This window comes from Ptychodera flava, chromosome 16 (genome assembly GCF_041260155.1).
Source record: "Ptychodera flava strain L36383 chromosome 16, AS_Pfla_20210202, whole genome shotgun sequence".
Lineage (NCBI taxonomy): Eukaryota > Metazoa > Hemichordata > Enteropneusta > Ptychoderidae > Ptychodera > Ptychodera flava.
Window position 1 is genome coordinate 9,517,958 of NC_091943.1, and position 72,089 is coordinate 9,590,046.

The window sequence follows — 72,089 nt, forward strand, 5'->3', positions numbered from 1 at the left end:
ATTACTTCATTCATATCATTTTGCGTCACACACACGTACTCTGATGTTGATTTCAATGTAATTTTTACAATATTGGAATCTCCAACAACAATACATAGGAGGCCAAACTTTTGCACATTTTCCAACGACAGCAAAGTGGATCTAAGTCCATCGGCTTTAGAGTCTAATAATGCATGTGCGCAACACATTTTCTGAGATTAAAGCCTTCGTATCCCCAATCAGTTAAGTCAAGGTCAACTCTTCTCAAGCTAGCATTATGGATCTTTTCGAACCATTTATTCATGATTTTTAGTATCACTTTCTTATGATTTGTCTGCTGCTTCCCCTGTCAAAATTTTAAGAGATACCAGGTCGTCCCATTCTCTTTTGTTGACAGATACCCTGCAAATTATATATATATATATATATATATATATATATATATATATATATATATATATATATATATATATATATATATATATATATATATATATTATATATATATATATATATATATATATATATATATATATATATATATATATATATATATATATATACTTGTTTAGTTCAAGATCAGCTGGAGTAGAGTGCTCAATACTAAAGAGCTAAATACACAACTTGTTGTGTATATATATATATATATATATATATATATATATATATATATATATATATATATATGTATATATATAGTATATATTATGTTTAGTTTCATGCATCCTGCAATCTTCAGACAGAAAGGCGAGGGTCTTTAGTTCTACATTCTCATTTATATAGTTGGGACGTACCATTTTGTTTCCTGGTGTTAAATATGTTAAATAATATCTGTTTTGGTGGCTTGTCACTATGCTTGTAGTCTGCTGCACTTTTTTACGGTAGAGTGTACCGGCCTGGGGGAAAAAAAGTCGGCCTCTAAATTTTTACAATGCTCTATTTACCTATCAACTGTAAATGTTCATCGTGCCGTTCATGGAATAAATACAGTTTTGTGAAAATGTAAATCACATTTTCACAAAACATAGAGTTTACAGAGGTATGGCGATAATTATAAATTTTAACAGTCGGTAAATATCAGGTAACCTCTCTGCAATACGAAATTTTACACTGTGACCTCAACTTTAAACTTTCAATTTTGAAAGGGAAATTTTTCAAGTTTATTTACAGTTAGTTTGAGCACTTTTTCACGTACTACCTTATAAATGTGGAGTCGTCAGAAGGTTTAAACTTGTAAAATGACAATTAAATATCCTTAAACGCATTTGTAAACTGTCGACACTACATGAAAAGCAAGGAAATTAGGTTCACCAACTGGTACATTCGATGGAATCTCTCGTCGGTTATACTCACATTTTGACTCTTTTCTTCTGAAGGCACATAACAAAACGGTTCCGACAGACACGAACGAGCCAATGTCAGGATGAATACAAATATGTAAAACATTTCCCTGGCTAACGATATGCTGTACCGTTTTGTCTCTGATGCGTTGTAGAAGCACAGAAAATGGTAACCTCTGTCTCCGAAACACGACACCAGAGAGATTTTAATTCTTCCTTGCCAAAAGAGTCTAGATTAAATATCACCGGCAGTCAACTGACGATGATTAAATTGCAATGACTTCTTAAAAGTATAAGGAAAGTATAAGGTTTCAAAATGCCTGTGATGCGTTGGGGCTGTTTACTTTATGTATACATTATTCATAATTTCTAGATCAAGTGCCTCATCTCTCAGTGTTTGCTCCAGGCATCAGAATCAGGATCGAGATAAATTACAAAAATCGCAAAACAGATCCCCTATCTCCACCAAAATGAGCAGGGAGGAATATGACATAATACTATCATTATCATTCATGAGCTGTCACTTTCTATTCACGAGGCCATGTATGCCTATCTTGGCACCTTGTGTACTGGTCAGTCTTCTGCTAGTCTTCACCCCCCTGTAGTGTTTTCTCTATCGGAAAAATGGCAATTAAGATTTATAGTACTCGCTGTCTCCAGTCTTTCTAACACCCCTCAATATCGAAATATTAGACACCGGCACGCTATAAAGTGATTGACTATACCATCATAACCCAAATCATGTCACACAAACAAACGATCAAATCAATGATTGAATCGATAAATCATAAAGTAATTGAAGTGACCGTCAATGTAAGCATCTATTTAGGTAGAATGCATTATAACCACTTGGATATATAAGGCTGTACGGAGGATAAAAATTGTCATAGTTTGAAATAAAGGGGATATTATCTTTGATCCAGAAACTGATTGCTCGATTAATTGGTTGATTTATATTAGTACGTTTGCTTTAACAACGAATGTTACATTGAAGTTTGTGAAAAACTCGTCGTTGAGCTGCCTCTGTTCACAAAATACCCGACTGGTTGCTTATCATTTCATCAAAGGAACTTGATATTTGAAACAAGACCTCTAGTTCACTTCTAGGTAATGAAGTAGTTTAGGTGAAAATTGTCCGGACCTTTAAGTTTTGATACCTGCATGGATGCTTGTTTGGTTTGAACTTTAATTTGAAATATTGTTGTAAAGATAATTGCCTTCTTGAATCAAAATTCAGACTCTTATGAATGACGGCTATAACATCATGTGGTTATATAGGGAGTTGTAAGTCTAGTGGAAATCATAGCAATGAACCTGAATTTTGGCAAAAATCTCTTGGGTGTTTTATTTTCATCCCTTACTCAAAACTTTCGTGGACTTGCCCACAAGGAAATTCATCAGCAGTGAAACTGACATTGACCTATCACCAATCAAGAGGATTCATGCGGCTGAATGTTTTAAAATAGGAAAATTGACTTAAACGCTACTGTGGTGGACTATAGGAAATTAATTAATGGTCTTATGCCCTTTTGCATTGTATTGTCTACACTGTTTGTTTTGTCTACAATTTAGCTATGACGTCATCGCTTGAGTTCCATTGTTCGCATATGTGTTGATGTAGTCCGTGGGCTAGAGGGGGTCTACGTGCACCCCCCAGGATAACAAACCTGTTTTATTTGACACAGGGACATGTCAGAAATATGAAATAGACTTTTAACAGAAGAAATATTGGGACTCTACAGCTGTAACAGTCATATTTTGAAGGATACCGCAAAATCACAGTGTTGCAGATTTGCATGCATTTTTGTTAAACCTGTCTTCCTATAGGTCGTCTGCTGAGCTTGTTTTTGAATATAACCTCACTTGTTAGGTATCATTAGGAAGATAATTTACTAATCTTGAAAATGACATATTGTAACATGCAATATCTAGTATAGTATTCATGATATATGACCAAAACTTACCCCATACCCCAAAGTTTACATAGAAAATTGCAGTCATAGCTAAAATCAAACATCGGTACCCTTCAAAATATGACTGTTACAGCTGTAGAGTCCCAATATTTTTATGTTAAAAGTCTATTTCATATTTCTGACATGTCCCTGTACCAAATAAAACAGATTTAATCGCAAAAACGGCCAGATTTTTTGTGTCTAGCTAAAAAATTTGTAGAATTTGATTTTAGCTATGACTGCAATTTTCAATGTAAACTTTGGGGTATGGGGTAAGTTTTGGTCATATATCATGAATACAATACTAGATATTGCATGTTACAATATGTCATTTTAAAGATTAGTAAATTATCTTTCTAATGATACCTAACAAGTGAGGTTATATTCAAAAACAAGCTCAGCAGATGACCTATAGGAAGACAGGTTTAACAAAAATGCATGCAAATCTGCAACACTGTGATTTTGCGGTACCCTTCAAAATATGACTGTTACAGCTGTAGAGTCCCAATATTTTTTCTGTTAAAAGTCTATTTCATATTTGTGACATGTCCCTGTATCAAATAAAACAGATTTCATACAAAGCATTGCATTTTTTATTATGCCAAGCTAAAAAATTGGTAGAATTTGAGATTTACTGTAATTTGCAATGTTAAATTTTGGGGTATGGGGTAAGTTTTGGTCATATTTCACAAAAACTGTTGAAGATATTGCATGTTACAATATGTCATCTTAAAGAGGAATAAATTCCCTTTCTAATGATACCAAACAAGTGAGGTTATGTTAAAAAATAAGCTCAGCACATGACTTACAAGAAGACAGATTTGACGAAAATGCATTTGGGTTTGAAAATGGTGATTTTGCGGTACAATACAATATGTCATCTTAAAGAGGAATAAATTCCCTTTCTAATCTTACCAAACAAGTGAGGTTATGTTGAAAAATAAGCTCCACACATGACTTACAAGAAGACAGAGTTGACGAAAATGCATTTGGGTTTGAAAATGGTGATTTTGCGGTACCCTTGTAAGCATGACCATAACAATCCGTGGCATTATTAGGACAACATATTTCGATGTGGAAATCAGAGAAAGACATGATAAATTATGTCTAAATTGCATTTTGTCACAGATTTCAGACCCAAGGAAATGACGTTTACAAGCTAATTTTACATAAACCGCTGCGATTTTGTGAACGAATTCGCAAATTTAAATTGCGCGAGGTGCGCGATACATTTTGCGGCCAGGCATTTTTCTAGTTTGGAAAGAGAAAAACATTTGTGTGGAATCGGCTTTAAATTGATATTTACGAGTGTTGACTAGCAATATTGCGCATGAAGTAGTTGCTCTTGTGCGACGCGTTCTGTCTTATGCGTGCAACAAAATCGAATATTGCAATTTGATACACTGCTCCTTATTTCGGATATGCGATTTTCGATATTGGTTCGGACCCGACAATGTTACATTTTTAGTGATAATCCCGTCTCACTGAGACTGATACATTTTAGACAAAACATCCATCCGCGCCTATACTGTCGACGGTTTCCTCAATAGCTGGTGTCTACATGTAAAAAGCGCGCTCCCTCCTGCCCGTGTGATACTTTCTGATAAAACTGCAAAGTTAGTGTCTATGCTTAGCCGCTGTTAACTCAGCCTGTGGCTGATCTGAAAGTCTGGCACAAAGGACAGCTATGGATCTAGAACGGCTGTCAGTCGATGATAGTTACATAAGGCACTTCTTGATCTCGGAAAAGTGAAAAAAGAAAGTAAGAAAAGACACCGAGCCGTAGAGAACTGCAAATAATTACGTCTTTATTAACCCCCCATCAATTATTTTATTCTGAATAAGGAACGCATCTCTAGCCAAAAAGTAGTTACCCTGAAACTTTGTCCACTCTGGCAAACGCAACTCAATAACAGCTCTATTGGGATGGGGGAGGGGAGAGATCATGGTGACCATGCAGGTGCGGTCTGTTTCGGAAACAAAGCAGAGTAACTCGTTTGTAATATAATATGCCTGACTGAAACTTTCATTTACTGTAAAACTTATTATGTTTGGCATAGCCGTCCGACTTGTGACGCCAGGTCAAGGTCAACATTAAAGCCGCAATTTTCAATGCCAGGTTCTCGCATTAGTGGAGTTCTCCTCCCAGTCAAACACTTGGCCAGTATGATGTTTGATTTCTATACCATTAATTACACAAATTGATCTCAACCTTTTGGCTTCTTTTGCTAATCCTGCAAACAGAGTTTATACAAGGTTAGCGTTTGATTAACGGTCGGTGCAAATCGCCAACGGTCATTGATTCCCCAACACCAACGCTCGAATTTCCTAAAAAAATCGTCTTCCAGTTGCGTTAGAATTTGAATATAACCACAGAGTTTGATCGGCAGCAGCTTCGCGCTGACTGCTTGGTAGTTTTCTGCCCTGTTGCGGCCGGAAAAAACTAAAAAGTGGCATTTTCTGGAGCGTGTTCCCGCGTGTTGCCTATTTGGTGTCCAGTTACACAGTGAACGCAACGACGGCTTCGCGCCCCTTTTAAAGGAGGCTCCACCTTTATGCAACATTGAAAATGAATTAACTTCCTGTTCTACACCAAATTTCGATATTCGATTTATTCCTAGCATATTGCCAAGCGATGGTCTTTACATCTTCTGACTTGTTTCGTGCGAACATTGCATATGTGCTGGATTTCGAGCTTTATACGCGTTTCGTTCTCTAATCTCATCATCAAATATAAGCTGGCCGCGTAATGCACGGCATTTTATGTAAAATCCGGTGTGGAAATGCCAACTCTAAAAAACGACAATCACGGAATTAATATGACAATATTCAGAATTCCTTCTTCGATTTCGACATTCAAATTCGGTTGGCCTAAAAATGCCACGGATTCATAACAGCTATTGCGTCCCTATATTTTTTCTGTTAAAATTCCAATTCGTATTCTAGAGATCCCAAGGCTTCTGAAAAATACAGGTTTGTTATCCTGTAGGGGTGGGGTGCACGTAGACCCCCTCTAGCCCACGGCCTAATGTATATGACGTTCAGTCATAAGCATCATAAGTCGGTGATCTAATTTTCTTCAGTCCCTCGCATACGATTATGGTGTCCAATCCATGCCAAAATTACTACTTTGATTTTACAACTTGACATGCAACTCCGTTTTCTATTCCACTACTCAACATGCCATTCCACTGCTCCGTATCCTATTCGTCAACTGTGTATGCTATTCCGTTTTCTATTTCACAATTCTGTATGCTGTTCTGAATTTTATTTGACAACACAACATGCTATTCCGAATTCTATTTCACAATTCCATATGCTGTTCTGCATTTCATTTTACAACACAACATGCCATTCCGAATTCTATTTCACAATTCCACATCCCATTCTAGACCTAGCTCTGCGGAGCAGGGTAGTGTTACTGGCTATTGAACAAGATTCACAATGGCGGACGCGCAATGGTCCCCTTGCACCACAGGCGCTCCTTAGCAGGGTATAGTCTGTTTAGTAGATCGATTTTCGGCTCGATTTATCGATCCCGTAGTCGATATGCCCGCTTAGGTTGCAGTGGCGGGCATATCGACTATCGATCTACTAAGCAGACTACCCAGCTAAGGAGCGCCTGTGGTACAGAGTTCTGATTATGTGTAAAATGGTATTATTTCCGTTCAACCGCTGCGTGGGAAGCACATCCCCTCTTCGTTGCTAATTCTTTTTTATCCATGATTTTATGTTCCAATAAAGTGTTTGCTCGTTCAGGATATGGAAATAGCCAATTAGATTTGCTCATTTTCTCATCGTAACGATTATGCTACGTAGCTAGCTGTGCAGATGTCATGGCAGCATCTTGATCCTCGTTTTGATTTACAGCTGCAGGCCAATGCGATATTTCTAAAAACACACATTCAGAAAGAGATTTCTTATTGTTAAACAATCGTTGAATTATGCAATATTGCCCATAATATATAAAACCAGTAGCCCGCAGCCCGCAGCCCCAAAATACCTACTTTGCAGTGATTGGCATGGCTATGGCTATAAGTGAGCCTGAGTGAGTGAAGGTGGTTGGGTTGGATAAAGGTCATGACCTCAGACGCGGCCTATAAACGTTTCTGAGTGAAAAAAATGCCCTATAATTATAAACGCGATCATTTCAAGCGCAACGGGTAAACCAAATTCAACAGCCTGCCTACGAATGTTGAATGAATTTTCTGAAAATAATTATTTCTTTTTTTTTACTTCAGTTCAAGCACATTTGCCTATTTGTCTCTTGGTAGAAATGGCCCTCAGTCAATTCAAAACTAATTGCATATGTGAGAAATGTTCAAAATAATTCCTCATACTATTCATTAATCTAGTCAGAAGAAATATAGCCAAATGAATCCCTAGCTGACACCCTATGTGTTGTGATAACAGACTGCAATGTGATGTGCAACACTTAGCAATACTATCAGCCAATCACTTGGCCATACGTATATTTAGGTTATGGTGTACAATCTTTATTAATTTATATGGATGTAAGCTTATAAACGAATGAAAAGGTCCTCTAAACAGACTTCGTCAGACTTAATTTAATTTAATTTAATTTTTTTATAAATCTGACAATTTACTGAGAAAAAAAATAAGCACATCAGGACTCACTTGGAAAAAAAAATTTTCATAAATTTACAATTGTAAAAACCCCCCAAATATTCACAATCTGATTGTGATCACCCCTTCCAAGATCTACTGGTCTGTCCCTTACATCCACGATCAATTCATATGTGCTTGCAGCGCGGCGTTGATTGGATTGTCAATCGAAGGCCTGGGATCGAAGGCGGAAGTGTGAGGCCGAACTTGGCCGAACTTGGGTAGTAGCACAGTCGCTTGTGAACCAATACACGACGGCCGCTATGCAGTACGTATCAGGAAAGTATAGCAGGTTTTTCTAATGCATACCACGCAGTGGCCGTCATGTATCGGTTCATAAGCGACTGTGGGTTGTACTAGATTAAAAAGAAAAAGAAAAAAAAAGATAGAAAATTGTGATATGGACCAAGGGAGCCGTCATTATTTATGGCCCGGGGGGTCGGAGGAATCTGAGGGGGGGTCACTCAAAAAATCGAAAGCTACAAGGGGGGTTGCTCAAAAGTTTAGAATAAGAAGGGGGGCTACTCAATTTTTTTGATATGTACTGAAGCACAACACATACACACAAACAAACACAGACACAAATAAACAAGGGGTACGAGTCCCCTGTGGATACAGACCTGTACATCAGCCCCGGTCACAGCAATGGAACCTCTCTCCGACGTAGACCTGTACCACAGGATGAATCAGGGTCTGTACAGGGCCTCTCGCATCAGCAATCCATTTTACTGTATAGATATTCAATATTTCCAATTTTTGGGGGAGGGTCACTCAAAATTTCTGTAGCAGAGAGGGGGGGTTACTCAAACACGTCATGATTGGCAGGGGGGTTACTCAAAATTTTGGAGTTTCTAAAGCAATTCCTCCGACCCCCCCTCCCAGGCCGTAAATAATGACGCCTCCCCAAGATCTGCATCTACGGCCTTCGATCCCGGGCCTTCGATTGACTACCAAAGAAACGCCGCAAAACATGTGGATCCTCCCACCGTGTAATTTGAACAAAATTCAGAGTAGGCTAGGGGAACTGTATATAAAGATCTAAAAATTCAATATGGCGACGCCTATTGGAAGTGGAGGAAGGAAACTTGATTGCAAGGATTTACACGGATATCTGCGAACTTTGTCGCCAAACATACTTGATAGATTGTACAATCACCCTGCAACATGTTTAGCTGTATTCAGGTGAGCGGTTTATGCCTCGAAGTGACCAGGTCCTTCGTACAAAACGTTGACACGTCTTGTGTACAATGCCATCTTACGCACGTGCGTGCAATCACAGACATGGTTATTCAAAACATGCCACTCTGCACTTCACATATATTCGCGTTGCTAGCTTTTTTCGTCGGTTTCTGGTCCTCTGTCTTTTATTCTGTTGCATTGCAGGCTTTGCTAACGCGTGTGCCTTTCGCATCGTGATGGCGATTCGTAGGTCGTGTTATTGTTTTAGTTTTAATGAAGTTGTTAAAATAGTGCTCGGCTGTTGACTATACTAAGGCTCCCTACTCCGGAGGTATCTGCTAAAGTGCGGCTGCGGGTTGCGGGCTGCGGGTTGCGGGCTGCGGGCTTTTAGAATTATGGCTAGATTTCTAATATTGTAATATGGCATTGTGTACATACGAAATAAACCTTTAGAAGGTGTCTATTATCAATAATCATGATCAGGTCTATCGTACAGTCATCCCTTTCCTGCCAAGTCCATATTTCACCATCAGGTCAAGATGGTCCCTGTGTTCAAATCAGGTGATACATGTGATCCGTCAAATTACAGAGGGATTTCTATAAATAGTTGCCTTGCAAAACTGTTTACCTCTGTGTTGAATAATAGGCTTATAAACTTTCTTAATAGCAATGGTATTCTTTCACCATTTCAGTCTGGTTTCAGAGCAAAGAGGAGAACTGCAGATAATCTTCTTGTTTTGCGTTCTGCTATCGATCAACATGTCTATGCGAAATTTTCTCAGTCAAGCTGTAGTCCCAGTCGTAGGTACCTTTATTGTTGTTTTGTAGATTTTCAGAAAGCATTTGACAGGGTTTGGCGTACAGGTTTACTTTGGAAATTACAGAAATATGGCATTAATGGTAATTTTTATAGCTTAATTAAGTCCATGTACACAACATTAAGTATTGTGTGAAAAGTAACAACTGCTTTACTGAAGAATTTGACTCCAATTTAGGAGTTAAGCAAGGGTGTAACTTAAGTCCAACTTTGTTTAATATTTTTATAATGATCTTCCCAGTACATATGGTTCCAGTCAGGACTGTCCTATCAAACTTGGTAAACTCCTTATCAATTGTCTAATGTATGCTGATGATCTTTTATTGATTTCAGAATCTGAAACAGGCTTACAAAGCTGCTTAGATAAACTTCATAGTTTTTGTCGTGAATGGAAATTGTCTATTAATATAAAGAAGACGAAAGTTATTGTGTTTAACAAAAGTAATCATCTTGTAAAAGGAGTTACACTCACTTACAATGGAGTGACTCTTGACTTAGTGAAAGAGTACTGTTACCTTGGTTTTGTCATTACCCCAAATGGTAAATTCAAAGGTAATTTTCATAATCTTAATTGAAGGCAATGAAAGCTCTTTTCAGCCTTCGTAAGGGCCTTCAGAATGGTTCACTTTCTGTAAAAGTTGCATTATCACTCTTTGATAGTTTAATTGTTCCTATTATGACATATGGCTGTGAAATATGGGGACATGAAATTAATGACAAATGTAACTTTCTCAATGATGTTAGTATATCTTATTATAGATTTATCCTGGGAGTCTCTAAACATGCACCGTCTAATGGTGTTGTTGGAGAGCTGGGTAGATATCCAATTCACTTTATGGTGATAAAGCACATGCTCAAATACTGGCATAGATTAGTTTTATCAGATGACATCTTACTGAGATCTGCTTATACATCCAGGTTGAATTCAGATTGGTCTAATTATATACAAAGCATTTTGAACTCTTACAGTGGGAGTGATATATGGTCTTGTGTTTGCAATATCAATTCCGCAGTTAATAATGTATATGATAGTTTATGTGAAACTTATGATCAAACATGGTTTAGAAATATTCATAATGATACAAGGAAGTGTGGAATGCAGAGGAATAAGCTCCGATCTTACAGACTATTTAAGACAAAATTTGAATTTGAAAGTTACTTGCTAGATATAAGATCTTTTACCTATAGGAGGTGGCTGACAAAACTAAGAATTTCGGATCACAACCTACAAATAGAACTGGGTAGAAGGTCAATTCCAAAAGTTCCTGCAAATGAAAGATTCTGCAAGCATTGTAAGTCTTTAGTTGAGGATGAATTTCACTTTGTAATAGAATGTCCAAAATACAGAGCTTATCGAGATAGTCTATTTTCATCCACTAGTTTGTATAATCCTGGCTTTCTTGATTTGAATGATAGAGAAAAGTTCATGTATATCTTTACTCACGAAACAAACTACCTCTTGCGCCAAATTTATTTCTTGTACGTTAGTTCCTCCCCAGCAGCAGCTTCATCCAGTGTTTGCTGAGTTTTGTAATTTTTGCCTTACCGCACTCCTTGAGTGTGTTGTTGAGCCAATAAAGTATAAAGTTAAAATTAATGAAACACAACATATTCCATATGATGTATGTTAACATAATACTGTACATTTGAAGCTGTTGAAAAACATAAATGCTGTAAACTTGATTTTTGGACTAATATGCTATAACAGACCAAACCAAGTGGGTGAAAATACGTCAAGTTTCTGAAAAAAAAATCAAAATCTGCTAAATTAAAAGCGGCGATTCCGAGGACCACTTTATTTATTCCGAGCTGCCTGGCCATTACAAATAATTTCGGATCTGAATCACTTTCTTTCTTGCCATGGATTCAGTGAGAAATAATACCAGACTGACAAAAAAAATTCGCGCCTCGGAAATGTCGCCACTTATCGCGGAATGAAAATTGTTACATTTCTTGTATCAGGCCATAGGAAGTAAATTCTTTGTAATGCATCCATTCACAATTCGGTTCCAGGGCAACACATACAGAAAATTAAACAATGCCTACTTAAATGCAACTGATAGGTAAGGAATAGAAAGATTTGACTTCAAAAAGCGTAGAAGTGATGTGTATTTAAATGCCTTGTATTTTTCATGAAATCTTTAAAAAGAAAAAGACGTACAACAAAGGACTTAGTTTACTTTGCCGTTTCGGTTCAACCGCGGTCGCGACCGCAGAGAACGACATTCCGCTAACATTTTGCGCGAGAATTTCAGCGGGAAAAACACACCGGTGCGTTGACTTATTTTCAGGAATCGATCTAATAGGAATATTTTTGAATGAGTTTGTGTTCTGTAGCTCTCAATAATTGTGTATCTCTTAATATCATGAACGTGGTATGACTTGCACCCGCAGTATGATAGTCGCTCCATGCATTTGATCTAGCGTGACTATGAAAAGTTTCCTAGGACCCTTATCGTGTTCACCACAATAGAATAATTTTAAACGGCATTGAAAACGATTTTGAATATTGTGCTTTTATCGGCGGTTGAACTAATCTGAAGTGTGAGAAGGGCATGGCATTCTATGAAAAAGTAACAAATTATTAGGCGTGTCCAGTTTCAACGAACTGAAGTTCATCCTCCAGTTCATCTGTGCTGTCAACGATCCGAAACTTACTTTTAAACTATCCATCCTAATCATAACATAAAAAGTTAATATAGCGAGTTGTTGTGAAATCTGTATTGTGCTCATATTGTTACTCATCCGTGTTCAGTCATATCATTTCGAAAGCTTCGATCGGCAGTGCGCTGTGCAACGGCGAATGTTGGATGGGAAATGGATGTTCTGACGTTGGTGGCGCTTTACCAGATGTAAGCTGAAATAACGGCATTATTCAAGAAGTTCACGGGTTTTATTCCATAAACAAATACATCTAGATACTATTTTGGCATTTATTCTAACTACTAGCGAAAATGATACCGAAAATCACGCATTTTTTTATGCCCGCAACCCGCAGCCCGCAACCCGCAAAATAGCGAATCCGTACTCCGAGACCAACTGCGCTTGAAGTTGCCAATGTGGTATACGCAACTCTTCAGTACACTGAACACCCAATGCTACTTTAGACCGTCTGCAGGCGGCGTAGACAACAGCCAAATACTGACGATATTCACCATACACAGGACTTGCTGCGGATCCGTAGCCCTACCACTCCCTTTGCTTGCAAGTTGTTGTGTTGGGGGAGATGCACTCCCCCAACACAACAAGCAAAGGAGTGGTAGGGCTACGGATCCGCAGCAAACACAGGACGAACGGCTACACTCAGCACCACCGTAGCCAATTATCTAAACGTAGTGTTTTGGCCTTGGAGGTTTTTTTACTCGAGTGTGGCGAAGGCCAGACGTTTAGAGACAAAACGAACACTACCGGTATCTCATTGTATACAGCCGATCTAACATACCTACTGTGTCATAGAAATGCTGATCCTATATTTATATTCGGTTAGAACGAAGATTGGCTGACGCAGTTTTGAGTACGAGCTAAGTGAAAGCTTTTCTTTGGGCTTCTAACTGTAGCTATGTTTGCTTCCTGGCTAGTGTTTATGCAATCATATTAAAATCGGATGTATACTACAGCGACGTCTTTACTTACGAGATAATGAGAGGCGACAGCAAGAGAATACCACATAAGTAAAGACATCGCCGTACTCTACATCTGATTTAATCAGATTGGTGTGTACCAGTATGGTATCCGTAAGAACTCCTAATGGGTTCCCAGACACTTCGCATCAAAACCACTTCGCACAATACCATCTCATCCCATACCATTTCGCACCAAACCACTTCGCACCAAAACAACCTCGTACCAAAACCTCTTCGCCCAAAAAAGTCACATCGCCCAAAACCATTTCGCCCCTAAACAACATAAATTCGCCCCAAATTTATTGTCAACCGGTAAAGTTATAACCCGACCACTGCCCGCAAAGTTTTTATCACCTTTCTATCATCCCAGGTATGAAATCTTGAAAGTGTACACATTGCGAGAAAATGACATCGTGCAATTCCGTGCAGGGCACCTGAATTGTAGCATGTGATAGTTTTCGTTTTTTCTTTTTTCTAATATACCGTTTATGGTTTCATGCAAGAATAAATGGTTCGTGGTAGACAAAATGTCCTGACACATTAATGCTTCCAATTTGCAGGTAAAAACAACGTTATGATACATCGTGGTATCGTTGTGATAGGACGAGTTAGTAGTAATGATGGTATTATACTGTTGCGAAGTGGTTTTAGTACGAGGTGGTACTTGGGGAGAAGTGGCGTTGGACGAAGTAGTACTTGGGACTTTTAGTACGAAATGGTTTTGGAGCGAAGTTGTGTGGGGCGAACTGGTTTTGGTGCGAAGTGTCTGGACCCCCTCCTGATGTGACTTACGTAACACCAATTTACACTCTTGTCTGCTGCTTTTACCAGTCAAGTCATGACATGGTTGAATCATGGAGCTAGAACCGTTTCTAGCTCCATGGTTCAACCATACACTTAATACCTCACTGGTTGAACTGACTCAGTCTCAAAGCCAGTGAAACATAAAAAGAAATTGCCGATTAGGAAACTAAAAAGACTGCATCTTGAAAGTAGATGAGATGTGTGATTTGTTTAAAAGAAGGAGACAGCAACATGACCAATGTCTCAATCTCCATACATCTCTATTGAACGCAATACTGTGTAATAAAGATCCATGGAAATAGAAAAAGTGGTTGAGCAACTTCCTTTTCAAAATCAGTGAAAGCCATTATGGTCTTTCCGAGCTCTCTGTTTAACATTGCCACAGTAATGCAGCCATTCACTTTCATGATTTTATTGTGTTGAGGGGGAAGGCAGACTTTCCTGCTGCATAAATATGTCAAAGAAAAGCTACAAGTAAATTCTACTTTTTAGCATTATGCTTTAACATGTGCTGTTTTTAGCTCCCATAGCCATATGTATATATGGCAATGGAAGCTATTCTTATAGGCTAGGGAAATGTCTGTATGTATGTATGTCTGTATGTCTGTGTGTCTGTATGTCTGTATGTCTGTATGTCTGTATGTCTGTCCGTCAACATCAAAAACTCCAAAACCGCTGCACATTTCATCTTGATATTTGGTGTGTACATGGATGATGGGCTGTAGATGAGATTTTGTTGAAATGAAGTTGTCATTGCCAAAAATATGCAAATATGTGCCAAAAAAGGCGTTTTGGTTAAAAAATCTTCTTCTTCATAACCGCTGGTCAGACAGCTTTGATATTTTTATTTCATCAAATGTAAGCCAGTTGTCTTACTTTCAACAACAGGGAATTGCCTTCCATCGCCAAACAGTATGTTATGAGGATACTGTTTGTTGACCAGCCATTGCCGCAGGCAGTTGTAGCATCCTGGGTTATCACAGGACACCAACAGTAAGTCTATAAAGCAATCAAACAGTGACATTATGAGTGAGAGTGATGTATCAGTCAGTGCCAAAGAAACTTTGCAAGCAGTTCTCCATATTCAGCAGTTTGTAATTTTGCCTTCTTGCGTAAAATGTGATAACCACACAATGGTTTTGAGACTGCCTTTTTCACTTTTAACAGTAGTGGTTTCAATTGCAATGGAAGATGTCCATATAGTTTGAAATAGTCATGTAAGATGAACCTGCAGAATTTGCAGAATCTGGCCGGATTCTAAATCCCCCAAAGAGAGTGAATCTGAAAAAATGTAAAGACAGCTCGTAAGAATGCAACAATGCAAAAAAGGAATCAGAAGTCTGTTGGGCAGAAACACATGCTGTCACTCACCCAGAACTGTAAATTGGTAGAAGTATCTCTCATGTGCAATACCGGTATACCATAAATCTAGGCCAGTGAATAGTGAATATATAAACAAAATATCTAGAATAAACTATCCAGTATGTCTATCTGAATACAAATTCCCTCTTTTTACGTCATTTCGTTATATGAAGAAAACATGGAATACTTGCATAAAGTCACTCATGGTACAAAATAGGGATGGTACATAACTGCTAAATACAAAAAGATATTGTTGGTGTCTTCTTGACAAAATGGATTTTCCTTTTCTGACTTGCCTCCCTATAAAAAATAAACATCACCACAATGTAAGGAAAAGCTGTCATCCTTTTCTATGTGAAAGGCGCCGCCAATTAATATTTCATTGCAAAAGCTTGAATAAGGTCCAAACTTTTGTAACAGTGTACATGTATGATCAACCATACATGATGACAGTTGTGCACATAACTGGGGTTTTTAGAACATACATGTTTTACTGAATGTTCAATCTTGTCTGGCCGCAAGCAGAGTTAAGGTTGTGCACAGATGACCAGTATTTCAGCATTTTTCAAGATGTCAAACTACACAAACTACTTTTCATATCAAACAAAAGTCATGAAAATGGTCAAAAAAAGAGCAACTTTGTCCCTTTACTGATGTTTGAGCAATGAAGTTCACCCTAGTTACATTGTTTCATTTTATCAACAGGGAACACATACAGTCAACACGCGTTTTGAGTGATTTGAGAGTTTGGCATGACCATCCCATTCCTGGTGGCTTACCTGGCTGGCTTCTAAATCCCACATACAGAGTCAACCTGAAAATAGCACTTCTAGGAGGGTAAGTTCAGTAGAGCTTGGCGCTGTAGCTGTGAGTTTCTGTGTTAGTTTCTGGGAACGATTCAACACACTTCAGTATTAATGGCATATTTCATTGCCTTGTTTTCCCCTAGGAAAATCATTCCTATTTGCCATCATGATTAAGCTATTAATTTTCAGTTTTTAAACTATAATGCATCACATTGCCTTATGAAGCTATGTGTAAATATTGTCTGCCATTCTCATAGCCCAAATTTTGCCAAATCTGTGGAAATTTCAATGATTTTCAGGGTTTCCTAGAAGCTGACATTCAGGGGCTCTAATCCAGCCATGGCAGCAAAAATCACTAATGTATATATCAAATGACATACAGTATGTTTACATGGTTACTAACACTTGGAAATTGAGCAAAAGCATTTTACATTCTTGTGACTCTGTATGAGATAATAAAAGGTAGTGAAACCAGGTTTTGGCTCAATACTGCATTTTACCGTCTCGACAGGCCAAGCACAAATAATTTAAGTATGTTTAACTACTGGCACAAGACCTGTAATTAATTTCCAATAGGCCACCACAATAACATTGAGCTAAATTTCCGCATTTAAAAAAATCTCTGTTACATAAATCCTGTGGACAGGTGTCAGATTGAAATAATGATTAATTTTTTATATGGGCAAGTCCATGGAAATTTTGGGTTAATGATGAAGAAAAACCACCCCAGTGTTGTTTTTACAGAAATTAACTTATTGCTATGATTGTCATGAGCCTTAGGGACAGTCTCAGATTGTTGCATAAGTTCAGAAAGCGAAATTTGTTCTTTAACGGGGCGAGTGGGTTTTACCTCCATTCAATATGTGAACTTCACTTTCGCACTTTTATTATGTGATTACAAGCTCTCTTTACATTGTGTGTAAAAATAAACAAAAACTGCAAACTTCTTATGACAAATTTTGCTGTAACTGTTTCCAACTCATTCGTGTCATGCTATGGGTAGTACTGAAATTTGATTGATTACTTGATGATGTAATGTGGTCAGGGGATACATATTCTTCAGAAGATGTATCAAAATGCAACATTGTACTCTCAGACAGACTTCAACGTTTTGCACTTTTGAACTTTTGTTTAGGGGAGGGGGTTTTAATATAAAAAAAGAAATTGCATTTCTTGAACTCGTGCAACAATCTGAGACGGTCCCTTATAACTCATCATATTACCACAGAATGCAACAGCCATCATTTACAACAGTCTGCATTTTCATTCAAGCAGACAATTTACAAAAATATTTTAAATCCAAGCTCAAAACAAACAAACATACATAAATGCAGGTATGAAAACTCAACTGTCTTTGTGGGTGACAAACCAACAGATCTTGTGCCAATACGAAGCTTCAGTCTTAATTGACAGCTCCAATTCCATAAGTTAGCTAGATCTGTGTACCGGTACAGGTCAACGGGGAGAAAGTTGGAAGTCAAAGGGGCAAAGGGTGTCAGTGGTTAAGTTAAATTCATTTCCAAATTATGCTAATTGTCATCTTGAAATCCATCTGTTTAGGCAGTGTTATAATACTTATCTGTAATTTTATCTGTAATTTTTATTACAATGTAAACAGCAATGAGAGGCAGTGTAATTTTTAAGAAATAAATATTATTATTATTATTAATTTACCAAATTTTTGTTTGTAGGGGTGAGGCATGGGCCAGTGCTGGTCACCTTGGTCCAGACAAATATGCCAGAGATGTGCAGTTCTTGGATACGTATGCCTTGGAGCGATGGGAGGTGAGAATCTAGATAGTGCAAATACATGTATTTTGTTGTATTTCCGTTGAATGTTACAGCCAGTGGAACTTTACTATAAGTGAATTTACAAGAAAAGAATACACTTTGATGTGACTTTTTATGGTCTCATTCTGGGCAGTAATTTAAGTCAACTTTTCCGTTTTATTTTCTTCAGCTTCACATCAGCCATGTATCATCTGTAATTGTGGCAGAAATGAAACTCAATCACAGTTCCTAGTGCAAATTGAATAAAAATCTGGCGTCACCATGCAAATTTTGGTACTAGAGAAACAAATTACCCAAGATTTACTAGTATTTGAAATTCAAAATGGCCGCCATCCTTGTGTTTACTCTATGAAGAAAAAGAAACTATGATGTTCAACAAACTAAGACAGTGAAAGTTTTATTTTCTCCAAGAGCTTCAAAATGAACCCCCACAAGTGGTAGATCAGAAAAGAATTGAAAAAGTTTGAGAGTCCAAATATCTGATTATGAGGCACACTCAACCTCAAGAGTTTGCAATTTCGTACGCAGGCGCCAAACTCTGGAATAATTTACCACGTGTAACAGCAAGTACTTCAAGAAATGCATTTACACATTTTCCTAACAGAGCATCTTTTGAATATGTACAATGTCACGTAGATATCTGTCTATTAATTTCTTGTATTAATTAGATATTATTCCCTAATATTTTTCTTCGTTCAGCGAAGGAAAATACTCGTGACGTAATGACCGTGTCACCACTCGTCTCCGACTCGTGGTGACACGGTCATTACGTCACTCGTATTTTCCTTCGCTGAACGAAGAAAAATATTAGGGAATAATATACTTATCACATGCATAAGCCAAGAATTCGTTATTTTTTGCAAAATAAAATAAGTTTTCCATGACGATTCCGTGTTTAACCTTTTGAACTACTTTAGGAATAAATATCAGTACGCCGTGCACAAGTTGTCAATCATTTCCAGTCTGCAGTCGTCCGTTGTCTGCGTTATCGCTCACGTTCGTTCGTGTGTGGAGCAAATGACAGCTGTCGGTCTACACGTAGGCTACCTTCCGCAAAGTTATACTCTATTTTAAAGATAGCATAGTCCTAGAAATTTATCACAGACGAAGATACGCTATTTTTCGGGAACAAATATCGACTGAATCTCGACGGCGCGAACACTGTAAACGTCGTGCCTGACCCTGTTTGCAATGCGTACGGAACCCACGGTATACGCGACCAGCTTCGAGTTCGTTGTTTCCGCAAATTATTCACATAATTCCTTCGGAATATACAGGCGGTACTCTTGTGTTTACATTGTTCGGATTAGTAATGTTGTAGTCTGTGAAAATATCGATTTCATTACATGACTTTTGATCGTGGGAGACATCGGCCGCCATGTTGTTTGTTTACATATTTACGAGCACACCGAAGATCGACCAAAAAAAAGGTCCGACGCACCAAAATTGATGACATAGACGCGGGTTGTCGTGACGTAGAACGACCAGAGAATAAATCCCGTATTTTTTGTTCGGAGACGACAAACTTGGCTTGTGCATGTGATAACATGTTGTATCTTTACCAGTAACTGTCTCATTTAATCCCTTATATTAAATAATGCAATGTAATATTGTAGAGATGGGGCCAGATTCGATTAGCTGTAAGCTATTACTTCTAGCTTCAAATATTGCCAGTGTTATTTATAAATGCATAATTGGATTTATTACATGTTTTGTAAACAATTTAAATTGGCAATAAAGTAAGTATAAGTATAAGCTCTCACATTATCAAAATTTCAGTCAGTTACATTCACAATTTGAACACATCCTGTTTCTTTCTCTTTATTCCTTTCATTTCAGTGTGTCTTACATTTTCTAGTTGGTTCCAAGGGAGTTGATAAAGTCAGCAGTGAAGTTGCATTGGTTTTGACCAACTCAGGTTTGATGAAAGTGTGAGTAGAATTGCAAAATATATTCATTCATTATGTCTATGAGTGGACAGACAAATTTAAACCACTCGCAAATGTCGCTTGGTCCAGACACAATGTTCTCAATAGTGAATTGGACTTATTTACAAGGAAATGGAATGAGCACGATACTGATATGTGTTTATAATCAACATTTCTATATAGAATATAGCAAGTGTGGGTTTGCACATGAATTTTTGTCCATTGCCATGCCAGTCAAAAATTATCACTCTCTAGTTCCTCACACTCACAAAACAGAAGTGCTCTCGTCAGTCAACATTCATGTTAGAGTTATGGCAAAAATGGTGGAAAGGAATTGTAAACAAGAGAAGTTTGCAGGCGCTGGAAAAACTATATGGAGAGCACCAAGTGCAATGCATTCTGGGGTTGTTTCTGTACACAGTAAGGCACCCATTTGAGTATTGCCACAAATGAATTATGCTATCTAGATGTAGTTACATAGGCTATCAGAAGTGCTGTGAAGGTAGCATTCTATTCTTGCGCAATAAATCGGAATAATATTAATAATAACAATGTATTGTTTAAAGACCACTACACACCTTGTCTCAGTGGTCTGTACATGTACATTACAGAAAATTACTGGAAGAACTAAAATAAACGCAGAAAATACAAAATAACTCACAGAGAAAAGAGTGTAATTAAAAACAATCGATAGAATCAAGCAAGCTAAAATCTAGACTGAAGGATCCTACCTAAAAACAGCAAAGAAAGTATTTTAAAAAATTTCACTAAAAATGATAAAAAATAAATAAACTATAAAACATGCAGGTAAAAATTATATCCAAGTCAACAGTAGCATTGACGAAAAATAATGGTTTTAAGAGACTTCTTAAAAAGAGCGAATTTCTTTATCATCCTAAGTTGTGGCGGCAAACTATTCCACAGTTTAGGGGCATACACGCTAAAGCTCTGTCACCATATGTTCTAGAAAGTTGTTTCCCGTGATCTTTGACAGAAAAGGGATTCAATCTTACTCCGACACTCCTGGTATTATGTACTGGGTTATCAATTGTTACTAGTTCTGATAAGTAATTTGGAACGAATTCATCTTGATGGACAATTTTAAAAACCAAACAAAGAATTTTAAAATGGATTCGTTCTTCTACTGGAAGCCGTTCTTCTACTGGAAGCAATAAATCGGAAGAAAAATTGTTGACATTACATGAAAAGGGCCACTACTCAGGTGATTGGATACTGAAGTTGCGAATGCTAAATGTGTAAGAATAAGATTGACAAATGTTACACAAAGGATGCACTTGAATGGTAGTGTTATGTACTGCCCTCTGTATGCTTTCATGTACTTTATATAGTTATGATATCATATAAATGTTGATACCAAAGTTGACATTAATGTTCATACAAACAGTAGATGGTTAAATGAATAATTATTATTTGTTAATTGTTTCCATCCTTTTTGAAATGTCTCTAGATCTGAGGACAGCGGTAATCCAGTCATTTCCCAGGCAGGTTTTCAATTTCTTTTGATGGACACACCATCCCAGGTGTGGTTTTTTATGCTTCAGTATCTAGAAACGGCTGAGGTAAGCTTGAATCCTCTTTTGTTACATGTTGTATAGATATGCTAGTTCTGCAAAGACTGAACACCCTTCTTGAGCAGCAGTGGTTTCTCACCAGATTATAGACAGCCACAAATTCTGATGTTGAAATTACTTGAGTGTACGGTAAATGTTGTTTGTGGTTGGAAGAAAGATGTTTGCATCTCATTAGTTCACAATTATGCAAAATACCAATCATCTATTTTGTATCACCCATCCTGATATTTTTAGCTCCGCTGTTAAACTCATTTATGAATCACTGGTGTACAATCACTTGTACAGAACAGCTTATATACTATGTCAGAATGTGTAAGTTTTGATAATAATTTTATTCTTTTTGTTCATGAACAGTTTCTTTGCTTTTTGTTAAAGCCTGCCAACAGAATGTAGTGTCTACAATCCATAGATTGTTATAAATGACAATTGAATTCTGGCCCATGCTGTGAATTTCAGCTGTAGATAGATTTGCAAAATACTGTAAAATACATAAAAACACCTGTGAAGGTTTGTTCTTTCATTGACAACAAAGTAATCTATGACATGAGGGAAGAGCAAAATACTTGCCAATATTTTCAATCTGGCTAGGTGGCCCATTGGTCTTGTCTATGTTGGCTGTGCTAAGCAGTGACACTGTAGACCTGGGTTTAACTCTTGGTACAACCACTTAAGGTAGAACGCGCCTTGGTGACAGAAATTCAGACTCTCAAATTTTATCAATTTTCTTCTGACCTACCACTTGTGGGGGCTCATTTTGAAGCTCTTGGCGAAAGAAAAGTTTTCACCGTCTTAGTTTTTCGAAAATCGAAAATTTTATTTTTTCCCGTAGAATTAACACAGGGATGGCGGCCGCTTTGAATTTCAAATATCGAGAAATCACAAGTTATTTGTCTCTCTAGTACCAAGTTTGTGCGGTGACCCCTGATTTTTACTCTTGCTTTGGTAAGAGAATGGTTGAAAGTTTCGCTGAGGAAAGTTTGAGCAAAAGTTTAAGTCTTTCACTTTGGAGGTTCATATTACCTTTAAAGGCATGGTTAAGACGTCAAATTGTCTTGCCCGGAAATTTACTTACTAGATAACAATTTCAATGGAAAACAAAAGGCTATGACACCTTCATAATCCTCTTACAGACTAGAACAAACTTGATCCCTGGGATTGATTCCCCTACCTTTAATCCTTTCACATAGAAATGAAGACATACAGTATATTGTGACATAACAGAATACTTCATATGCGGCAAGTTTGTACAAACTGTAACAATGATAATGTTATGGCTTATCTTTGTTTGAAGTCACTATATTTTTTTCCAGACAAGAGGCCTTGATTTGGTTGAAGCCTTAAACTTTCTGTTTCAACTGAGTTTTTCAACGTTAGGCAAGGTAAGACTTACAACTTATAACCAGCAAAATCATTTTAATCTACCCATAACATCTACTACAGATTACTTCAGAAACCATCCATCATGTCTCTTATTACATGCCTTGTATATCAAATATTGCACCCTCCATAAGATTCAATGGTAACTCGAAAATGATGTTGAGGGCCGTGTAGTCATCGTTTGACTGATAATAAACAGGAACTACTTTCACCTTGACAACTGTGAAAATTAAAAATGTTCAAATTACACGGTGCATGAAAAAGAGATAATCTGCATATCTATGATTTGAATATCAATGCGTCATTTGACGATGAAAGTTATTCTATTTGTGAAGTGATTTTCATTTAACATGGAAATAAATCATACAATTGTCATTTGCAAATAAATCAAAGTATTTGTAGTGAAAACTATAAGAGAGGCATTTAGTAAAGACATTCTAGATCATTTGCCTTCCTTACATTGGGCAGATCATCCTTTGCTTTGACAATAATATATAATACTTTATTAATATGATTTACATCATGCATATGTTTTGTTTCATGAAAAGAATGAGTATGCTGTTGACATTTTCTTCATAACTGTCTTTTCTGATCATATCTGATTATGGGGATTGATTAGACCAATCTATCAGTAATAAATAACACAAACTGGCTTTTCAACAAATATCTGTGTTTCTTGTTAAGGATTACTCCACAGAAAACATGAATGAATCCCAGCTACAGTTTCTTCAGGTGCTCAGAGAACTTGGATTGGTCTACCAGAGAAAGGTAGGATAAATCCTTCATCTCTGTCTTTTAGAATGTACCTTGGGGCAGTCTTTCAAATACTGGTCTGCAGCATGGATGGACTCATCTTGAATCCTATGGAAAGGATGAAGTTCTCACTGTATTGTTTGTGTGAAAATCAAAAATATAAATTTGCCATGAAGTTAACATGGTGGGTAGAGTAACCATGACATACATGTGTGGGGCACAGCAACCATGTTTGAATTTCCAATAAGGCCATTTAAAGAAAATTCTTTGTTTGCCTTCCTTGGATTTTTGAACAACCTACCAGCAAGCCAGAGGGAAAAAAAAACACTGACAAAAAACTCAAGTGTATTAAAATAAGCTCAATTTTTATTTGGTTTCCTTTGGAAAAATATTATGTTTATTCGTAATAGTGTTAACATTGTGTTTGTTTTCTTAATTTTCTCTGAAAATCTACCAGCACGCGGACGGCAAACAAAGAATTTTACGTAAAATGCCTCATGGTAAATTTTAGACTATTTATAAATCTTTTCTGAGAAGCATTTGATGTAGACCCCCAATTTTTATTCTCAAATATGAATGAGAAATATTTTAAAGTTTCATTTAGGAAATCTTTGGCAAAAGTTTTAAAGTTTCTATTTCAAGTGATGATTTACTACGATTATGGATTCATGGTTGATCCAATCCAGACGCCCATGTATGTACAGCACTGAACAGCATAAAGTTTGGTTCATGTTATTTGGATTGTTGTGAAAGTGTATGGTTTAAAATACACTTTCACAGGAATGTGTTTGATTCTATGAAATCTCGTAGACTTACACATAATTAGACAAGCACATTCAGTAGACTATAAAGAAGAAACTACCAGTTTTTAGATCACAGTAGAGTTTGATTGTGAATAAAATATCACAGACATTGCATCAGTCGTTGTTAACATAAAAATATTTCCTCTTGCATGAATTATCCCAGGTTAGTATCTAGATGTTTAGGCCTTTGCGTGCAACAGAGAGTTGGTTGTTGAAATTGCCTCAATAATTAATATGTACATGTATGTTCTCAATAAGCACTTAGAAATAATGCCTTGTGGGAGCAGTTTTAGTCAAAATTGTATCATCATGTTGTTATCATAAAATTAAGTATACACCTGTGATTAGTCCCTGTACATTCCCAAGTGACAGAATTCTAAATTTTATTTTGACAGAGAAAATCAAAGAGGTATTATCCGACAAGAATTGCCATAAATATTGCATCAGGTAGGTGTCAGTACTTCTACCAAGGTCATCCTTAGAGTCCAAGCCACTTGGGAAATTAGTTAATCTTATTACTTAGATTTTAGGATGTATGTACATGAGATTTCTCAATAATCATGAAGTCTCACAATGCTCTAGTGTACACTTTCCAATATTACATGTGACTGGAAATAGTCAGTACAATTTTGATCGTCTTGGAAAATGTTGTCACCAACAGTTATGTCAGGCTAAATCACCTGTTTTTCAGGCAGTTTGGTCAACCTAAAGAGCAATTCCCAGGCCTTACTGAAAAACATTATCAATATTTTACACAAAGTTGATTTTCTAAATTCCGTAAAGCAAACGTTATTTGAAATTTTCGCATTCTTTAATTAAAATTCTGTTTATGATAAATGCACTTGATGAATCAGTCAAACAAAGCCATAGCTGAGGAGGTAAGCTTTCTCCTGACAAATTCAGTACAGCAGACATCGTAATCATAAATTTTTGTGTTCAATAGTCTTACGCATAATCCCAATCAACACATCACTTTTTCAAGGTTTATCTGACATTTCCACGGATGTGAATCGACCAGGATTCATAATGGTTGAAACCAACTACAGAGTCTATGCATACACAGATTCAGACCTGCAGATTGAGATATTAGGCTTGTTTTCTGAGCTGCTTTACAGGTAAGAATGACCAACATACCCCTCAGAGGCTAACAACACACTCCATATCACTACGGAAACAATCACAACTTGCAGTTTAGAAAGCGCTAAGACATTTTAAAGTTGACTTGATATTGCTGAAAGTTTGCTTGAAATTTTAACATTAAGCAGTGATATCCAGTTTGGTCAAGACATGCAGCTGCCATGGAAACAACCTTCACAGCAGGGCTCATACATGTATACACTGCATATTTATTGCATTTACATGCAATGGAACGTTTTCAAATTGATTGTTGGCTTACTCTGATACCGTCATTCTGATATACAGTTGTTAGTGTGTACAGTCAATATACGATGCATGTATGGCCCAAGGTGAGGTTGTGTTTTAATGATGGCTTTCAGTCTCAGACAAGCTGGAAATCCTTGGTAATTGTTGCAATTTCAAACAAATTTTGCAATTTTCAGGCTGTTTGTATTGCAAGCTGTGATAATTTTCGGAGTACTAGTAGATGATCAGAATGAACTGTAAACTGCTATATTAACAATGAAAATGCAAATTTTGCAAGTTCTATGTGGTAAAGAAAAGATTGCAATTTTACGGTGGCACATACTTTCAAGGAATGCCAGTGAATATTCAATGACAAAGGTTGTCTTTGGCTAATGTGTAGCATCTCAGAAGCAGTTATGCAATTTGTTGTCTGAATCTTACCATTATCATTGGATTGTACAAATAGACTCCCTAAATTGCTGTGAATATGACAATCAACCAATCATATATAACCTTCGGAGCAGCTGCGCATCAGCAGGTTGTCTTATCTTGAATGATATATGATGTTCAGGTTGTTGTTTATCTGAACTTCGTAGTTTCGTAAATACATGTACAAATTACCTGTGTCAATTGCTACTGCTTCAGTGAACAGCTGAATTCTCAAGTGGACAACGTTAAGAAATTGATTGCCAACTAGTTCAAATTTCAAAATACTTTCATCATTCAAATGTTTCTTTGCCAGGTTTCCAAATCTGACAGTCGGTGCGCTTACAAGGGAGAGTGTAACACAGGCAGCGTCCAATGGAATCACGGCAGAGCAAATCCTCCATTACCTCAGAACACATGCACATCCTGAAATGTTGCAAAATGTAAGAACCAATTGTTTTGTAAGCTATTCATTCCTGTGTTCTGGGTCAAAACTGAATTCCTGTTCAGGTCTTTTTGATGTTCAACATTTTCCTTAGGAAAACTCTCTTTATAAAATGCATGCCTTGATCAACGTCAAGGTATGACAGGAGAATAATCATCACTTTAAAAAAAAATTCATTTTTCCTACAAGATTGTGTTTCAATTCAAGCATACATGTATTTATATACCTGAAACTTTAATGAAGATTTATGATCTCAAATGAGAATTATGCTCATATCAGTTTTTTTTTTACTTTTCCCAACCAAATAATGCTGTGCATAAAGTTTCAGTATGTTTTATGTTACTACATTCATAAAATATCATTTTTTGGACACTGTCTACCTGAGTACTAGTACTCAGACTCTGTTTTGTATTTCTGTCTTTTTTCTAGACACCCATTATACCACCAACCCTGAGTGATCAGATCAGATTATGGGAATTAGAAAGAGATAGAATGACCTTTTCTGATGGTGAGTCCTCCCTTCAAGTGAAAGACTTTTGATGAAACTTTCCGCAGTGAAACTCTTAACCATTCTGTCACCAAATCAAGAATAAAATCAGCAGTCAATGCATAGAGTGCGTTACAAGGAAAACAAATTACCCTAAATTTACAGATATTTGAAATTCAAAATAGCTGCCATATGTGTGTTAACTCTATGGGGAGAAATACAATTTTTGGTTTGAAAAGCTAAGACATTTTATGATTTATTATAGACGTTTTAGACTTATTATGTTGAAGCAGTGAATTTAGGATTGTATTTTTAGCAAGTTTAAAAAAAAGTACCCATAAGTTTGTTGAATAATAACTTTATCCCAGACTGTACGGCAACTTAACTGGTAACCACTAAAATATTTCTGTAATTTTCATGGCGAATTGTTTAAATGACCATTTGCTTTATCATTTTGCATTTTACTTTGGATAATAAAGAAGTATGAGTGTTTCTTGTAATTTTTTTAGCTCATATTTGGTTTTATATATAAATACCAAAAAGAGCTTATATGATGAGTCTGAGTGGCGTCTGTATGTCTGTATATTTGTGGGTATGTATGTGCGGATGTATGTCCGTCACACACAAAGGCTCCCATACCGCCAAAGCTACCGTCTCAGTATTTGGTGTACAGGTAGATGTAGGGGTTGAGATGTGAATTTGTTCAAATGAACACATCAGTGTCAAAAATGTGCAAATGAGGTAAGAAAAAGGGAAATACTGCAAGTGTGCAGGAGTGGTGGCAGTGAACTGAATCAGCCCACACATCTGAATAAGAGGATTTTGACCTTTAACCTATTTGTATGCAGGGTACCTATTATGTTTGGGAGTGGTAGCAGTAACTGAAACAGCTAATTGGTCATTTCCTGTCATTGTTTATGAACTGTGACATAACAGATCTGCTGAAACCATGGATGTCTATTTTTGTACATCCATGGTAGAAAGATTCTCTGCTATGCATGTTGCTAAAGTTGACCTTCAGTACCTAAAATTTCAGACCTTATTCACTTTTGTCATTCTTAATTTTCTGGTTTAAATATTTCTTGTTGTTTTTCTGGTTGTACTGTGCAGAAATTGTCATAACATCAACGTATAATTTTCCTGCACTGAACAGATAGAAATAACACTTCTTGTTGATCTTTGGTATATACCTATTCTGATCAAATTTGAACGACACCGTATAATTGCGGTATTTTTTATTTCTATTTAATTTTACTGAGACCTTTAAAATGCTGTCAAATTTGAAGAAGTTACTCGAAATTCTTTGACAATGCAAAAAAGATGTCTAGGGTCAGTGGGTTTTTCTGGGGCCAGTTGGGTTACCAGAATACACATATTGTTTACATTTGGCATTTCCCATAGAAAACATCCAATCTTCAAAGAGATGTTTTGAATTCCTGTTGTTAAGCCATATTGTATTTTAAAATATCGCTATGTTCAATCTCTGATTATGGATTTAACCATTTAAGTTTAAACACTTGTGCATGTACAGTATGTGGTGGTCATATTTGAGTTGATACATGCAAGAAGATTCAAGGCGGCCATATTTGAGTTGATAGGTGCAAGAAAATACAGCTAATTTGTAAGACTGTAATATCATTTACTGACACTGATATTTCTCTTTGCAGGTGTGCTGTACAGCCAGTTCTTATCTCAGGCTGATTTTGAACTGTTGCGGGATTATGCAAGGGTAAGTAGACTTCACTAATATCATACTGAGCTCAGCTCTTGGTGTCGTGCCAGAGGTTGTAATTAGAAAATTTATTTCTGTCTGAAGATGCACAGTTGACACTCACATCATGGTCAATAATGGTATTGATTCATGATTTATAATAAGAGAGAATAAAATAGAATTAATTGCTAATTGCTCTGTAAATCATTAGGACCACTATCCATTGCATAAACAGTGAATCCAAACACCCAGTTTACCCTCTGATGAAAACAGCTCACACAAGCTTTGTCAGACCTAGGCAGGTATAGCTTTTCTGTTGTATCTGTCAGAAAGTTGGACATAAATAAGCAATTTCTACCATGATAACAACCCATTGCTTTTAATAAGTTACATATTGTGCCATCATTATCGTTGCCATAACAACTGTGCCGCCCAACTTCTAATTGCAAACTGAAAGTGTTAGTCTAAAAACTGACAATTTTTACATCCAGTTATTGACACAGAGGGCGCTCTTCCCAATGTGTATGCCGATCATCTTCAAATTCAATCTCAGCATTCTTGAAGTGTGTCTTTGTTCACATGTGGGACAGTTGTTATTCGTCCTCTATTTTTAAGGCGTGAAAGTAATGATATCTTGTATCAATGACTAGAGGAACAATAATGCTTTCTGGTTAATGACACTGATATGTTTTATTAATGGTGTGTTCAAAAATACTACATAACTTTGTATGTTTCGTAGTTGTTTTTTTACAAGCACTCAAAAAACACTGAGGCATCTATGGATTTAGTCAGGGACATTTCAGGTTACTTAAATAGTATATTGAACCTGCGCATGCTTAGTCAGTTAGCTGCTGGTGCAACTATTAAGGTGGAATGCCCCTAGGCATTCAAACTCAAACTTTTACAATGCTCTTCTGACGTAGCACTTGTGAGTGCTAATTCTAAAGCTCTTTGAGTAAAAAAAACTTTCACTATCTTAGTTTTCCAAAAATCAAAAAAAAATTTTTTCTCCAAAGAGTATGGAGGCTATTTTGAATTTCAGATATCAGTAAATGACGAGTATTTGCTGCTCTAGTATGAAACTTTTACCGTGAACCCTGATTGTTGTACTTGATTTGGTAAGAAAATGGTTAAAAGTTGAATTGAGGAAAGTTTGAGCAAAGGTTTAAGTCTCTACTTTCAAGTGCGTACCACTTGCAGTTTAAATTTCATGAAGTATGGATGTACAGTTTGGAATTTTTAGCCACACTTTGATTGCATTGGTATATGTTCTCCATTGAGAGAGATTGGCACATCTCCCAATTGTTAGATAACATAAACATGTACAGTGAAATATTTTGGTCAGTTCTATCATTGCTTTACATTTTACACCTACAAATATTTTCTGAAAACTGAAAGTCAATCACACAGATGGCATCTTTGCTATGCGTACATGTGCTTGTACAAGTTGAGGTGATTTGAAAGATTGAATACAGTATGCCCAGTGATATGTTCTATTTAATAACGTGTAGTTATGGAGGTTGGACTAGATTAGTTGCTAGACAACTATTTTTAACGCTCTTCCCTTTGATGGAAGAATTATACTGTACTGGATTTTGTATTCACTTTCATTATATTACTGGGAATAAAAAATTCAATTCAATTTTCATATTTTCATTTTGCAGGATTTAGGAGTTCTTGTATGGGAGAATCCGAGCAGGAGAGTTCTTATAGTAAGTCCATCTGGTCATGATGAGGTGAGAAGATTCTGGAAAAAACAAAAGAAAGGAGGATCTTCATGATACTGTGGAAAATATTCACAGCTTTGCAAGGACTGTTGTGGCAAAGTATTGTTGAAAATACCTTTCTGAAGATTGTCAGAAATGCACCTCTGAAAAAGTGAAGTGGGAATCGAGCTCTGAGTCATCAGATATGAAGTGTTCCAAAAGTTTCCTGCTGTACACTGTGCCGACCAGGACTTTGAAAGTCACACATGTATCGCATCGCTTAGAATCAGTAATATTGGACAAATGAGGGCGCTGTTACAGGCGTGTCTGGAAGCCATCATATCAGGGTTGTTCCTAGCCCTGTGCTCTTCCATGTGAAAGGACTCTACAAAGGCACCTGATGTGACGTGTTTGGATTTCAATATTGCCAGTGTGTGCAGTGATAGAAATTTGAGAGTAACTCCATTGGGACTAAAACCACTTACATATAAATCACCCTTTTACAAGTGAGGTGCATTGCAGAGACTGAGCATGAATAGGTTGAAGTTTCAAGCATGAAATAATATAAGGAAGAAGACTGTGTCGTATTTTAGCCTGCTGTACATTTCAAGAATCTAACAATGGCATTGAAAATGTAAATGTGACAAAGTCCCTTTGTCACCTCATAAAATATGGTTCAAGGGGATAGAAGAAATAGCATTTGCTGAAGCCAGTGCTCAGGATGGGGATTGAAAGAGTTGAAAAAACACCTGTATGCAGTTAGGTGATACACAGAGAACAGGGACTCTAAATATAGAAGATATTCCTAGGCAAATTGAGTGATGAAAAGTATTTCTATTATTGAATCGTGTTGTGTGATGAAAATAGGCAAGGAAGCAATGGCACAAGGCAAGGCCATTTGATTGATAGCTGTACTCCATATTTCCAGCTCTTTCAAACTTAAAGGGAAACCTAAGTCCAGCGACATTGACCGTTTATCTCTTCCAAATCACCCTTGAATAAAATGCAGCTCAAATTTGCAACATAATGCACGCGCCGACGACTACGGAGCGACGAAAAGAGACATTGAAGTAGACGACATTTATGGAAATGAGCTCTGAATCCCATGGGCGCGAAAGGGCTCATGGGAGGAGGCGTGCGTGACGTCATCGGCGATACACGAACGTGTGTGACAGCCTACCAAAGCATTGGAGTCTATGACTGCAGGAGTGCAGTTCTGCACGTTACGACTCTTTAATGCTCAGTAGCATAAAAATAGTTAACTGTTGTTCAGTTGAGTGCAAAAATCACTCAGGGAAGAACAAACAGAGTCAGCTTTTACCGTCTTCCCACAGAACAGCTTTTCGAAGACAGTGGCTAAAGAAAGTCGGGCGAGTTTAAAAATCTGTAAAGATACAACGTTATGTTCTAATTATTTCAGGATGATTGTTTATAAGGGATTTCGGGATTCTGATACCGATACAAGACGATACTACACAATGCGGTTCGTATCTTGACATACTGAGTCAGCCTACTATCGCCGGTTTTAACCAGATAAATATTTATATTGGCGATTTGGGGACTCTAAAATCCGAAGACGAAACTACACAAAGCGTCTCTTATCTTGACATCCCGGGTCTGCAAATCTTCGATTACAACCAATAAATATAGGCAATTTCGGGACTATACCTTGTAATATTGATATTGCAAGATATTGGAATGACTTTTTGCCTACTGTGTCTCGGCACGCCGGGTGTCGCCGATATTATATTTACCCGATAAATATCAATTGCGCCGGAACTCCTAGGCTAATATCGATACCAGACGATCCTAGATTTACTTGCACTGTGTGGTGTTGGCATGCGGGGTCTACGAAATCACGGATATTTATCCGATAAATATCGGCGACTTAGGACTTTAACTCTGATAGCTATACGATACTTTGTCAAATCGTGGGTAAATATCCGATGTATATCAGAGATTTCACCACCTATTACAATTTTGACCACCCGAATACCTCTGTCCGACTCTTAGTTCAAAAATAGCATCCATGGCCGGAAGTCAAGAATACTGTATGTTTTACATTGTTAGATTTATTAATGCACGAAATACATTTTTTGCATGTAAAGCATTTTTTTTTTATTAAATGTCCACACTGGACTTCGTCGAGAGGGCCGATCGGATATCATCGGGACTCGGGAGGCCCTTGCACAAATTACATTCTTTACATGTAAACATTTTTACTTGGCGATCGGGACTTGAACAGAAGACATCGGAAATCATCGGAGTTTGGGCTGGTCTGGTATGAAACACACTCCTTACAACAAGCTTTAAGACGATACTATTTTTTAATAGAGGGCAAATATTCATTATATCGGCGATTTCATCACTTTGTAGATCTGAGTAAGTCGACTTCCTAAGTTCGACACCAGCTTCGAAAAACAGACGACACTATAATAGATTTGTCAAATCGCGAATAAATATTTTCTGATACATATCGGAGATTTCGCAACCTTAAAGATCTGGCTAAGCTCGACTTACACGGTAACACATACAATCAGTCAATCATTCAGTATCATTCATGAACCAAAAATTAATTTTAAGCGACTGATACAGAAAACTCTGTTTTAGAAACGTAGCGTTGAAGGATCGCAGGGTCACTCAGTCTCTCCAATCAGTTCGGGGTCTGTACAAGCACAGTGACTCCCTCCGCTGAATCCTGTGAATCGTACACAAAACGCAAGCAACCAAGATATGAACGATGTTTTGAGATGCTTCTAATTATTACATATCTTGGACATGTTCAAATTAGTATGGTTTGATATCAGTCAGGGAAAAGTAATACTCGATTTCAGAAATATCGCTGTCCGAACTCTCCAAAGTCGTCTTACGAACGCGCTGAACTGTTCACAGTACTCCTCCAGCTGCAAGCTACAATCGTCTGTATCGCCGATAACGTCACGCACGCTTCTCCCATGAGCCCTTTCGCGCCCATGGAATTCCGGACTCATTTCCATAAATGTCGTCTACTTTAACTTCTCTTTTCGTCGCGCCGTAGTCGTCAGCGCGTGCAATAATGTTGCAAATTTGAGCTGCATTTTACTCTAGGGTGATTTTGGAAGGGATAAACTGTCAAAGTCGCTGGACTTAGGTTTCCCTTTAAAGCCAAGTTCCTTCATCTGCAGCAATATTAAATAACACCATCAATTTTTATTTACACCAATATTTTGGCCCTTATTCCAGCAGTCCTTCAGATAAAGATGATAGAGTTTCATATTTTGATGCACTTTGATAAGTACGAGTATTATATTTTTATGGTTCCATTTTTCATTTGAAAAATGTATGATGTCTGTATAATGCTTCAAGCATTGTATCTCTTGAATTTCTGCCTGGATTTGCTGTATTTTTTGTACTCTATTTTCACTTTTCAAGGGATTTTTGTAGACGAAATCATTTTCTCTGCTTTGAGGGTTGATTTTGGATGACAGGATTGTCTGTTTAGTCAATGAATCGAATAGTATTTTTCATCAAGTATTCATTATGTGGTCCCTTTACATGTGTCAAGGTCAAACAGTGAACAACTCTGGCTAGACCTTTAAGAATTGGTTTAGAGTGTACTGGTACTTGTACATGAATGTCTCACAGACAAAAATAAGGAAGAAATTGTACTAAACAGTGGCAGTCAAGAGATCAGTAATCCACATCTGATGTCAATCAATTAATTTAATGAAAGAGTCCATTTCACAGATAAAGTGTCTTGAAACATGGCAATAGATTGTATTCCATGAGTCTTTCCTGTCAATGATTTCAGTTCATATCTGATTATCATAAGGAATGTCATCGGTTTGTATGGTTTCGTCCCAGGCAGAAAATTTGTCTATTCCAGTTTTGTCAATCCATTTGTCATGAATCCATCTGTCGGCTGGAAAAGCCAATATGAAAATGTTACATGTACACTTGCTACTCTTGTATATTTAGTGTTTTGTCAAATTAGATCTGAACACACAAACTGAATGAAAGTGTATGTTATCCTTGGCTTTGGTCAAACTTTATGGTAGATCCTATTGTTAATGCTCAGTTGCAAAATAAAATGAGACTATTAAACTGCTCGTTTTTGCAAGAAACTTGAAATGTAGCTTAAAACAGCACTAGCATGCTTGTTGAGTAATGGGCCTTATGGCCAACTTTTTTTCACGTAATGTTAAAGACTCCCAGTGTTTGAAATGAAATAGTAAAGCTCTTCTAGGTTTCTGATAGACATTTGTGTTGGTTAATAAAAAGAAATGCAATTTAAAAATTGTTCTGTCAGTAATGTACCACTGTTTCATGATGTAAAAAGATACATTTCAAGAGCAAACAGCTTACTGCTATGTTCAATCAAAATCTTTATGACTAAATGTGTTTGTCTCAAAATTTGGGTTTACAATTTGACATCTCAACACTGAAATATGTGATAATTATACAGTCCCTTATTGTAAAATTTTTAGGGCTATCATCTAAATACTCTTTTTTTTTTAAATAAAGCCACTGAAATGAACACAGTAATTGTTTTCATTGTTATTATTATTATTATTATTATTTATTATTATTATTATTTATTTCTTAAAAGCGCACTCCACTTCGTCTCAGTGCTCTGTACATTCTTCAATAAAAGGAGGTAATTAAAATCACATATCACAAAACATACTATAGCAATCTCTAAAAGACAAGTTTTCAAGTATCGTTTATATGAGTCAATTGAAAACTCTAGGACAGAAACATCTAAAGACAGATCATTCCATAAAATCGGGGCAGCCACTGAAAAAGCCTTACGACCATAATTTGTAGTAGTGTACCTTGTATCATGCCTAGTTAAAAGAACTTTATTCGACGAGCGAAGATTGCGACGAGGTACTTGGATATCTATCAATGACTTAAGGTAATCTGGACAGTTGCCAATGAGTATTTTGAAAGTAAGGAGGTTAATTTTGAACTTAATCCTTTCCCTTACTGGCAACCAATGAAGTCTAAATAATACAGGTGTAATATGTTCAAATTTCTTTGTACGAGTAACCAGTCGTGCTGCAGCATTTTGTACAGACTGAATTTTGTCGAGGTGATAATTTTGAATACCATAAAGAAGACCGTTACAATAGTCTAATTTCGATGTGACAAAAGCATGGACTAATTTCTCTGTCGTATTTGCATCAATCAAGGAACGAATTTTACCTAATTTATACAGGACAAAAAAGGCCGATTTACATAAGTTATTTACATGACTAGACATAAAACCGTCAGAGTCAAGTAACACTCCTAGGTTTCTAACTGATGTTGATGGAATGATATCACATGAGCCTACGCTCAAAGATTCAAGTTTTGTGCTATCCTTGCGAAAACGTGATGAAAATTGTATGGCTTCGGTCTTATTATCATTTAAAACAACATATTTGACGTCATCCATTGACGAATATTCGCTACACACTGTTCAAGATCTAACCTAACGTCCTCAGGACTCTTACAAACAACATAAATCTGGGAATCGTCTGCGTAAAACATGTACTCTAAACCCTGAGCGGAAATAATGTCATCTAAAGGAGAAGTGTACAAAGTGAAAAGGATGGGCCCCAGTACAGAACCTTGGGGAACACCATACCTTAAAACAGCACATTCTGAAATAGTTGAATTAACAGAAATACGCTGAACCCGGTCTGTCAAATATGATCTCAGCCACTGAATCACTAGACCGGATATTCCAAACTGACATTGTAATCTATGTTTCAACAGATCGAGACTTATCAGAATAAGTAACATATCTCAAATGAAACCAACCGTATCTCCACCAACTTATGTGATTTTAAGGAAGGGTTATCTGTATAACCTCCTTACAATTTTTTTCAGAAAATACATTCTGATAAAAAGATTTTATGACAAAAAGATTGGTGATTCTGATTGTGAGCCCTTTGTTTGACAGACTAAGTTTCTCCCTGTGTACAAATTCAATCATCTACTCACCTTGCATGTGAGTCCTATAACATTTAATACATGAGTTGGGTATATTTTTAACGTTCCTTGGGAGTGATGCTCTTCAAAGCAGTGAACGATTGTCTCATCAAGTTCTATTTTTTGACACTGAGATCTGTCATAATGACGCTTTTTCCAATCTGGTGTGACAAAATAGCAAAAATTTTGAAAGTATCCACCTTTCAGGACAGAGCTCTTGGAATTTGGGAGAGAGAGAAAGGATAATGATGTGATTATTTACTTGCCTACTGTCAAACTTATGTTGCCATGTACGTAACTATAGCGATATGAATAGATACACACACTATACGTAGTACACCAAATCATACATACTTTCTGTACTGCTGAAGTATTTTATATATATATATATATATATATAATATATATATATATATATATATATATATATATATATATATATATATATATATGTGTGTGTGTGTATATATATATATATGTGTGTGTGTGTGTCTGTGTGTCTGTGTGTCTGTGTGTGTCTGTCCTCTGTGTGTGTGTGTGTGTGTGTGTGTGTGTGTGTGTGTTTGCAGGGTAGCTATGATGTTTTCTTAGGCTTTGCTCAGAGATTGTAATACAATTTGTATGTAATAGGCATAGATAGTGACTCCAATGTGGTGTCTCTTCATGCCGATATGTTGATATACAGATTAATAGATATATAGAGATACTCACACAAATAATGTCTGGATATCATCAGTCAGAAAGAGAATACTCTTGACTATAGTTATGTGTGTATACATATCCAGGAACGGGCGCCTTGTCCGTCAATGGAAGTACTGAAGATTAGAAAATTACAGTTTGATGATGTCACTCACTACACATTGCGCCTTGCTTGTCTGGTGCAATAAAATTATACAAACCAACATAATGTTACGAGAGACATCTACAGGCATCGTGATGGCAGTTCAATGGTCATCGAATTCTTAATACAATTTCATAATGTTATCCAGCTATATGCTTAAAAACACTCACTATTACGGCACTCTTATTAATAATCCGTAAATTCGTCATAGATCATTTCAATCGTCGCTTTAAAACTACCAGATTGATTTTCGCATAAGCAAACGTACCAAAGCTTCCCTGTTTAGATCATGTCTTCATAGCAACCATGAAATGGGATAGACGACCACAACATCTTTAGTTGCTATTGATTTATTTTATTTACAATCTATTTGATCATTATGTTTCGATATTTTTGTCTATCAGGATCACAATGGGTGATATACCACAATGCAAAGTAAAAGTATTGGTCTTACAGTTTGTCATCATCAAACCTTAATCATGTCATTGCTATTCTTATTCGTAAACTCTTTGCTACCTTTAATAAGGTTTACCCTGGCTGGGCATGTTTTGTCAACTCCAACACCAGCACAGTATGCTTGTTGGCCTGCAACTTTTTCATCCTCCCCCAACAGTAACAAGTTATCGGTACTGTTATATCCAAACCGCTAATTGTTACTCGGTGTTGAGAGAAAATATACTCCATAAGGTAATTTCGAGTTGGAGTAGTATTTTGTGATAAGAAATAGATTTGAATTTTATAGAAGAGCAACCAAGTTTGTACGGTGCAGCTGGGTATTATAAGACGTGTAATTTCCCTAGCGTTGTTCATTTGATCCCAATTGTTGCGATGAGAATACTCGTGACCCAGGTCATTAAAGAAGCTCGTTTGATTCTCTTAGTTAAGATGAATGGACTGTACGTTGTTGTGAAAAGAAGAGTTTTGTCCTTGGTATTGTTTTTTTGTTTGTGTTCATTTTACCTATTTCTTGTATTATGGTTCTGTTTCTCCGACGATGCGTTCTATTTCACTCTTTTTAAATTGTCGGCCTTGCAGTGACTCTCTGTGTAAAATTGGTTTCGTTGTTGCATGTTCTGATGTATCGTAATTTTTCAAAAAGCAACTATAGCTCGAACTCAGAATCATGTGAACATTTACACAAACACAACCCGACCGAACCGTAGGCATTCTATCTTCTCTCATTGAGGAACAGACTTCAGTGGAACAACATTGTAATGAATATTAAGCGATTGATGGAAGAAAACTATGTTTTCGAATCGTGGCGTCAAAGGATGGCAGTGTCACTTAAGTCTCTGCACTCCAGTGCGGGTTCAAAGCAGGACTTGTAGATTACGGGTACGTCTTGCCATTGCTAGCCAAACATAATATACACTTACAGTATACACACAGTCATACACAAAACGCAAACAACTAAGATATGAACGATGTGTGGAGTTGCTTTCCCTTTATTACAAAGGTTCCGCCAACTTTGGGAAATTGTCAAATGGCCAAATAAATCAAAACAAAACAACAATATCCTTCACCTTTGGTTGATATGAGGTCGAATAGGGTCGTCGACCTTACAAGTTCATCGGAGTAGATTAGTTAGTTTAACGCATGCCATGGTTTGCTGTTTTTGGTCTAGACTAATTTTTGGAAAATATTTAGCTGATGCCCGATTGTTTCGTGGTCGATTGTCTTCTTATAAGAACGTAGCACTGTTAGACTTTTAGTGGACTAAAGTCTTACGACGTGTGGAGGTTTCCATTCAAAAAGTTGACCCGCTCGGCGGCTGTATTTTCAGAAAAAGTCATTATCTAATATACTTCAATACAATATAACATATGCAAAGTACGTTTAATTTACGAATTTCAAGAAAAAAACGCAGAGATTCAGCCACTTTGGTAAATTTTTGCGCTCCGACGGCAGTTTTAATTCATGACTAAGAGCGCCCGCACACGTACACGGCAGTGACAGTAATCCAAGGAAAAGGAGAACAGTGTGCAGCCTCGCTTTGCTATACTATATAGTTTTACTGTACTTTACGATTGAACACCGTCAAACGAAGTCATCAGTTAACCTGTTTCAAAACTATGTCAAATCTTAACATTTTTTATCATTCCATCATCCAACGGGCTTTAGCCCAATCACAGGATGAGGTACGCATAACCCACTAACCCCCAATGGAGTAAAGTGCCTTGCTCATGGGCACAACACCGACAGTGAGTCCATTACTCTGGACCTACCGGGTCTTGAACCCACTATCCTTGGTTAGTGAATCTATTACCCTAACCACTGGTCCACAGTGCCTCCACATAAGTCACAACATATGAATATATCCACAATTACACTGAATTCTATCAAAACTCAAACGTCCAGGAGTACAGTTCCTTTTTTCTCTCCACGAAAATACTTGTATCATTTATTGGACAGTACAGTAGTCAAATATTGGTTTTGATAATGCAATATATATGTAAGTTAACGGGGCTAGGCCCGACTAGCGCATAGTTATATTCCAAGCTTCACATGCAGCATTTGAATTGTATCATTTTACTGTTTTTAAAGATGGCAATAAAGTGACCCTGTACGTCACATTGATCCTGTCGATTATTTGTGCAACCTCAGTTCACAAGTGCAAATTAAATGACATGAAAATGGTGTTCAGTTCCATGCAGTATGAAGATCATAGGATCATGTTTTTTTACCACTAATGAACAAGCCGTTTCAAATTTAGGGAAAAGCTCTGTGCCTTCGTTATAATTGTTAATGGAACAAAACAATGTGCTCCAACGATAGACAAAGTAGACCTTTTAACATTTGCCATTCATTGTTCATTCCAACAGGCTGTCTCAAACATGTATGTGGATGCACTTTGTCTCATTCGCGTGTTGGCTGTCCTCAGTCGACTCATGGAATGAGTCCTCGTCACATGAAACTTAAGGTAGAACGCACCTCGGGGACAGACATTCGGACTCTCAAACTTTTACAATTCTCTTCTGATAAACCACATGTGGGGGTTCATTTTAAAGCTCTTGGTGAATGAAAACTTTTCACCGGCTTAGTTTTTCGAATTTCGAAAATTTTTATTTTTCTCCATAGAGTTAACACAGGGATGGCGGCCATTTTGAATTTCTAATATCGGTAAATCTTGGGTAATTTGTTTCTCTAGTACCAAAAGTTGCACGGTGACCCCTTATTTTTATTCTTGATTTGGAAAGAGAATGATTGAAAGATTCCTTGAGGGAAGTTGGAGCAAAAGTTTAAGTCTTTCACTTTCGAGGTGCATACTACCTTAAGATTACACATGGTCTAGTCCTTAGAATCTGCAGAATTTGCTCAAGAGAGGAAGGGAGAGACAAAGGCGAAACGGGCGAATTTCCAATGAAAGTCATCGAGCTAAATCCATCCAAAGAATCCTATAGCTCCAACATATCCATGAAGAAAGCGAAAAAAGGACCCCCCTTGTACTCAGCCTTAAAACAGTGGTCGGATATAACTTTTCACATTCTCAAAATGTCCCAACAATGGACAAAGGCTATCCAAACCTCACCATTACAGCATATAGGCAAAATACAGCATACAGCAGCTTACAAAGTACGAAAAAGTCTGGTTTGTGAAGTGTGTGTCATTTTGGGAAGGCAATATACATTCTGGCAGTAGACATTCAAGTGTCTGAAGATTGCAGAATTCATAAAAATTGCTTTGTATTAGAAATAATTTGAGTTATATATCTATATATATCTATCTATCTATATATATATATATATATATATATAATATGTATATATATTCGAATGTGTATTATATATATATGTATATATATATATATATATATATATATATATATATATATATATATATATATATATATATATATATATATATATATAGTTCGACTGTGGTTTTTCAGGTTGTCCCCAGTGTTGTCGGTGGCGTGGTTATGATACGTACCAATCTGCTGGTTCAAATAGTTTATTATATCTGCACAACGTTTCGTCCTAAAAGTAGGACTTCCCCAGGTGCTACAGAATAAAAAAAGTCAATAAAATGGACGACCAGCTTCGAAAAAAGCTGGAATCCTTGTGGATTTCCAAATTAAAGACATTAACACCTGACAGCCTAAATATTCACAGCTAGCTGCTCCTATTGTCTTTATTCAAATTCCAACACATGCGCCCTCCCAGCCACACTATAAATACACAGTACATCCAAACATTCTCTCATTGCCATTCAACATCTGAGCCATTCAAATAGGTAAGAAACAACTCCTGTATTTTCACCATACTGTCACTTAGTATTTTTCTCTGACATGTAACTTTTGTACGAAAAATACCACAATAACTCACTCCGTGTTGAAACTTTTGTTCTGTAGCACCTGAGGAAGGCCTATACTGTTAGGACGAAACGATGTGCAGATATAATAAACTATTTGAACCAGCAGATTGGTACGTGTGTAGTACCTTATAAACGAATATATATATATATATATATATATATATATATATATTCAAAAGTTTAAATTCACTCGGGGATATATATATATATATATATATATATATATATATATATATATATATATATATATATATGTGTGTGTGTGTGTGTCTGTGTGTCTGTGTGTCTGTGTGTGTCTGTGTGTCTGTGTTTGTCTGTGTCTGTGTCTGTGTCTGTCTGTCTGTGTGTCTGTGTCTGTCTGTCTGTGTTTGTGTCTGTCTGTGTGTACGTTCTATTCTATATGCTAAAGATTTTTTCCAAACAAGATTGCAATATTATCGTTTTGCATAGTTAAATCCACATCTATCCTTGCATCACGCACTACAATTTTTTGATTTTTGTTTTATTTGTTGGGAGTAGTTTAATAAATAAATAATGTTTTCACTACGGCATTTGGAGACCAATTCTGAACTTTTGTTGAACAGCTTTGATATATCTGCATTAATTATTGAACAACAACTTCAGCGAAAAATAGCATTAATTTTCTGAAGCCATTTTAGTAAATGCTGAAACGGTGGTGTTTTACTCGAGCTCAGCGAATTCTTATCAACAATGACTATCATAGAGTCAATAGTTACACAAAAATATAACGCCATTAACGTTCAGGAACAGAAAGGTTCATTTCACAGATGTATCGTCTCTCATGACCACACTCCGCCGGGGTGCTCCCAGTAAAAGAAGCAGCGCAGTAAGCGGTAGTTTCACTTGATTCCGTTGTAGAACCCGAGGCTGGAGGCGCATATGGATCCTGAAAAACCAACATCAGAATTATTACTTATTATTAATTATTACGTTTATTGATGTATATAAGTTTTGCGAAATTTATTCATTTATGAGTTTCACAGGAGTAACACAATGCGACAAATGTAAGTGGTTGGCTAGGCATAAAAATAGGCTCAGTGATCAGAAAAGAAATAAACTGTCTCCGCTGTGGTACTTTTGTAAGTAGAAGACTAAACAATATAATAAAAAACCTTCATTTTTGACGAATAGGGCCAGTACTCCAAAAATGTTTTCAGTTTACGAAACGGACATTTGCAAATAACCAAAATATCATTATCAAGAGGCCGGCCGAGGAACAGCCATTTTTCAAAGTTATAACAATCCTCAGATAACCCTGGAAAGGTAATGTATATCAACTGCAAGTCCAAATGCAGGCAACCCTTGCCACACAGTGCCACAGTAATGTACTTACAGTGAAACCCGCTAGCATGGGAGTACAAGTCCACCACTCAAGACATGGGTCTGACTCTTGTTCAATTACGCTTTCTTGGAATTGAAGTTCATCCTGATCGTTAACAACTGTTAAATAGGCATCCATGTCATTGCAATGAATAACAGCGTCTATGAAGCTTGCTCTATCCAACGAAAAGAAGTAGCAGGAATTCGAAAAAGATACCCATCCTTTGGAACAGAGCGCTTGGACTGAGAGAGAGAGAGAGAGAGAGAGAGAGAGAGAGAGAGAGAGAATATTGTACACATTAAAGAAAACTTATTGTTGAAACGGAAGGTGAGTGTTCCTGGCAGGATAACAACAATTCTGTTCGACTTAATTTATGTTATTTTAGTAATTAGGCGTAACAACAAACTTTAATACGGTATCCAGGCAAAAATTTAAATGTTTTTTTTTTAATTAAAGAACGCATTTGTCACTTTGACGTACAAGCCATAGACATAACACTTTCATGGGCCAAAGTTTCTCACAAAGTACAAAAATTATTTAGTTCTTTCAGAGCGTAATTGTAGAAATCTTGATAAAGTTCCTCTGCTGGGACATTCTTGTGACAATCGCGATTATTTGAAATAATTCCTTTGAAATGAATCGCGTCTTTCCTTTCTGTCAGTGACGTATCTTGGTCAACAAGTTCGCAATCTTGGAGACTCCTGTTGACATTAGACAGACAGCAAGAACAAAGCTCGGTGCCAGCTGCAGCAACACTGAAGGATTCGTCGCTCGAGGGCGCTCTCTACGCTCCCCAAGAGAGGGGCGAAGAGAGCGCCGTCGAACGACAAATCTTTCAGTCTAGATGCCAGCCAACTGCGACGACTTCCCTACAAAAAAGGCTAAGGTGGAGTGTTGCCATGGGCAAGTTTTGTTGGGTGACTACTCCATTTGATTTAACAGTCATCAATTTAGGGAATGGAGAGACAAGGTGACAGGACATAGCCATCATATACTTTCTCATTTTGTAAAATACAGTATGCAGAAAAAATACTTAACACTTTCATGATCAGTTCTTAACTAATCTAATTTAATCGAGAATGAAGATACTTAACATTCCAACCCGTTTCCCAAAACTATATGCATCTTAAAGCCGGTCAAGGTCATACTTTTAATACAGATGTTGTTTGGGTAATAAGAGGAGAAGTATCACAAGTCGTTGAGCTGTATCAAGTTGGGTTTTATTTCTTGAGCATTTGAAAAACTTTGACTTTCATTCAATCGTATGAACAGTCACCCTGTCAAGAGAAATCAATATTGAAGACTCGAGTAAGCTGTATTTACCACAAAGCCAGAAGTAACAATTACTGTAACCTGTACTGACATAAAAAGGTTAATGACAGTCATGTGATAACAGTGATTTCACAAGTTATAAGTAGGATGTAGTGAGGTTGCACAGGCTTTCTTTAGAATGAATAAGGTAAAATGATAAAGTAATTATAGTTTTGGTACTCTACCATCAGTCTGTCTGTCTGTCTGTCTGGCTGTCTGTCTGTCTGTCTCTCTGTCTGTCTGTCTGTCTGTCTGTCTGTCTGTCTGTCTGTCTGTCTCTGTCTGTCTGTCTGTCTGTCTGTCTGTCTCTCTCTCTCTCTCTCTCTCTCTCTCTCTCTCTATCTCTCTCTCTCTCCCTCCAGTGAAGTACTATCACCAGCAACTATTGATTAATAATATTACCTTTATCACACCTGACACCCGTTGTCTGAGGCCGACACTTGCAAATGTAACCGTTAACGTTGCAGTCTTCTTCACAAGTTCCTCATTGAGACAAGGATTTTGAGAGCACGCCCCCTAGAAGCAGCAAACAAAAAACAGCGACAAATACATCATATCAACTACTTGTAACCTCCACAAATGTAATAATCTCCACAAATGTAATATCAACGACAATTGTAATAAAATGCACCCAATAATGTAATATCGCCCATAAATGTAACAAAAATCAACCATAAATGTAATAAAAACACCGACCACAATTGTAATAAATGGTAACCATAAAGTAATAAAGAATCACCCATAATGTAATACTTGTCATTCATAAATGTAATAAATCTATTTTGTCGTTGCAATTGAGGTAGTAGCCCTTACATATTGATCTATGTGATAAGGAAAGCAACTCCGCACATTATTCGTATCTTAATTGTTTGCGTTTAGTGTGTTTTGTATATTTGAAAGTGTATTTTACGTTTCCCTGTTTTGTGTACAGAACTGATTGGCCATGGATAGACACAGCTGTAATCTGAACGTCAGTGCAGTCTCTACTCCAGAGCGGGGAAGACTGTATAACACTGCAATCCTTTAACGCCGTTTTTTTTCGAAATTGCCGTACTTTCTTAATCAATCGCCTCAAATTCGTCTTCAGTGGATAAATTGTATGGAATAATCGATAGATTGTCTGTATTCCTATGTTGCCCCACTTGAAGTTTGTTCCTTCACTAGGGATGCTAGGATGTCTAATTTTGCTCTACCGTGTTCAAGGTGGTGTTCGTATTGTTTTTTACTAGATTGAAATATATGTTCTCGTCAACATGTTTTGTGTCGTAAGTTTCTGTTATAAGGTTTCATATTTCTCTGTTATTTGCTCTGAGTCATTTGTCATAAACTTTGTGATATCACTGGTTGACGAGTTATTTTGACGCTTCCTTATTATGTAATTATCAGTGTCTAGAACTGCTGTTCCACTTCCATTATCTAACGGTTTGATCAGACCTCGCCGTTTTCTGATAGCGTTCTCAAAGTATTCTATTCTGTGTTTCGGAAAGGAAACCTAGTTTCAGGAAAGTATGCAATAACATTACACTAGTCTTATTAAAGTTATTATTTACTCAGGGCATTGATAAACAAATGATCACATATGCAAGTTCAAGTTTATTACATTTATGGTTGAGTTTTATTACATTTATGGTTAATTTGTTTATTACATTTGTGGTTGCGGGTTGTTACATTAATGGTTGACTATTTTATTACATTTGTGGTTTATTTTATTACAATTGTGGTTGATATTACATTTGTGGAGATTATTACATTTATGGAGGTTACATACTTACCATTGTCGCTAGGTAAAGGTTTATAGGGTCTAAACGTATATTTATACATTTTCAAGAATTCTTTGATCAGCAATATTATGTTATCACAATAGTACAAAATATACTCTAAATTCTTAGGTAAGAGCCGACTACACGACTCTTCTTAACAAGCAAATTTATTCCATTCGCCGCCGTCGTGGCCGATCAGTCACCATAACTAATTTCTGTATTCATATTTGACTGCATTCCAGTATAAGAAAACAATCGACATTGTTTGTACATTGATAAGTCCTTTGAATGAAATAGAAATGGATTTTCTGATCCACTTGTAAATAAGCTCAAGTTCATGGAGGGTCACGGTTGTGAGCAACTGAACAAAATTATACGCGATCGCAAACATTCAGCGATGTAAATGTGAAGGGCGATAAAAGTCTTGTGTTTTGGAATTTGAAATAAGATTCTATGAAATTTAGTTAATCAATACAGGAGAATAGATGTGCATTTTTGATTAACAATTCATATCAAAATAACAGGGAAGAAAAGTTGTTATTATGATTGAGGCAACTCATTGGCAACTTCAATCTCAACAGAAATATCCTAAACTGACACACTTGGAACCATTTCAGGATAAGCTCTTGACAATCATCCCAAAACACTCGCTTGGTCAAGTATTGTGCTGACATGTCGATAAATATCGGTTACAAAGGCTGCTGTCCTGCGTTATGATAAAGCTTTCAGTAAGACAAAGATGGCGCTTTAAGGGTTTGGCGATTTTCGTGAAACAGCATTTGTAATCATCCGTTAAATTGCGACGAACAGCATCCGATTGGTTAATTTGCAAGCCGTTAGATTTCCACTAACACAACTGAATTGATCACAATCTAGCGAATTGGGACAATGACGTCTGTGTACTGTAGGGAAATTTTGAAAAAGTCTCGTGATATCGTTCATCGTAAATATTTGTCAAATTGCTATGGAGACAATCTTGATCCTCAAATCAAAAGGGAACTGACGATTACTCTAGTTCACAGCATATCGTGTCTATCATTCAAACTTAATTAAAATTTCATGATTGACTTATGCCTGTTGAGAATTGATATTTGAGAACACTTTAACCGATGATTTGGCCTAAAACTCGTATTTCCTTCCCTGTCAATATGGCAGCCCTTTTCGTTTGAAATAAATGATTTAATAATTAAATAAAAATTATATAATTATCATAATGCGAATAATAATAGGTCCGATTTTCACGAAATTTTCAGTGTAGGGGTATTTTTGGTTGAAACGAACGAAAATGGTGTCCGTTTTGATGCCCCATGTTTCCATGGCAACCATTTGGGGTTCAAAATATCAGTTTTTGCCAAATGCCATTGAAAATGTACGGTAATCACAGTTAGAAGTTACGTTCCGATATCATAGACATGATGAAGGAGCTTGCAAATCAAACACTTTGATTAATGCCAGTTCAGTCTTAAACATCACAGTTTAATCATAATACACATCGTAATATCTGACCAAAAGTGTATGTCACACTGCAAAAACTCACACCATTTTACCGAACTTTGATAGCTTACACGAGATACATGCACGTCAAACGTGTTTCTCTTTGTCGAATACTAACCTTACATGTACAACTTGCGTTGCACAAGGTAGAGAGATATAAGGAACGCGTGCAACGCTTAATGCTCTTACTTACAACGAAGCCGGTGGCCGGTATTGCAGATGATGGGGGGGGGGGGGGGGGGGGAACACGCAAACCGTCTGGTAATTTGCATAATCAAATGATATGTTATGTGACATGCCATTTAGCACGCAATAGCTGTGGTCGGGCACTGGTATGGGTTCACTGTCCGTGCGGAACAAGCTGAACGGCCATAAGTCAATGTATGTGATCTGTCCTTAGGAATCTATGACAGGGTCGTATTTCGCTTTATGGAAATAATTAGCCGATTAATTTGAATTTTTTCTGTCGCTTTTTACAGGACAGTCACTGAGAAAGAGACACCGGTGTGCGCAATACACAGCTTTATATTTCTATAGCTACAGCTATAACGTCCGGAGAACGTAAAACTGCAGACAAGATTTATCAGATAGTCTACGAAGCAAAGATGCACGTATTTGCCTTTTTTCCTTAACCTTGGAGAACGAATAGAGTTAGAAATGCATTTGATTCGTTAAATTTGTAAAAGTCTGTCCTGTCGAAGTCATTATTTTGTTTTACATTCCTGGAATCCGAGACCTATAGGCGAGCGGCGAATCCACAAAAAAGGCCTTATTTAAGTAGAGATAATAAGCTTTCAAATGATGTATGATGTGGCTGTATGTAAGGTGGGTACATTAAGTGTGAAAAATAGGTGAGCCTGCCGCTCGCCTACCAGGAGAAATTCATTCCTCCCCCTCCATTTTACGCCTATTTTGTCATTGGTATCCGGTCAAAACAATGGAATTCAGAAACTTAAACATGCTTAGCAACCAGCATCAGTTACAGATTCTGAAACTGATGCTTGTGAATAATCTGAACACTTCATATAATTGCAATTCAAAGTCAATCGACACCTATTTTTATGCTGGAAAATAACAGTTTTAATATTTAGCGTAATAATGCAAATTTCTCTCCAACAAATTCCGTCAGCAGTTACTTTACCTGCAAAATTTTCCTTGTCTCCGTGGTTGACTTCTACTAATTTATCCCCAATAGCACGGTAAAAATACAGGCATGACTTTTATATATTGTTTGGCATAGTTGTTAAGTGTGTGGTCTTGTGGGCGGCATGGATACGATGATATTGATGTCCATTCCATAATATGGCTGTCGACTATCGAACATCTCCCGAAGATTGCATTTTGCAATACTCAATGGTATAATATGGAAACTACTTATGTCTGTTTATTGTTATGGCAGGTATCGTAAACGAGACAAGACGGTGGCATCACTTTAGCCTTAAAATTTTAGCTCTCTCTCTCTCTCTCTCTTTGTCTGTCTGTCTGTCTGTCTGTCTGTCTGTCTGTCTGTCTCTGTCTCTCAGAAACCAATTGAGAAACCTTGAGAGTGACAAAGAATTTGACAGATATTGTTAGTTGTTTAAATGTTTGCGAAATTAGAATAATATTACTCTCAAAGAAACGAAATGAAAGATGACTCCTGTGGGCTGCATAACGTGTCTTTGGGCCAAGTGTTATTAAATTTTAAGATTGACTTGTGACTGTTAAAGGTAAATGTTTGAAGACACTTAATCCTATATTTCGCCTTCAGCGTGCAATAAAAATGTTAACTTTTCCATTTTTATAACATTATTTTAAAAGAAAAATAGAAATAATAATAATAATAATAATAATAATAATAATAATAATAACAAGGCAGTATTGCTGAAGGCAATGAGTACTTGGGCCGTGATAGAGTAATTTTGAGGACAATATATACTACTATTCAAATATGGTCTTGAATTTCCTCCTGTCAATTAGGCATTTGATTGACTGGTTATTAAACGAAGCAATGGCATGACAACGGCAAAATATGTCTAGCAACTTTTGTGGAGTTTGAGGCAGGGGTTCTTTATTTATAGTGGAAATTGCTTAAACTCCTTAAATATTCAAATTACAGCAAATTTCTTTTGTTCTCGATGGTAGATGTCTAATATTTAGATGGGCATATTTAGATTTCTACCCTATAGTTATCCCTATACACCAAAATCGGACATCCAGCTCTATTGGCTTGCTCAGAATTAGATACGCGCATAATTAATGAGGTACAATATGTGGTGTCATAAGGTGTCCCATCATACCAAATATGAAGGGTGTAGCACTTGTGGTTACTGAGTTGTGGACAAATATATATATTTCAGGTCAAAGGTCATTGAGGTCACGTGACATTTTGTCAAAATAATTGTATTGCTAAGTTATTCCTATATACCAAAAATCAGACCTCTAGCTCTATTGGCTCGCTCAAAATTAGATATGTGCATAATTAATGAGGTACAATATGTGGTGTCATAAGGTGTCTTATCATACTAAATATGAAGGATGTAGCACTTGTGGTTACTGAGTTGTGGACAAATATATATATTTGAGGTCAAAGGTCATTGAGGTCGCGTCACATTTTGTCATAATAATTGTATTGCTAAGTTATTCCTATATACCAAAAATCAGACCTCTAGCTCTATTGGCTCGCTCAAAATAAGATATGCGCATAATTAATGAGGTACAATATATGGTTTCATAAGGTAACCTATCATACCGAATATGAAGGGTGTAGCACTTGTGGTTACTGAGTTGTGGACAAATATGTATATTTGAGGTCAAAGGTCATTGAGGTCACGTGACGTTTTGTCAAACAATTATATTGTTAACTTATCCCTATATACCAAAAATCAGACCTCTAGCTCTATTGGCTCGCTCAAAATTAGATATGCGCATAATTAATGGGTACAATATGTGGCGTCATAAGGTGTCCCATCATACCAAATATGAAAGGTTTAGCACTTGTGGTTACTGAGTTATGGACAATAATGTATATTTGAGGTCAAAGGTCACCAAGGTCACATGATATTTTGTCAAAATGTCTGAGATATCTGCGTGAACCGATGGACTCACTGATGGACTCACGGACGGATATGACCCAATCTATAAGCCCCCTGGACTTTATCCGTGGGGACAAAAAACTGTGTCAATGCATCCTTTAGGCAATATGAATACGATGAGAAACTAAATTTTTATTTTTCTTGGCCTTATACATGGGAGTCTTTGGAGGTGTAAACTAAAAAGTCCTCTAACACGGCCAAATTCGATCGCATTGTGAAACAAATCGACGTGCATCTGTATGGGGTTGGGTACTATTCTTGTGCAAAGTTTGAAAGAAAATGACCAGAGCATGTCTGAGATATCTGCGTGAACGGACGGACGGACGGACTGACATGACCAAACCTATAACTCCCCCAGGACTTCGTCCGTGGGCACTAAAAACAACGCAACAGTTATTACAGCTACACCGGCGGCAGGTTCATATCCAGAGCCCCGTACGGTCTGCCGCCGTCGCTTGAAAACCTTACCTAGATGAAATTTTGTCTATAGGCTGAAATTTCGCCGAAGTTTGACAAAATTGCATCGATTTTTCAGGTTCATATCCGACATTTAGACAGAAATAAGTTTTGAGGCAACATGGCTGCGACCCCATGTTGACCCCTAGCCCTGCGTACAATGCTATGTGCTACAGCTAACACATAGCATCGTACGCAGGGCTAAAAGTAGCGAGAGTTGCCGACATCGACGGTTATTTACGAGAAGTGAATAAAAGACTGTCATTTTTGGAAGCGATCGAGTAGCTGAGGTAGGCTGGGATGCGACTTGGCCCAAGAACGCTGAATTTTGGCAGTAATTTGGCTTTTTACGTCAAGTCCCAAATGGATTTGAAGTCACCGAACCTACGTACGGGTCTTTGCAGGGCTGTCGGTGAGCGGGGCGATTAGCTGTAGCGGAACACACAGCATCGTACGCAGGGCTAGTTGACCCCAAGTGAAAATGTGTTCGCGATCAAATCTTCCTATATTTTTTTCAGAATTTTCGACAAAATCATTGCTTCTTAAATCTTTTGTAAAATATAAAATACTAAAATAAAAATGCGATGTGCCATGTCTCCAGATTTCTAAAATATCGTTCGTTGACCGTTCGACGGAATACTCATTTCGCAAACTTGTGACGCAGTGAAATTCAATACTGACCGCCAAATAATCTTAATGAGACATCCTCCTCTAGACATCCTCCAAATTATCCAACCATTCGCGTTAGAGTTCAGCTCGCTTAGAGTATCATAACATTCTTCGGCCTTCGTTTAGATCGACCCTAATCTCTCCCATTCAGGAATAAATACACAAGCTACCTTGACAAAACTTCGTGCACCATCGAGGACCAAACGCACTACAAATCTGTCTTGACGTCATCATCTCCTTACATGGTAATCGGCATACCGTATTTTTTAGCAAAGGAGACACAGAATACGTCGGAGTATTCAGTTTCAAAACGTATTACATTGTGTGATGTTGTCAAAAAAAGGTAATGTTACTGCAGTGGTATAAATTAGAAAACACAAAAGTTCAAATCAGTTTATATTGACTGGCTTTACCCAACATTTCATATTGTTTCTTATGCCAGATTTGACCACGTGCTTACTGGCGACCCCTTTACATGCAAATTTTGTGTCAAATGGTGTGTTCTGCTGGAAAAACAAACGTACGATTTCTATATGAAGGAGGCGAAATTTGCCCTCAAAACTCGAAACCACCCCTTTATGGGGTGTACCTAGCTATTTTGAACGAGCTTCTCGAATCTGCAGCTCTATTTCGAAATGATGGTGTGGTTTCTCAGCTCAAGGATAAGTGTTCTTCATCGCTGTGGGCATTACTATTCTCAACCGGGGGTACAGTTTCCAGTCGTAATGTTTTTCATTGTGTCCGGGATATAAAACCTTTCTTTTTCACACTTAATACTTTGATTAACACTAGTCCACATCTTGTCAGCGATTAAACATGTTTCAAGTTTAAATGTTAAATCTGGTCTCGAGCCCTCTTGTTCGACCAAACTGAAATTACCCCTCCCACTTTGGCTCGTCCAGTGGGTGTAGCAAGGGTCGTGGCATCGCCTAGGAAACGGAGGGTGCATTAATTGTTGCATTTCGATGCACATTTTGATTATATTCAGAAGATTTTGTGGCAAAAACTCAGATAGAGAAGCACTAATATTCACATCTCACTTATTCAAGACTGGCTGAGAGCAGCACTTCCATTCAGTTAACATCATTACGCCATTTATTATGCCAAGAAAGATGAAGCCAAGACATTTTGCCCTCCCTGGTCTCAGCCAGAAATGGTTATACCTTACAGAGTTTTTTCCCACGGAATGAAAACAAATGTACTTGGGCTGAGGCCCAAGTACAATAATAATAATAATAATAATAATAATAATAATAATAATAATAAGAATAAGAATAAGAAGAAGAAGAAGAAAAAGAAAACCTTTATACTTTATCTCTTTCTAATATGTCCGAAGATGATATACATTATCAAATACGCAAATTCCTTGTGAATCAAAGTTAAGTTTCTTGACTTGATTTCGAGAATATTAACGGCAACTGTCCAAGATTTTCATTTCTAAAGATCATGTACAGAACGTATTGTACTTGGGTGTGAATTTCACATTTAATAATTCCATCGTCATTTTATAGCGTTTATGAGATTATAGAACAAGTTAATGATTATTACTCACCACTTTTCACTGTATTGTTGTGTAACATGGCACGTTGTTTCCGAAGGAATTGGAAACGCGACCAACATTGTGGTCGCAGCTACAAATAAAACGTGTATCATCGTGTCTCACCAAATCCTTTTAGACGGCGCATGAAGGACATTAACAATTAACGTGAATGTCTTACGTCTACAAGCCATGTGACTCTCCAATTGTTAACTTTTACAGCTCTTTATAACATTAATAGAAGGTTTGTCAAACGCAGTTTGTTTGCTGTCAATCTGCCTTGTTGCTGACTATCAGGAAATTCGCAATTTGCAAAATGATCGTCACGCATTATACGAGACATTTTTCAAATGACAGGGGTAAGTTTTTCTGTATCGCAAACATCATAGGTGCTTGTAATGGTTTACTTTATTAGTATAAACAGGACTCTTGTGTTATGGCGATTTAAGTCCGTGGGTTTGAGTTAACTTGACTGTGAACTTAAGAAAACGTCCGCTCTTCACGTCTAGTCATTGCTTTGCTTAGACGTTCCTCGAAGCAAGTAAATGTGACATAACGGTTTGAATGAAATGCACATTTGAAATTTTGGTCGTGTCAAATGGTACCACGTGCTAGAAGGTAAACCAAATATCACAAATATCAGATACTGTTCTCGCTCTTCTCGAGTCATAGCTTTATCTCGACACAAATTGACGAACTCGATGAAACGGTGAGTATCAATTTGGACTGATGCAAGAAGAATGCATTCATAATTTGTGCTTTAAAGGGTAATTTTAGCGTTTGGCTGCTGAAGTGCAGACGCTAAATTGTGTGTTTGCGTGGCATATATTCGTAGGGAAAATTTGAAGAGAAGATATGATTATCGACAACAGTACCAATCCACATGGGCCATTAGGATAGCAATAGCTCATCAATTGGTTTATCAAGTAGCATCTGAACTCATGATAGGAGCTGACATTCAATGAACCGTTCCTGCCAATCATTGCAATGAAGCAACTGTATTCCATTGGGCTGCGCGAGAGCGCCCATTGCTATTGACCCATCCATTCGAGTTCTATCAATCCATCTTAACTCTGTACGCTTGTCATGTTGAAACTGTCATGACGTAATGCATTTCTTTCACGCACCATTATGTAATGAGATGTTTAAAAAATCTTGGAAATTACACAGAAACCATACAAGATTTCAAAATCGCTTGCAACCATTTCGAAAATGTTACTTATCAGTGTAAAGACAGATATCACATTAAAGATGAAAATCAACACGTCAGTCTGTATCCAGACATAACATAGCCACTCTCTTTCAATATTGTGTGAATTTTAAATTAATTTACTGTGCAATGTCATGTTTGGCACACGGTTAAACCACATTTGGTCACAGTGCTTTTTTACATTTCTGGAGTCGGATAAACTACATTAATAGGTCAATATCTTTCAAGACATTCACCTGAGAAAACCTGTTGGCAATCGAATACTAAGATGTCTTCATTGCTCCTCAACAGAACTCAGTCTGACATCTGGATTTCCATTTTTACAAAATAATGGGTCGAAACGAGTGTTCAATTATTGATACACAATTCCAGGAGGATGGATTTAAATTGACTTTCAGTCTTTGCAATAGACCCGTCCTCCTACGTCACGTGCTTATAAAAACATTGTCCTATATAGCCAGTACATGTACAATGCGCATACAGTAACATACTGCAAGCAACAAACACTAGCTCCCTATCAATCTCTATTGAAATGTTTAACTGTGCATTTTCAAAGAAATAGTCCCACCAAGGAATACCGAGTGTCAGCGTTACACAGTCACTCTTCTCGAGCAATTACAAGTGAATAGGTAAATGGATGACCGTTTCTCTTGGTTACCATGGAGAAAGTGCTACACGCTACCGGATTGAGTTCCGCTGTGTCTATTGAGGGACACTATGACTAACTGTGAAAATGATTCATCCGTCTGTGAGTGTTTGAAAATCACAAAAACATGTGAAAAAATATTTTTTTATACAAATATCAGTGAGACCTCATAAACAGTGACCATTCAGAAACCAATAATTCCTTGATATGAGAGCTGTGTCTTCTTGTAAAACAAAAATAGCGTCCATTAAAGGGATAATTTGTCTCACATAGCAAAAGTTGCCACTCCTTTTAACCTATAGCAGCTTCCGATAGCTATAAACCGCGTGTTCATTTTAATGTATTTCTGCAATTCGACCGAAGGGAAACGTTATCACAAATGTAGAAAAGGTGACGCCATTTCCACAAGGCACATTTCAAATTTTTTTCGGTACACTTTATCATAACAGGACAAATTTGTTTAGATGAAAAATGGAATTTGGAGGCATTGTAGCAAGCTAGAAAGAGTTACTTCGGCATGGATTGAAAACAGTATTCATGAGAGTTTTCTGCTCGAGTATCCACATAAAAAGTGAATCAGTATGGTACGAATAAGAACTCTCGTCGTTAAATAAAATATGAATGCACACCTGATCTATTTTCGTTTGTGACCATATATACAATGTAGAACGAGGAACAACTTCGGGCAAAATCCACGACCTAGTTCGAGCACACAGTCAGGTATTCTTTCCACAGAGTATGGAAGTCTGCTTCCCTTTCTTTGAAAATCTGCTCTTTCTCCTCGAAGTATCTTGGAAAACGTATAGTATGTTTATCAATGTGTAACTCTAAAGTCTGTTACATGTATACATCGTCGACTCTTCATAGGATTATTTATTGTGCATGGTTAGAAAACTACGTGTCCGAGCTGTGACTAAAAGTTATCATGCATTGAAAGGAAATCAATAGATACAGGGTCCTTCGTATCTCTAATTTGATCCCGTGCTCTGTTAAGTATCTTCGGTACCATCGCTTTTCATCAAAGTGTGACACATATTATGGTTACACAGACGAGAAAAAAGCGTGTCGCGGATACACGCGTGCATAACGACAATGATATATCTCTAAAAGCATTTATTGCAAGAACAGCCAAGACTCAGCAAAAAGCAAAGACACTTGCCATGTAACAGAAGGAAGAGCGCTAGAAACGAACAAAATACGTCTGGACGGTAAGAGCAGAACCTGAAATGCGAAGCTGCTTGATGAAGCAGCGTCATTGAAATATTAAATAGTTTTAAATGAAATCACGTTATTCACTAACATAATCTGTAACTGGCAAGGAAGAGACGATAATTGTCATTCTGACTAGAACAAAACGGAAGCAAAGTATAACATAACGAAAGTAATATTATTTGCCCTACTGCTTAGAAAAATCTGCAGACATTATAGATTTCTTGTGTACGAAGATGCAGATAGTCACTGTTGTTGTCATGATAAAGTCGTTTAATACCATGATAAACGAAAAGTGCTTGGCAGAGAATAATAATTAAAAACAAAAAAACAAATCTTGACTTTCTTTTCTGCAAAGAAACTTTCCATCGTTTTGCAACGTAACATGCTTGACATGATAGTCAAATTCATGCCAACCCCCTCAAGGCGATGCTCATCCGTTCCTTTGCGTGTTGGCAAAACTTATCAAGCAATGTCTATAAATTGGATAAATTGGTTGCACACTCTTTATGCGAAACAACGTGATGTTAAATGACAAAAGCATAAATACTGAAGTAGTCTGCATTAGGCTTCATCAATCGTTCATCACGTTGAAATTAATTTCATTTATATATATCCTACACGTGCCTCTGATAACAGGTATTCTCCGTTCAGGGTCATTTTTGACATAATGCTTCACTTAAATTGTGTACATATTCTGTCTTGGCCAGCTTCGTCCACTTTTCTAGGTACGGTCTTACCGAGAGTTACTGGTCTAACCAAACTGAATGAAAGAGTCCATTTTACAAATGTAGCGTCTGACATAAGCACACGAATTATCATTCCATAAGTGTGATTCATACTGCATTTCAACGCAATAACTTAGAGTAGGGTCTCCATTGGGTTCCGTTGGGGTATTCCAGGCTGTAAACGTATCTATTCCAGTTTTATCGACCCATTGGTACCCATCGATGGGCTGAAAAAGGAAAATACGAAGATTACTCCAAGGCATGACTAAGTGATGAAGTGTTCAGCACTTAAGTAAGCTTTTACTTACTAAGAACCTGCAGTGATTAAATATGTTCCATTGTTGTCGTCCATCAGTCAGAGTTTGCATAATATCTGAAGTCTAACATTATCATGATAACTTACGTACAAGTGCAAATGACGTTTTTGGCTCAATTGCACGAAAAATGCTATAGTAGGCCTTTGCTTGAATCAAATTACAAACCAACTTATACTCAAAGTGGCAAACATTATTCTGAGTCATTGGTATAGTTTGTAACGTTTTACCCAAAGAGACGTTTACGATAAGGAAAAATCCTGTGGAAGATTTTATGAAAAAAATATGCCATTAATGACTTTTAAATGCGATAATGTTGACAATCTTGTGGCTCTAGGATAAATGACTGAAGTCAATATTTTAGTGATGGAATGTTACATAGAAGTTAATAAATCTTCTAGAAGCATTTTACTAAATGAACGTTTACGCGTGATTCATCTTGAGAGCTATGTCAGTATCGTGTTGAAGTGCCGTACCCATGATCAAAGGATGGTGAGTTTAGATAGCATGGTTTCATGGCTCCCTTGTTTCCATATAGGGTGGTGGTTTATGGATATACCTCATCCTGTAAATGGGTTTCTCCACCGTTTGATGATCGAGTACATAAAACAATCTGATGACATTGACAAGAACATTTTGTGCGATAAAGTAATGATGAAATTATGTGATTCTCTTATATTGGTTACAAAGTTTCGTGACAGAAAACAGTTTGTCGGAGTTACGGTCATTATAATTAATCTCTCAGAAACGTTATCTAAGCTTCACGAGGACTCCATTCTCTTACCCATACATTTCCTCTCTGTATCAAATAACTGCCCTAACTTCACATACCATCTATTTGCTAACTACTCTTTCATACCTTCTTTAATAGTATTGCTAATGTTTATATAGCCAATGATTAGTTAAGCTACAGAGTTAAAGTTCCCTTTACTCACAAACTAACAAACTAACCATCGACTTAAACTCATTAAACATGGTCACATTTATATAAATTATCACAAGTTAACAGTTGAAGCACATTTCACATTTAGAAATGTCAAATTTCCATCATCTTACATAGAAGCATCCAGTATTGCCAAAAACCACATTTTGTATAGTCAAACTCGCGTGCTTTGTTACAAGAATATTTTTTCGCTGTACAACACTTTTGAACTCCATTTTTAAGGATAAATAAAACGGCATCGCATATAATAAGTCAGATTATTTATTTCCTCAAGTTAAGAAAATTGTATCCACGGTGTAAAATAATGCTTGCCTTAACTGCTAGTTGTAAGTATTCTTAAAATTTCAGCAACACTGAACTGCAATGACACACTTACGTCGTATGTGAGCCCTATCCAAAAGTTACCATACCACGAGGGGTTATATGAATTTGGCGTTTTCACAACAAGTCTTTCTAGGAACTGATGTTCATCCAGGCTGTGAACAGTCACCATATCTGCTTCCATAGCAATACATTGAGATCTCCCATTAGACCATGATTTCCTGTCCAATGCGAAGAAGTAGCAAGAATTCGAAAAGTAGATCCAACCTTCGGGACAGAGCACTGAAAATGAAACGAGAGAGAAAGAGAGCACAAATATTATATAGAATATATATATATATATTATATATATATATATATATATATATATATATATATATATATATATTATATCATGCTAAAATGCGCCATCTGATTGACGAGAGTATATATATATATATATATATATATATATATATATATATATATATATATATATATATATATATATGTTTATATTGTTCATATTTGAAACAGCTGCATAGCACGCACAGCACAGTGTCAACTATACACACATTTTAAAAATAATTAGAAAATTGGAAACTACACCGTTGTCGGAACACAAGAAAAGTTTTAATTACACAAGCTGTCTCTGGTCTCAGCTTAATGACGCACTTTTTAATGTGTATTCAAGCTTTACTTGTATTAGTATTACCGATATCACAGGAGATGCCCGTCGTGTGAGGCAGGCACCGACAAATGTAACCATCGGTATTACAGTCTCCTTGACAAACCCCACCGTTGAGACAGGGACTCTCAGAGCATGGTGTCTGGAAGAGGTATTAAGGAAAAGTATAAACAAAAACAAGAAGGATTATAAACAGATGGAATAAAGTATGTGAGACTTCAAAAGGTCAACAAGTAATGTTTTATTTAAAGTGCCATTTACTGTCTCACAGAATTTCCATGGTGGAATGCCTCCTGCCATCTTGCCAGGAAAATGAGACATCGTGTATTCGATTTCAAGCACATCTATAGCAAATTATTTATAAACAGCAATAAAAAACGCTAACATTTGTGTTGCATTGTCTTTGCACGTTAGTACAGCTGGCTACTAAATTTGGTGCTCGACTTTACAGGCTGTCGGATTCGCTATCGACAATAATTCACCGTCAGCGATTGTACCAAATGCATGTCGCATATCATATTCCTGCACATTTTTACGTTATCTAATTTGCTAACAAACAAAATTAATAACGCTTACCGATTTTCCTTCGCTATGTTCTAGAAAAACGGGGCAACTCGCCATTAGAAGAGCTGAACACGCTACTAACACTGTGGTCGCAGCAACTAGTGAACTTAACATCTTTCCTCGTCAAAATATTGACAGAAGTCAGGCTCGCTTTCGTCCCAGACAGTGTGCATAGGGTATTTAAAATTGATGGGATGGCATCAAGTCTTGAAGGCATGTTAATCTTCTTCAATTATAATCCTAAGGCTTATTGTGTTCAATTGATGTCGTTTATCTAAAAAGGGAATGGAGGAGAAGCTTTCTTGAGAATACAGTATTTATACACGAATTTCAAAATTTTGGGAACATTATTGTTTGTCGAACGGACACATTACGTACATATGTTCTCTATGGTTACGTCAGTGCATCGTTTATTCCTCTTGCCGATAACAAATTAGCACTGACTCGCCTTATGCTTCCGAGAACTGTCGAGAAGTCGCTCTAACTTGACCTTAGTATGCAATAAGCAAGTCTAACCTTTATGAGAAGAAGAATTAAAAATTGTAAATCCGGGGAAAATTGTGCTGTTCCGATAACCCGACCTACCAAATTTTACCTGCCGACCTAAACTTTTTAGAGTTACGTAAATACGGAAGTAAAAAAAGAAAGAAAACCCCATAAGATCTTAAGATCACGCGTTCGTTACTTGCATTTGATGTTTGCTTGAACGAGGATGTCTTTTATGTTTTTTATTCCTTTTATATGTACGATACGTTTTTCTGGAAATTTTGTGGCCAGTGTTTGCTAGCCCTGAACCCCTAAAAATGCATACTTAAAAATAAAAATAAAAATTTTGGGAAAAAAAAATCCTGCCGACCTACCTACCCTATTTTTGAAAACCATGTTATCGGCACAGCACAATTTATTTTTTTTTGCCTAATACAAAAACGATTTTTGGTTAACTCGTGTAGGGATTTGTGACAAAAAGTTAACAAAAACTAACCAATGAAGTATCTATTAGAATTTAAACTACGAAGCCTTGCCGTTGAACGTCGGATCAGTTTCACAACATTAAAAATGCAAAATAAAATTATAAACTACAAATCAATGTGAGTAAAACTAAGTATCAATAGGCATTGAGCTTAATTTACGATATGTGCAGATATGTCCTTGTCTAAACGTCAATGTTGGTACATCACAAATCCGTGTGAGTGTTTATAATGACATGGTGACACCACTCTTCAATTAGTACAATTTCACACTTAAGGAGCGGCAAGTAATGTGGATACTTTGATCGTAATGATTGAATCATGTCCGCCAGCTCAACCATCAAAATCGATTACGGTGATGCATGCTCGGTCTTCTCAACCAATGAGGGATGAATGTAAAAATCTTGTGGGACACGTGATTAACACAGCCTTTCAAGTCGTCATGCGGTTTTTTCCCATTAAGAAGGATTAAGTCAGCAAGCAATCTATTCAACGCCAGTAGAGAGACACTTCCGAAGGGGAATATTTAAGACATAAAAGGCTATGGTTCTACTCCAGAATATTTAAGGTGTATTACAGACTCAGTACGCCAAAGAGGTCACGTGATGTTTGTACAAACCAACCCACGTGTACAAATGCGTATGGAAATGCATTTATTTAAATACTCGTTTGTGCATGCTGTTTCGCATTCTGAGTGTAACCCATAGACTTGGTTCAAGTCTGTGAATTTTTAAAGCATTAAATTATTTTCAACAGTTCTCGTCAACCCCACTGGCACTTTCAAATGAAACAGAACACAAATCATTCACCAAACTCACACGTTCACAAATCACTGACTTGAACCAAGTCTATATAACACATTGCCTGCCCATCACGGGTAGTAATTTGTGTTTGTGCAAGATACATACGTTACGCACCTGCACAACGAAATAAATAGCTATGTTTAACTCACTAGTCAATCTTGCACATACATCTCCATAATTCTTTTGCCTATCTACCCGTGTAGGCCAAATTGAAATGACATTTCTGTAACAATATAGTGGTATTCAAATTCCCAGTTCTGATATATACCAGTATGAAATAATATTGCTAGAAATTGATGCTGTATGATATTGCCTACTTTATAGTCTGAAATGCAACATACATAATAAGAAATCTGATTGAAGGCGTCGGCTGGGACGTTCATTGTTCGGAGTGACTGACACCGGGCACTGACACACTGAAGCAGCGCCACCATGCCCTCCTGGAAATTGACATTTTGCCTTCTCCGGGCAGACAAATAAATTAATGCTTTATTCCATGAGCCAACTAGTTTTTAGTATGGTCAGTGTTTACTTTCTGAAAGATTTATGGTGGACAAATCACAGAGGGTAGAGCATTTTTTACTAAAACTGTTGCCATGGTAACAAAGTCCTCAATTATTGATGCCTGCGATTCGATACATAAATGAATCTCCCGGATTGGAAGAAGCTTCTTAAATTCTTAACAAACATGAGTACATAAATCTTAAATGTATATATCTTGGATTTTGCCTACTTTGTGACCTGAGAGGCCAGGAATCTGGGTCACGTGACTGAAGCCGAAGTGACAGGACACACGTTGACATCGCTCTGGTAAAAAAGCTAGTTTCTGACGAAGAACTTCCAAAATTTTCATCCGAAGTTGGTTGACTAGTCTTTATTTGTAATGGGCATTGATGTGAGTAACTGGAGAAGTCGAATTGGGTGTTTCGTTCACCAGAGAAATTGGAGAAATGTCTCCGTTGATTCTACTGCCCGACAACAACGTGGGGATATGGAAATGAGCTCTTGTATCGACTAATGGCCTGCCTAATGGTATGTACTTCAATGTTTGCCGGTTCACATCTATTGATGTCTATAACAAGTTGCTATTGGCAATATCTAGAAGACACTGGCAAGTTATCGTCGCTACAAGTTGGAAATGGCAGTGAGTGTATTTCTCTATTTGCAAACTGTATTTGTAACCCTCCTGACAGTTTTGGTCAAGGCGCGAACATTGAACAGGTGTGCGACTTTGCCACGTCGACATTGACACGTACGACCATGGTCAACGCAAACTATGTCACTGGTAAGCCGTTTGTTGTACGATTGCTACAGCTAGCAGGGGATGTTGAACTAAATCCTGGGCCAGAAAAGGACCTTCTTCAGGCAATGGAGTCTTTAAAGGCAGAAATTCTTAAAGAAATGAAAAACACTGGTCGGGAATTACGAGAAGAATTGCTTGACTTGAAAAAAATCAATCAGAACTGAAAAAACTTCATGCTCTGACTTGAAAAACGAATTCCAGAATTTGAAGACATCTGTTGACACTATAAAGTCAGAAATTAATGAACTGAAAGAAGAAAACCGTGTTGCAGAGTACGATCTAGCTGCCATTTCCCAAAAACTCGATGAAATTTGTGATCGTATGGATCGTTTGGAAGACGACACGGATAGGTTGGAATCCTTTCAAGGAGAGACAATGTCCGCTTGTATGGAATCAACAGAGGAGCCAGGTGAGACTTTTGATCAATGTAAGAAGAAAGTCGTTGAGATTTTGAACCAAAATGTGAGGACTAAGTCCTGGGAAAACAGAGATGTCGTCAGAGCGCACCGGGTAGTTGTCAATTGGCAAGATAAACCACGCCCGATTGTCGTTAAATTTCATCATTTGATGATAAACTGATTGCTTTGACAGCAAGACAGCAACTGAAAGATGTCGGTATTGGCATCGGAAACGACTTAACGAAACGTCAAAGGAGAACTATATCAGATCTCAGAAAACAAGGAAAAAACGGTTACTACAAAAACGGCAAATTGATTATAACGGACAGTAAGTCAGAAGAAAAGAATGTAAATGACAAGACTAGTAGAAGTCATGGACAGCGTCCGCATGGTCCGAGGACTCGATTACAAAGCCGCCGTATACAAGTAAACACTGACTAGGGACTCGGCCTAGGCCTAGACTCCGTAACATTTCTGACATGGAATGTACAGGGTTTAAAAACAAAATTATCTTCTTTTGAATTTGCAAATTATGTTTTATGTCATGACATAATTTCTTTCATAGAAACATGGTCTGAAAGTGAGTGCCAATTTGAGAATAATTTCCCGGGTTTTCATATTTTTAATACAACGCGCAAAAGAAAGTCAGAACGGGGGCGTTATCCAGGTGGTGTTTGTACTATAATTCGAAATAACCTGGCAGAATACATTACACGAATCAATTCGAAACTTCATGATTGTATATTTTTACTTTTTAGTGGTCGTGTTTTCTCATTAGAAAAGGATGTGCTTTTTTGTAGTGTTTATATTTCACCCCGTTATTCATCTATTTATGATAGCTTGTCATCAATTGACGGTATTGAATTATTTGAGAATGAATTGTCAAATATTCTTGCTAATTTACCTGAAGTATATGTTATTATTACTGGTGATTTTAACGCCCGAACAGGCGAGGAACTTGATTACATAATTGATGACAGCACAGAGTATGTGATGGATTCCTTGTATAGTTATGATAATGACTCTTTTAATTTACCCCGGGTGTCAAAAGACAAAGATGTAAATTACTTTGGGCGGTCACTCCTTTCACTTTGTTGTACATATAATTTGCATATTGTAAATGGTCGAGTTGGTGCTGATGCACAAAAGGGCGAATTCACGTGTATTGCAAATGCCGGTGCTAGTGTCGTGGACTACACATTATTGTCTTCAGATTTGTTTTCAAATATTTCATCTTTTTCTATTGGAATGCGTACTGAATCAGACCATTTTCCTTTGACATTTTCTTTGCAGTCAACTATTACCGGGAAACAAAATGATGCGAATGCTGTTAATACAAATGGAAATATTTTACGCAAATACATTTGGTGTCCTGAAAATGCTGTTGAATTTTCAAATTTAGTGTACTCAGCTATAGTAAATAGTAGCCTTGAAAATGAGGTTTTTGATCCTTCATCTGAAGTAAGCAATGTAATTGTTAAATTAGGCGAGGCATTTAAAGCTGCCGCCGAGAAATGTAATATGGTTAAAAGGGTGGCATCCACTGTGTCTTTTTCAAGGCGACAACCTCCTTGGTTTGACAAAGAGTGTGTTGTGCTGAAACAGAAAAAAATTCATTTATTGAGACAATTTAGAATTAGTGATGATATAGACAAGTTAAAATCATATAAAGCTGCTAGAGCGTCTTTTAGAAATACCTGTCGTCTGAAAAAACGTACTTTTTTGAATGAAGAAAAATCAAAATTGGCAACTTTTTCCTTGACAGATACAAAACAATTCTGGACTAAAGTAAAACATCTAGTTTCCATTCGCTCATTTCAAAATAATGTGGAACCAGAGGCCTTTTTGAGTATTTTCGTAATCTTTTTGCATGCAATGAACGTGTTACAGACAATTTTTCTTTATCTGATGAACTGCAGAGTCTTTTAAGTTCTGTTGATGACTTGTTTGACGAGGAAGCGGAAATAAATTGGGATGTTCTGAATTCCCCAATTACAAATGAGGAAATCGATAGAGCGATACGTAAACTTAAGAATGGTAAATCAGCTGGACCAGATGGCATTTAGGTGAATTTTTTAAATCCACTAGTCATTTTCTCATTCCATATTTAAATGTTTTGTTTAACAGACTTTTTGATTTAAGTATTTTTCCACAAGACTGGTCCAGAGCAATTATTGTTCCTCTTTACAAAAGTGGTTCACCAAATTGTCCAGAAAACTATCGAGGAATTTCTTTGTTAAGTATATTTAGTAAAATTTTACATCTATTTTAAATAGTCGTCTTACATTTTGGGCAGATGCATTGGGTAAGATTGATGAAACACAAGCTGGGTTCCGTAGTGGATATTCAACTGTAGACAATATATTTATTTTACAGTCTATTATACAGAAATATTTATCAAGAAAGCGTGGCAAATTTTACTGTGCTTTTGTTGATTTCTCTAAAGCATTTGACACCGTGGAGCGACAAAGGTTATGGTATATTATTCTAAAAGGTGGTGTCAAAGGAAAGATGTTCAAAATGTTACACGCTATTTATGGGGATGTAAAATCGTGTGTACGAACAAATAATACGTGTACAGATTATTTTGATTGTCCCATCGGTGTTAGGTAGGGATGTATGCTCAGTCCTTTTTTATTCTCTTTTTTCATAAATGAATTTACTAGTGAAGTCCAAAATAGTGGATATCGTGGCGTACAACTTTTCCCTGATTTAGTTGAGATTCTATGTTTGTTATTTGCAGATGATGTAGTTCTTTTCTCAGATACTATCATTGGTTTACAGCGTCTTTTAAACTGTTTAAATTCTTATTGTAATAGATGGAAAATGTCTGTAAATTTAAAGAAGACAAAAATTGTTGTTTTCAAAGCTGGTGGCTATCTGTCAAAGGCCGAAAAATGGTTTTTCAATGGACAAAAAGTCGATGTTATTTCTTACTATAAATATTTAGGTATTATGTTTTCCTGTAGATTATTATGGTCAATGGCTACAAAAACACTTGCACAGCAAGCTAAAAAAGCATTTCTGGGTATTTCAAGAGCAAGTAAAAAGACGGGTGTATTTTCCTTTGATGTATTTTTTAAAATTTTTGATACAATGGTATTACCGATTTTAACGTATGGCTCTGAAGTGTGGGGATACGCTCAATATGAAAATTTGGAAGAGTCCAATACTTTGCATGCAGAACCTTGCTAGGAGTTTCTTGCAATGCCCCCAATGTAGCAGTTTTAGGTGAGTGTGGGCGGTTTCCGATATATTTCCACACGGCCAAACGATGTATCAAATATTGGGTAAAACTTTTAAAAATGCCAAAGAATAGATACCCAAAGAAATGTTATGTAATGCTTATCACATTGACAAATCAGGTGTTAGGTCGAAACCCACATGGATTCAACATGTCAAAAATTTATTGTCTTTATGCAATTTACAAGACGTGTGGATCGACAAGAAGTCTTAGATGAGAAGAGCTTTATGAATACTTTTATTGAAAATTTTAGCGTTATTTGTTTTGTAAATGGCAGAGTGAGATTTGTTCTCTGACAAACTTATTTGTTATCGAGAATTTAAGTCCTCTCTCGAACCAGAAAAATATCTTTCTGTTGTTAAAATCAATATTCACATGAAGATGTTGGCTCGTCTACGTTGCTCCTCCCATTGTTTAAGAATCGAGATAGGTAGAAGACAAAATATCGATAGAATAGAACGAATTTGTATACTGTGTGAGAGAAATGAGATTGAAAATGAGTATCATTTTGTCCTACTTTGCCCCTTTTTGACAACATAAGAAATAAATACATTCCACCGTTTTACTTCAATCCACCATTATGATCTGAAAATTTTATCTTTTAATGTCTTCAGAGGACACTTCTACACTACAGCGTTTAGCAGCATTTGTATTTCATGCGATGACATTAAGAAAAGAGATATATGATAGCTAAATTATTAAGTACTTTGTCAGATTGCTTTTCCTGTCAGTTTTTGTAAAGTTTAATTTATTGTGAAGTGTATTGGGCCGATGGCCTAGAATCACAAAATAAAGACCACCATACTATATAAGGCCAGGAATCTTTAATCAACTACTCTAAATGCGCTGTCGGCTCAAGCCAATCTGCCCTTTATTTTTGTTATGAATTAGTAACTATATGTAAGGAGCAGTCTTGTGGGATTGACATGTCAATGACGATGTTCCTACCACTTTTACCATAATGAACGGTGATAATATCGCTAATTCAAAATGAAGTTATTCCCATTTCTAATTGGGAAAAGGGACAATGGCATGTTATTAACGAACTACAAGCTTAAGCAAGCGTGATGTGAGTTGGCTCCCGTCAAAAACTATACAAATGCTGAAAAAATAGCGAACTATTGACATTTCAAATTTCTTATGTTCCTTTTAAGAATATCCTAGCAGTCGTCGAAACTCTGCTCAAAGGATGTCAGGGACTCCCACGGCCGATGTAGACACTTTATCTAGCTATAGGGTACTTATAGCTCGACATTATCTTTCAGAAACGTTCGTTCCACTCAGAAATGTTCATGGTTATCAAACACGTACATCCTCCACATTGAAATTGCTTCTTTCAAAATTCCGTACAGCAAGTAGACAGAGAAGGTTTGCTATGCGCGCTGCAGAACACTAAATTCATCACCGATTCTATCAGATCTAGTGCTAATATCTATTTATTTATAAGTCAATTGAAAACTGTTACTGAGGCTTATGAGGAAAGTAATCTTACTGTGGTTTTCCTTTGTCACATTTGTATTGTTTATAGGTCTTACATATTTATACACTTCACTTTTATTTTATTTCTTTTATTGTTCAGATGACCCCATGGACGATCACAACCTTATTGAGTCATGTTTTCCGATTTATGATTGTCGATGGTAAATCATTCATTGTGAATGAATGAATGAATGAATGAATGAATGAATGAATGAATGAATGAATGAATGAATGAATGAATGAATGAAATTTTGCACACTTGCAAATATGATTATGGCGTAAATTATATCAATTTGAGTAATTTTTTTAAGCAACGAGAAAAGGATGTCAATTTGTCCAAATCAATAATTATTGTATTTCTTAACGGAGATTGTATCATACTGTATGAAAATTAGTTTTGAAGAACGAGTAAACAATTGTTAACTGTTATTTTTCATCAAAGTTATCCTGGTGTCCTGAAAAAATCTAATCTCATTGGAAAGGGGCTGAAAGCATTATTCAATTAACCTTGATCGAATGTCGATTTTAAATTCATTAAAACTTTTGACTACAGTTGCTGTTTCTGTAGTTTCCATGGTTACGAATACTCAGCAACTCACCCAGCAAATCAACTATGTTGTAGGTGTTTGACAAGCGTAAATAGTTATGTTACAATACAAGCCACCCGTGCAATGGGAATTTGGTATATTCCAATTATTATGAACTTTTATTTCATTTTACTACAAAAGATACATCCCATATGCTACTTACAATTATTTGAAATGAGAAATGAAAGATATCTTAAAGCATGTTCGAGATTTTATTGAATTACCTAACCTTGGTTGGTGGTACTGATTGTGAACACAATCTCCCCCAGAGCTGAAACCAAGTCTGGCGATGCATTCATTGCTTTGGTTATTTTGTATGCTGTGAATGGTAGCGAATACGTTTGTGTGAGTGTTTCATGAACTCTTCAGCTTGTAGAGAGATCACGGTTATTGCATCAATTTGGTTCGGTTATTGAACCACTTTTTAGTTTAGGGGAGTCTGCTAAGGTAGGCGAGGTTTTCTAATGGTTGTTATAGTCACGAGTACCAGGAGGGTTATAGCGCAGAGCCCCGAGGACATTTACCAGACTGAAACCTTACAAGTAACCGCTATTTCCAGTTAACCTCCAAGTGCTCGTACTATGACGAATTATATACTGCGAATTTGGCAAGTTTTAGACATTTCCAAATAATTGACTTTCTCCATAAGGCTGTGCGTATTACAGAAGTTACGTCACTCTTTTATTACGAACAATGCAGTGTGACAAGCAAAACCGAGAATCAATACAGCTTGACACGTGTTATTCATTTATTCATGAATAAACTTATAAACAATTGCTGGTTGGACCATAGACGTGCTACGTAGTGCGTGATTGGATAATTGTAATTATTCACATTTCCAGGTGCAACTAAATCACATGCATGCGTAGCCTAATATTTCACTGGAGAAAAAACGCAGACATTGCTCATTCAATTCGACTGTGTCATCATTATCACGGCAGTCCATTCTTCTTGAACTAACTGGACTGATACTGACTTGGATTTGGAAAGTTTTAGTTACTGGTAATTGTGGACGATGCAGAAGACAGTGCAATGGTCCACATCACTGTTGCCAAACTAGCATGACTGTCTCTGGCGAGTGTTTTTACAATGTGCTGTCGTGCTTCTGAACTGGGCTCGTTTAGAGCCTGTGTCGCCAGTGTGCCAAATTATGGCTAGAGGTACATGCCTGCCGAAATCAATCGATCAGTCTTCAGTTGTCGTTCTAGTCCACGTGAGCGCTCCGTAAAGTTAGGGATGGCCATACTGTGGAAGAGATTGTCATGTGCAATTCGTTGTGAGTAACCCGACATCACCAAGTATCTCATTGTGAGATGTGAAGTTGGCAACATTGTACACATGGGCATGCCAAGAATGGTTACGTCAAAGTTGTATGTGTACCTATGGAAATAAGGTCAAAGGTTACGATCTAAAAGGGGCGATAAATTATTTTGGAAGTAAAAGTTAGGAATGGCGCTAGGAAACTTTGGGGGAAAAGATTGAAAAAAGGGTTTCAATTTTAACATTTCATTCCCTCTAATTGTGTTATCCGAACTCTATCCACATCTTCTTCAGCTATCTTTACAGGGAGAGAAAGTGTTATACTACTTTTTTTTTTTACACTGAAAGTTTTGCTATATTTTTTTCTATTGTGAAAGTCAGTCACAGGCACGTCACAGGACTCTTACATATAAAGAATGTTATAAATGAAAAACTATATTATTGAATCGGCAGACCAACTTATTATGAATGGCATGATACTGAAAGTGGAAAAGTAAAGTCTAACCATGACGATTATCCCCAAAGTAGACTTCAATGAAAACCACTGACATTTACTTCAATGAAATGCCTTGAGTATCAGTACCTTGATAAAGTTGTCCATGGAGCAATGGTACCTCAAATTATGGAGACACCAGCTTATCGAATGCCGAAGTAAAATCTGTGAATTGTGCAAATGCGGTTATATTGTAGGGTATTTGTTGTCCCCCACGATATGGAATGATAATCCCTATATTTACCATCATGATGTGAAGTGGCAAAAATCGAAGCAAAAATAAACTATTGATATGACTGTTGATTGATATTTTGTGTGAAATATTTTAATTTAGTTTGATTAGGTACCAATGAACATCAGCTGGCCAATGAGGAATCATTATCATTGGAATTTGAAAGATGCATGGGCCTCGAATACAGTTCAGAATACCATTGCCATATCTTGACTTATTCAGCATGCAAATTGTTGAATTAAAACGTAAGGCGTGAACTGTATTTTGAATTTGAAAACCAAGAATTATACGACATGAACCAATGAACTCTGACCTTTGTACCGCAGTAATGGATGAGGCATGAATACTTAATGCAGAACTGTCTGTATAAACAGACTCGCAGAAACACTGAACTTTGAAGAGGAGTGCCATGGTGCGCAACTGAAGAACTACATATATTGAGTACATTGTATATGTTTAATTCACAGCCACATGACATATGTCCGTAAACGTTTTTTTACAATGTATGTCAACATAATCATCACTGAGTCCTGGGCAGACCTTTGAAGATGTTATTAATTTATTCCAGACCTGGTGATTTTCGGGCGCAACTGAAAGCTTAAGAAACTCAGAATGAAATACCATTCTCGTGTAATATGACAAAGAGTACAGCCAAAGAAAAACATCGACTTGCTAACGCCATTCCTTCCAAAAATCTACCGAATCGGTTTGATCGAAACTGTTAGCAATCCATTTTACATAGACTGCTAATTTCATAGTAATTTAACTTACTGTTCAGCAGCACTCTCGTTGGACGGACCCAAAGAGATTATTTTGAGTATCAAGTGCGCCACCGACGCCACAGGGTGAAACTTTCTTTGCGTTCACTGTCGTTGGTGGCGTCAATGACAGTCCAGAGACACGCCGACGTTATGCAAGCGCGACCCGGTTTCATGTAGTAGGTTAGGACTACCTTGCGAATAGGTGTATAACGTATTAAAATCAGTAGAACAGTAGTTAACGGTGAGTACATGATTTTGTACTTGCTATAGATTTAAATACTTGAAAGAGAGGCGGTCGTCGGAATTGCGCTCAAAGGTCGCTAAGGACTCCTGC

General features: G+C 36.9%; 1 protein-coding gene across 1 annotated transcript; it reads left to right on the forward strand.

Moving 5' to 3' along the window:
- The first annotated feature begins 8,904 nt into the window (after positions 1-8,904).
- On the forward strand, positions 8,905-31,851 carry LOC139152758 (general transcription factor IIH subunit 4-like). The gene is made up of 14 exons (XM_070726084.1): positions 8,905-9,079; positions 15,209-15,313; positions 16,388-16,519; positions 18,180-18,273; positions 20,119-20,210; positions 21,676-21,787; positions 23,110-23,178; positions 23,861-23,944; positions 25,128-25,179; positions 25,715-25,847; positions 26,837-26,963; positions 27,395-27,473; positions 29,120-29,181; positions 30,828-31,851. The coding sequence occupies exons 1-14, from the start codon at positions 8,949-8,951 to the stop codon at positions 30,942-30,944; spliced, it is 1,389 nt and encodes a 462-aa protein (XP_070582185.1). The 5' UTR covers positions 8,905-8,948; the 3' UTR covers positions 30,945-31,851.
- Positions 31,852-72,089: the final 40,238 nt, after the last annotated feature.

Excerpts from the sequence above, each read along its gene's own strand:
- LOC139152758 (XM_070726084.1), top strand. The coding sequence starts at position 8,949 with ATGGCGACGCCTATTGGAAGTGGAGGAAGGAAACTTGATTGCAAGGAT. Across the intron at positions 18,274-20,118 it reads ATGCCTTGGAGCGATGGGAG|TGTGTCTTACATTTTCTAGT; the intron begins GTGAGAATCTAG and ends CTTTCATTTCAG. Across the intron at positions 29,182-30,827 it reads TGTTGCGGGATTATGCAAGG|GATTTAGGAGTTCTTGTATG; the intron begins GTAAGTAGACTT and ends TTCATTTTGCAG.